The sequence below is a fragment of the Stegodyphus dumicola genome, chromosome 12, assembly GCF_044657685.1.
Source record: "Stegodyphus dumicola isolate Sdum_Otavi_A_Nest chromosome 12, ASM4465768v1".
In the NCBI taxonomy this organism is placed as follows: domain Eukaryota; kingdom Metazoa; phylum Arthropoda; class Arachnida; order Araneae; family Eresidae; genus Stegodyphus; species Stegodyphus dumicola.
Genome location: NC_140779.1, coordinates 21341575 through 21413663, shown reverse-complemented (window position 1 = coordinate 21413663; position 72089 = coordinate 21341575).

Below are 72089 nucleotides of genomic sequence, written 5' to 3'. Positions count from 1 at the left end.
CCCGTTGCATTTTATCGTAGCAATAATTAAGGCTTGGAAATCGATATTAACTTCTGAATAGCCTCTCTAGTTTTGGAAAGCAAACCCATTTCTTGACGAAAAGCCTGACGTTTGTTGAATTGGAAGCCCTCCAATTAAATGCCAAAACCTTAGACTTCGGAAAATGAAATGGATTTACAAGAACTTGTTTGGAAATGGGTAAATTTCTGAGGTCGCCCCAGTCATATTGTCTCATCAACGGTCGTTACACAATGACCGCAGGCAATGTTATGTCTCTACGCGATGTCCTTATGTATTATGTCGCAATGCAGTGTCATATTATGTCTATGCTTCGCAGTGTTATGTCGCCATGCAATGTCCACCTATCGTGTAGATTATGCCACGCTGTGTATTTTACGTGTATATGTAGGTTCAATATGTTATGTCGCTCTGCTATGTCCGTATGGTCCATAACAGCTATCAATGTACTTATGGTACATTTATTACCAGGTGCTGTTAAATATCTGAATGTATTGAATTCGCATATTTATCTGTTGCATATGTCCCGTCCTAATAATCTCTTTGCTGTCCATAGCAGCTATCAATGTACTTATGGTACATTTTTTACCAAGTGCTGTTAAATATCTGAATATATTAAATCTGCATATTTACCTATGAATAATAATGTTATTGTCTTTATTATTTTTATCTTTTGCCCATGTATTATCATACATATAACTGTCTGTATTCCCTCATAATGCACAATGATAATATCTACATTGAACGTATTTTGCGTTTTTCACTGTATAATAGTATATAATATCTTGGCATATCTAGTTGTGCGTATTAATGATACATTGTTTTCCAGTTGCTGTTAAACATCGGTATACCATATACTTGCATATTTGGCTATACATTATACTGTTACTGTCTTCTTTTCATCAATTGTCCATGTAATATCATACATTTAATTCTCTGTGTAATAATAACACTGAATGTATCGGGGTCGCTGGAGATTTTCATTGTATAATATATCCAACCATTATCCATTGTTTTAAATATATCCATTGTATTTATACCAACATTGAATGTATTTTGTGTTTTTCACGGTATAATATATGTTCATAATTTGTGGCATACTTAAGTCTATATTTCATCCTTTACAAATGTATAGTAACACATTTAACTGTCTGCATCAATTTATTTGCTGCATAAGGATCACAGGTGTCATGACAATTTTAAATGTATATTTGTGTTACCAACACTGAATGTATTTTATATTTTTATTGTATAGTATTGTATAATATCTACTGTATCGTATCGTATTGTGGTATTGTTTAGTATTGTACAGTATCTTATATCAGCTGGCTTTATACAGGTTAAATATGTTAATTTTTATTCATTATAATCGTTTAATTAGCTTTTGTATTGTATTGTATTGTAGTATTGTATAGTATTGTATGGTATCCTATATTAGTTATCTTTTATGCAGGTAACTGCATCAATTTATTTGCTGCATTAGGATCACTGGTATCATGACAATTTTAAATGTATTTTTGTGTCACCAACACTGAATGTATTTTGTATTTTCTTCACTAGTGTCATGACAATTTTAAATGTATTTTTGTGTCACCAACACTGAAAGTATTTTGTATTTTCATTGTATAGTATTGTATAGCATCTACTGTATCGTATTATATTGTGGTATTGTATCTACTGTATCGTATTGTATTGTGGTATTGTATAGTATTGTATAGTATCTTATATCAGTTGGCTTTTAGTACAGGTTAAATATGTTAATTTTTGTATTGTATTGTATTGTATTGTAATATTGTATAGTATTGTATGGTATCTTATATTCGTTAACTTTTATGCAGGCTAAATATGTTATTTTTAGTATTGTATTGTATTGTATTGTAATATTGTATAGTATTGTATGGTATCTTATATTCGTTAACTTTTATGCAGGCTAAATATGTTATTTTTATTCCTCATAATCGTATAATTAGCCTTATTGCATGTTTTTCCCACAATACCACGTGATCAATTGTATCGTACCGCTATTGCATTCAGTTACTAAGTTTGGTACGAATCCTGTACCATAATTGGTAGTAACCAATGTATCGACCTTTTATATCTTAAACACAGTTGCATGCTAAATATATTTTGTATAACATATTCCTTTTTCCTAACTATTGTTGTACTATAGGGATTGAATGCGTACCGAGATCAAATTATATTGTACGCTACCTACTTCTTCTGTATCACATCACTACCTGCGGTATTGTAACATGACTTTGTCATAGCGAATATCTAGTTTATTTCACTGACTTTCAATACGTTGCTTTGTCAAATATATGTACTTGGCTATGCAATGTATCCCGATCCAGTTGTTAGTCTTCTGAATTAAGTCGAATTCTGAATGCTTTACGCATTTCCCATGTATCAGTACTTCCAGTCACACACTGATGGCTATTGTATTCTTTTATTTTTATTTCTTTTGGTATATCCTCTGTGTATTGCTGTAATCATTTACATTCATTATGTCACTATGTTCTCTATTTTTATGTTATATTGTCATTAAGTCTAATTCTACTGTCTATATTTTACTCATTGTATATTATTGGGCTGCCCAACATCAGACTGTACTTTAGCTTATGTATATTCTATATTTGTGTGTATTACACCTTTGTAAAATTTTTGCTTATTGTCAAAACTCGCCCTTTTTGGCCCTGCACGCTTTTGTTATTTTATTTAATAAATGTGGGGTCTGGGCGGTTGTTGGGACTGTCTTTCGTGGGCATTTGGTCTGTTGGACTGCCCCCGGGTTGAATTTGGGTTTGGGAGCCCGGTGCGTGGCGTCTTGTGATTCCTCTTTAGGCTCTAGATATAGGTGGACGTGGTGCTATACCGATTAACCTTTTGGTAAAGGGGCAGTGCCCACGTCCTCCGTTGCTTATCGCTTATGTCCGTATGCCATGCTATGCTATGTTGCAATACTATGCTATGTTTCATCTATGCTCAACTATGTTATGTCGCTATACTATGTCCACCTGTTGTGTAGGTTACATTACGTTGTGTATTTTATGTTGTAAATATGTTATGTCGCTATGCAATGTCTATATGTGCTATGTCATGCCGCATGGCTATGCTATGTCATGTCTATGTTGAGCTATGTTTTGTCGCCCTGCAATGTCCATCTGTGATGTAGGTAATGTTACGCTGGGTATTTTATTTTGTAAATATGTTATGCCGCTATGGTATGCTCTGGATGGATGCCCCGGACTATATCCGATTAGCCTCTAAAAACCGTCCGCGTGTCCGGCCCTGCTGTCACCTGTCACCAGTCGCATCAACAGCTCAGTTGTCTGCGTTTACAGCAGGTTGGGGAAGGGAAACGCTCGTTTGTGTGTTCCTAAATGTCTATTAAGTGACAATGCGCCTTATATTATTCGGTTTTTGTTGTTGCTGCTGATGCTGACTTGTCTGACCTACAGTCAGCCCAAGCCCACGAAAGTCCTTGTGGTAAGTAATGCAAGTTTACACCTGTCGTTTACAGCAGCCTTGAGCACCTTACAGGTGACAATGTGATTTAGCTCAGTTCCGCTCCAGCTTGAACGGAGAGCATCCCGGGGGGGGGACGGGTCAGAGTGTCTCCCACCAATCTACCCCATGGAGGTAGAAAGTAAGATGGAGTCGCCCTAAGCAAGTTTCTCCGTACCCTGCTCTGAAGCACCGGCGATCCCTACGTGGTGACCAAAACATTGGGTCATTTACCATTGAGTTCTATGGGATTTGACGCGTTCGGGTGTAAATATTTTGTAATTACGTCGCAAATATACATATAAATGTATATATTTCCTTTTTCTACAACACTTCAGAGTCCTAAGTATGTGAAAACAACATATTTTTAAACAACATTTCATTCTGAACGGAATTAAATGCTATACTTTTCACAGGACAGTTTTCTCAGAATGGTTTAATTTGAATGAAATATTTTCACAAGTTTTCGTTAATTACATTAGGAAAAAAAATTAAGGTAATTCCATTTTATTCGGTTAAGGTACAAAAATTATGATCAAAGTTTATTGTATTATTAATATTAAAATTATGCATTATTTCTTTTCTATTTATAGAGCTTCTTCCTAAAATACGTTCTTAAATATGACATGATTTTTTTGGCTTCTTTTAAATCGAAAAATGTAAGTCAATTTATAATTAATGCTCTATTCGGTTCATTTTAAATTAGAGAATTATTAGGAATTAGCGAAATACTTTAAATAAGTATTTCGCTAATTCCTAATAATTAAATAAGTATTAAATAGTATTTTACTTTCTCTGAACATTTCTAAAAGGGAAAAAAATAAGTTTTTTTTTTCAAGTATTATTTAAAACTTGTAACTGAGTTATAAAATGTAAAGGGAATAATTCTTTTAATTATACTTATCAGATTTTTTTTTACCCTTCATTTCAACAATACATATTCCAAAACTCTTTATTACGTTCTTAAGTGCGCATCTCATAGCATTTGCTTTACAATACCTTTTAACAAACTGCTTTCCAATACGAACAACTCTTGCTTAAATAGTTTTATAACGTATTTGTAAACAGGATTTCAATTTATGTTTACAATTCAATATTAAGGTTATTATATATTTAGATAACATTTATAATCATTATAAATTAGATACATTTAATCATTAGATTTCTTCACAGTACTTTCACAGTTGTTTATAAGTGAATAAATTCTTCATTTCAAATACATTTATAAATAATTTAATGAATATTTAAGTATTTTGTCAAAGGCAGATACATGCTTTTTGCAAGCACATGCATAAATACCCATACATATTTCCTATTTATCATTTCCGGCATGTGCAAATCTTTAATTTCTGCGCATTCACTATATTTTTCGTGCAAAGTAATTTACACTAATTTAGCATACACCCGAAAGTTTTACATAAAAAATATATATGAATATAATTTGAATGAAAATTATAAGTATTATTTTTAATACCCACTCAAAGGTCAGTTTTTCTTCAAAATTCCTCCACGATGGCATCTCTCTCTTTTAGGCAGATAGCCCTTGCATGCGTTACTCTATTTAATAAAAAGTTAATCTGACCTATGTGCCTAATTACAAATATTTTAACATACATAATTTTATATTTACATTTAGCCATCAAGTTTCAAAGTTTCAAATCTTCTAGAAAATAAATTTTGGCAGATCTCTTTTAGCAATTTTCTTAAAATCTATATTTTTGTAGTGCAACTGCTTAGAATTTTATAAAACAAATTCATAATCAAAATCGCTGTTAGTTATCGAAAAATAACCAAGATGTGATTTTTGCGTAAATGTCAGTAAACTATACAAATTGCTATTATCCATCACACTATGAATATTTCTTTCATGCGAGAGTGTCCCTTTTTCGATTTCTATGGAACTGTCGTGTGTCGAAATAATATCAGAATCTTGTCAAGCAAGCTTCTGAATGTAAACAAAGAACACCCCGTCTGGTGACCCAAGCTTCAAAGCAGTGCTTCACTTCTAGCGCGGAATGGCTCCTTATCCTTTTCCTACCTCCATGATCTACCTCTACCACCCACATCTGGAGAGGACTTTTCGACTTGCCGCATATTTAGAGTGCTCCCTTACTGCACGGACGCGCCTTCTCCGGGATTCAAACCTGGGCTATTTGGCATAACAGTCGGTGTCCGCCGATAACATCGTGGCAAAAACATCGCAGACGAAAACGTCGCGGAGAAAACAACGCAAGGCGAAAACGTCGTGCTACAAAACATCGCAAAGAGAAAACATCGCAGTCCTAAAACATCGTGGTACAAAACATCGTCGTCGAAAATAAAGCGGTTCAAAAACTTCGCAGTTTAAAATCATCGTCGTCGAAAATATCGTGATAAAAAAATAAAGTATCTACAAATCATCGCATGACGATAACATCGCAGACATGCTTTTTCCATACATGCTTTAATAACTGTAAATGAATATTCCCATAAAGATTTGTGAGCGCAAAATGTAAAGAAGGATAATTTTTACTTTCACATTTTTTATTCACTAATAAATTTTTTCTGAAAAAGCAAGAAGGAAACTTAAGCATAGAAAATTAAATGCAACTCATAGATTATACTTTTCACGAAAAATTACCAGTAAAAACTTTATAAAAAATTATTTATTAATGGCCTTTGTTAGTTAACTATGTCGGTTTAAAATTCTATTTAATTGCTATAAGTTGCATTAATTTGCTATGATTATGTTTCTTTCTTACTTTTTCAGAAAAAAATTATTAGTTAATAAAAAAATGTGAAAGTAAAAATTATCCTTCTTTCCATTTTGCGCTCACAAATCATTATGGGAATATCTATTTACAGTTATTAACGCATGTTTGCGAAAAGCATGTATGAAAAAGGCATGTCTGCGATGTTATCGTCAAGCGATGATTTGTAGATACTTTATTTTTTAATACGATATTTTCGACGATGATGTTTTTAAATTGCGAAGTTTTTGAACCGCTTTATTTTCGAAGACGATGTTTTGTACCACGTTTTCGAACTGCGATGTTTTCTCCCACGATGTTTTGTAGCACAACGTTTTCGCCTTGCGTTATTTTCTCCGCGATGTTTTCGGCTGTAACCTAACATTCGGCAACGCTAACCACCATAACGGTTGGGTGACGTTTTCGCGATTTTCAGCATGCGTAACGTGTATACAGGTAAGTTTCCCTTACAAAGTCCTCCATGAAGGCACCCCGTCCTTAAGGCAGACAGCTCGCGAGGCTTTGCCGTAATCACATAAACCAAACCCATCGAAAGCTTCAGCTAAGCCATAAAGAACTATATAGTGCCCTGCATAATGAACAAGGTTCTGTTTTGAAATCCATTTCTTCACAAGTATTAATACTTGCTTTTATGTTGCTTATAACTGAATATCTGAATTCGTATACCTTTAAGTTAAATAATTTCAGAGTGTTTAAATGTAATATTTTTGTATAAATTATAAAATCTTTCAATAATTTCCAAAAATCTTCCAATTTTTTTAGCCCAAAAGGCCTATAAGTCTCAAGATGGCATTTTGCGTTGTTTCACTTTCTGCGTTGTGTATGTAAAAGCGAGTATTAGCAACAACAAACCACGAAAATACCCACGCAGCCAGCCCGTTCTCGGGATTCGGGCCTCGAACTGAACTACCAGTGTTCAGCGACTTTATCGCTCTACCGCTGGTGAGCAGCTTACAATTAACTTCATATATTTTCTAATTACGAATGTAACTGAAAACTATATGCTTGTTGATGGAACCAGAAATGGACTTGAAGTGCCTATTCTATAGACTTTGAATTTGGACCTATTGAACAATTTATATAAGGCCCATTGTAACTTAAAAGACATTTAGGAGCATAAGTCTCAAGATGGCATTTTGCATTGTTTCACTTTCTGTGTTATGTTACTTTTCAGATTGTTACTACCAAATATTATCACTATGTATTATATTTAAAGAAAATAAATAATGAAGAATCTGCAGAAATGCATGAATGTTTCTCGTACTGCGAAAAACAACGGTACCTAAAACCATCAAATTTTGAATAACTCAGCCCTCCAACCGCATATGGGCACTTGGGAAGCCCGAATTTTGAACTTGTTTCATTATCTATTTTAATTTTTATAAAACTTTAGCTATATTTTGATTTACAAGCTCAGTTATTTAATTGCAATGGTAACACTGTACCGAAAAAAAAAAAAATATCTCCACCGCCCGAGATTGTTTGTCGGAAATTCTAAAGATATGCTCTTTTGCTTTTTTTAAATATTTTGTGATATTGCTGTTGAGTTGAATTTTATGTGGTTTAAGTGCGAAGAACATGACATTTAATCAATAAAGGTGGCACACGAAACGTTAAAAAAACGCCCTTTTGGGCGTAACAGAAAATCTAAAAGCTTTCAGACTTTTTATCTCTTTTATGTATTTTAGTTTTTGTCGCACTCGTTTTAGTAAAAGATATATCTAATTAAAATATTTGAGTAGCTAAGCCATTACAAGTTTTTATTGTAATTTATTAACTATGAAAATTTCAGTAAAAATGATATAGCTGGTTTATAGTGAACTTTGAAAGTACAGAAATAGATTCTATAACTTTGTATAAGTTCCTTTAAATTGGAAATTCAGTACAAAATGTAATAATGCATTTCATTCGCCATGAATTATAAATATTCAATCCATTTTAATTAACATTCATCGTTGAGAAATCAAATTAAAAACGAAGCCTTTGCCTCGACGAATTCGAAATTCCATGTGCTATGTTTACCTTCCTTAAATTCAATTTCCTGAATTTATTTCTGAACCCGACATTCACCGAATAGGAAGAATAAAAAAAAAATCCCTTTTATCCTTCGCGAGCCTCTGGCAAAAGATAAGCAAAAATGTATCATTGTTAATTAGTTTAATTTTTTAGAAGCAATTCCCCAAATTAATCTTTGGAAAGGATAAGTCCTTTCCTTTTTTCCCCAAAAGGGAAAAAAATTCGGATATCTCTCTGTTTATTGACAGTTATATGTAAAAGAAGAATCATCGGGAACGATTCAATTTGCTATTCATTAAAATTTCATATCTTGATTATGGAGTCATGGCAAAGTAAAAAATTTGGAGGTCCGCTTGCCTTTTGTTGAGCGGAATTAAAAATTTACCGGTGATTACTTCTTTATTTTGCAAACTTTGGTTTTTACCAGATGAAGCTAAATACTAATTATTAATTTGAAATAATCTTTTTATTTGTTCAACTTTGTGGCTTCGCTTATTCATTTCTTCCAGTTAATCACAGAGTTTCGTAGAACAATGTGATGGTGGATGCAGCGATGGAATTTTTAGAAAAGGATAAAATACTGCAGAATAATTGGATTTAAAGATGACTGATCGTAAAAAGGAGATTTTGGTTCACATTTTCTATTATTTCAAATAAGGATAAATATGTTCTTTAATTTGTTAGATTAAATTTAAGGAAAATATGGAGAGGCAAAAAGTTTAAATTAAAATTTAATGAGAAACTTCGTAAATGAATATGAAGTATCGAGGGAAACCAAATCCTAAAGCGAAAGGAAAAGATAATATTGAATTCTTATATTCCTTCACAGCAAGACTGATTTGTATTATAAAACAAAAAAGTCTGAAAGCTTTCTGATTTTATGTTACTCTCAAAGGTTTTTTTTTCCAGTTACACACACTTATATACGCTTCGCGACTACTTAAACAAATGCTCCTTTAGTGTAAAAAATATTTCAAAAAACCATATATTTATTTAGAATTTTCGAAAGACAGTCTCGTGCGGTGGAGATAAAAATATTTTATTCAGTAAAGTGTTGGCACTACTCATAAGTAGTGAGTACTGGCAACATTATACTTCCACAATGTGTTGCCATTACTTGCTTCATTAAGATTTTCCATAAAAAAATTCGTGAGATCATTAAGATTTTCCATAAAAAATTTGTGAGATCATTAAGATTTTCCATAAAAAATTCGTTAATGTTTTACAAAATATGATACAGATGGAGAGGCATTAGGTTATTTTGAAGCAAGTGTCGTGAAAACTGAGCGATGCCCTGTCTGGGACTCGAACCTGGATTTCTCGAATACGCGCAGAGTGCGCCCCCGTTACAAAAAGTTACCCCGTCGACATGCAAAAACGATGGAGAAAATACCTTATATACTCCCCTTTTTAATGGGAGACTGCGAATTAGGGGACCCAGTTACTAAATCCTGGTGGTGAAGAATCCTCATCCATCAACTTTTTAATTCTTGCGCCACCGTGGTGGCATTAGTTTATTAAGCTGGAGATGTGAAAAATGGGCAATAGCCAAGCTGGGACTTGAATCTAGACCTCTAGAATACACGCCGAGTGTGCTCCGTTACACTACGAAGGCATGTAGAAAAGAGGTAGAAAATACCTTATGTACAGAGGCTGTTCGCACATATTTTAGACGATTTTGGTAAGCGGTAATAAAAAATCGTTTCCTGCAAAAGACGTAATTGCAATTGTACTATGTTTTTAAAAGTCAAAATTATCGTCTGTGGCTTGAAAGTTTTGTTTTTATTCAAAATGGCGAATTAAACAAAGCAGTGGTTCGAAGGCTACATGTACGCTCTTTCCGAAGAGAAATATGCATACTCCGTTATCCAAAAACGATGTAAGAGTCATGGTTTTGTGATATCTAAAGCATCGATAGGTAATATCATCAATTTTTATGGTACCAGCATAAGGATTAAAGTTATTCCTGTTTACATAATTTGGTCATGGCTTTTGTTGTTCGCATTGTTTCGGCATAACTTTCCTGCATAATTCAAAAATCCTTGTTACTTGTATATCTAGGCATCAACTTTAGAATTAGCTCATTTATTGGCAATATTTTCACGAATTCGCCATTAAGAGCCATCAAATTTCATTTGCAATAATTAACTGTTTAAAGGAATAGCAAAGCTGTACTTCTGCACATGTGCTAAATATAGGCGATTAGCGCCGGGTTGGATGGAATTTAGGCTGCAGTATTATTCTAAGTTAATGTGGTGTCTGAGAACGATCAGTAATCATTAGTTATACTTCAAAAGCATCATTTAAGTGAAGTTTGAGTTGGCTGTTAATTGAAAGACTCGAGCAGAGACAAATACAGATGAAGGTCGTCCAAGTTTATCCTGTAAAATCTCATATTAAGACCTGCAATATGCAATTATATTACAGAGGCTGTTCGGACATGTTTTAGACGATTTTGGTAAGCGGTAATAAAAATCATTTGCTTCAAAAGAAGTAACTGCAATTGTACTATGTTTTCAAAAGTCAAAATTATCGTCTGTGGCTTGAAAGTTTTGTTTTTATTCAAAATGGCGAATTTAACGAAGCAGTGGTTCGAAGGCTACATTTACGCTTTTTCCGAAGAGAAATATGCACACTCCGTTATCCTAAAACGATGTGAGAGTCATGGTTTTGTAATATCTAAAGCGTCGATATGTAATATCATCAACAAGAAAGGAAAAAACGTCAAATTGGAGCCTCAAGTGGGACAAATATTCCAAACAAGTATCCAAGGAAAAAACGGACATCTTCGACTATTGCTAAGGTACGTTGTTTAATGTTAAAAGAAAATCCCCCTAGTCAAAGGACAGTTGCAAAATCATTAAAATGCTCGGTGTCCACTGTAAACAAAATGATAAACATTGATTTAAATCTTGAGAAAGCGAAAAAACGCAATGTGCATCGTCTTCTTCCGAAGCATATCGCTCAATGCAGTACACGCTGCAGAATTCTATATGAGAAACACTTATCCAAAAACAAATGGAAAACAATTGTCACAATAGATGAAGCATGCGTGTATTTAAATGATTGTAACAAAAAAAGAGCCATTTATTATCATAAAAGGGGAGAAAAAATCTAAGTACATGGTTCAAAGAATCGAAAGAAAGTTTTTCTAAGGGATTCATAATTGTTGCTGGCTTTTCTTAATGGCAAGTTAAAAATAAGGAGAGTGCAAAAAACGTCAAGATTAACTCCAAATACTATCAAGAACATGTTTTTTCGCCAATTTTTCTGAATGAAATACCATTGCTTTACCCGCAGTGCCATCCATCTGTGAGGCTCCATCAGGACAAAGCTTGTACTCACACATGAAAATCCACTGTAAATTTCCTAAAAGAAATGGAACAAAAAAACTGGTATCAAGGTCATACCCTTCATTGATATCCCTACTAAATCTCCCGATGTGCCGTCACCTGTGGATTTTTGTGCTTTCGGACGTTTAAAAACTGCATTATTGAAACTTGGTTCCAAAACCCTAACAGGACTCTAGAAAGCTGTTCGGGAGGAATGGGATAGAATACCAATTCTGCCACTTCAAAAGGCATTATTATCCTGGAAATTGCGGTGTCGAAAGATAGTACAGAATAAGGGATGTCAAATAGAATATTTAAACGCAAGAATTTTATGTAATTTAGTTTTGTGAATACAATATACGTCGCCTAAAAAATGTGTGAACAGCCTCTGTATAAGTGGAGAAACATTTAGTAGACAAATTTGGTCAAGAGCAGCAACTGCCTCCGAAAATCGTTTCTGATTGGTTTTAGCCCTCCAGACTGCCTTAGGAATTGGAATCAGCCGTTCTACTGCAGCATGAAGGATTCACAAGGTTGGGTACGAGCAAACTAATGATCTTTCCCCATTTACTTCTTCTTTAAGGTTTCTTTTAAGATGCAGGGCTTAACCCCTTAACCTACGGTTTAGATTCGAAGATGTTGGGCCGAAATTGTATACAAGCTCGCGCAGCGTTCGGGACATTTGCACCACTTGTGTAACACGCTAATCCGGGCTATCGTAAACATGACGAATGACGTAAGTTTCGAAGAACGTATAGGCGAATAATTATTCATGATACATCCGATGACGATCAACTACCAGAGTCCTGGCTTTGGAAAAAATAAGAAATAGTCCAAAAATCTGGGACTATACGATGACTCTTGGCATAAGAGAGGAAGCCTTATGTCAATTAGGAGGAAGTAGAGGAGAATTTGATATATTTAATTTAATATTTGATGACATATTTTGGAACAATATTGTAACCGAAACGAATCAATATGCAGATCAAGTACGAGAAAATCCACATAGAACACGAGTGTAAAAAGTGTAAAGTTCCGTTACATGTACCAGAATGCTTTGAAATATATCATACCGTTACAGATTACTAATTTTGTATTTTGGAGTTTTGTATAAATAAACATTTTATAATACTTGCGTCTACCACAATTATTACATCAGACTGTATTAGACTGTAAATATTCCACGTAATATTCACTTCTGGCCCGATCACCGTACGCGGGCTATGCCCTTGAAAGTTAGGTTTGGGGCAACCATCGTACGCGGGCTATGCCCGCCGTTGTAGATTAAGGGGTTAATTTCTAAGATTAGAAGTGCCGGACCCCTATGGAAGACCGTCAGCAAAGGGGAACAAGAGTAAATAAATAAATAAAATGACTATTAACCCATTAACCGCCCAAACTACAAGGAATGATTATTTTCTTATGAAAATAATAACAAATATTAAAATAAGCATTTATAACATAAATTTACATTAAAAATTAAAAAAATGCTCTTACCTGTGGAAAAAGCGTGTGTTGCGTTCGCGCAACGTCAGCGGAATACGACTACGGATGTTTAGTGAGTAGGATTGCACTCGTGTGATGTTTCATTTGAGTGGAGCGCAGGATTACGTTTTAACTGTATAACGTTTTATAAATCTACAAATCACTTTACTTTTAATTAATTTAATATTAAAATATACATTGCATTTCTTTTACAAATACAGATTATTTCATTTGAAAGATTCAAGCATGAAAAGCTTGATTACAATCCTGATGTAAAGCTACATTACATACTTTGCATCTATAAACACTCTGGCTATGGTACTCTTTACAACAAAGTCTTTTGTTATCAACGGACTTTACGATAAAATGTCTACCATCTCCATGCAATGGTTTTTTGAATGCTGAATTTACTAGTTCTTCCTGTTGCTAATCTATTTCTGGCTAATTCTACACTCTCAATATTAGTTTGAAAAGGAATAACGCATTTTCGCTTCTGTAATGTAAAACAGACTATATATTTCCAGTAGTAAAAAGTGGTGATATTTAGTAAATTTAGAAACGGTCTCACCTCATATAATTTATCAGTATTGTCAATTTGACTATTGTCAAATGCAAATTCGGCTTCATATTCCTGTACTGCAAACGTGATATCGATTCTCGTACAACAGGAACAGAAATGTCCTTATCAAAAGACCAATACATTTTTTCTTGAGGTAAAGAATGATATCCTGTAAGCAATAATATTCAAATAAATCTTCTCATATAGGCTTCAATTGCAATAAATTCTGGGATGCTTTTTTTTTTTTTTTTTTTTTTTTTTTTTTTTTTTTCTGAGCGTATATATCTGTCTGTTTAACGAGAAGAGAGTAAATGTCTAATCCAAAAAGAAAATCTGTGCACTAGTTTTACCTTGTGTTTTGTCTTTTTGTCTTTTATAATTTCTCTTCTATCTCTTTCTTCATGTCCTTCCTGAGACATAACTAACAGTTCCTTTTTTATCCACTTCAAGATTTCAGTCTTATGCTTTTTAAACTTTTTAGTATGACTATAACTGCTTTTAGAAGGCTGAAACTTACTTCTTACGTGAATTTCAACTTCCCCAGCAGTATCATTTGGTTAAAATATCATTATCATTATTTAAAACATTGCTATTCCTTTCTTCTTCATCACTAGCCTCTGCAATTTCTAGGTGAACAACAACAACAATATCAGTTTCATTCTGGTCATTATTAACATTATCATCATCTGCTTCTTCATCAAAAAATCTTTGAAGGGCTTCTACTAATGTAAGATACCTCGTTCTAGACATTTTTAAACAACCAGAACATGAACCAGAACACCGAAAGGAATGAGTGAAAAGGGAGCTTGACTACCCGTTTCCTGCTGACGTTGCGTCAGCGCAACATCTGTTTTCCCTTGTTTCTCAACACAAATATAAACATCTGACTGATGTAATGATCTGATAAACGGTGACCTTGACTAAAAATAGATCACTCATAAAGACGGCGATTCTTTCGTTAAATATTTTCAGCAAAAATACCGAGTCGAAAATTTTGCTTAAAGTATGAGATTAATTATTATAAACAAAATGATTGTTGAAGGCAAATATTTTTTTACAGAAATAATCTTCATAATATTTCCTACACAAAATCATCTGCTGGTATAAAATATCTTAGGTAGTTATATTTATATACGCGTTTATTTTGACCGTTGCGTCAACGCAACACCAGCGGCTAATGGGTTAAACTCAGTAATATTTTTTAAATTAAATAGCTAATTATTATCAAATTAATTAATAGCTCTTTAATGTTTATAAATTGTTATTTACTCAATAATTATTAAATAATTAATTATAATTTAATTGATAATTATTAGATAATTAATTATAATTTAATTGATAATTATTAAATAATTAATTATAATTTAATTGATAATTATTAATTAATTATTATTTATTGAAATAATTAAAGATTGAAGTAATTAAATAATTAAAATTAAATAAAATGTGAAGAGATAAATTGAAATTTAATAAGCGATTTTTAATATAATTTTATTGTTAAAATAAAATTTTCGAGGTAAAATTTCTACTGAAATTGTTATTCAATTACATAAAAGAAGTGCCTCCATAAACGGGACCACCGCTTCCGGCCTAATTGTCTACAACGCCTATAATGGCTGGTGCCCGTCATTGGTTTCATTTTGGTCGCTATCTCTTAACTCTAATGAGCAGTGTACTGTTTAGAAAACCCGTTTATTCACTTTATGGCCATGCTGCTTTAGAAACAAAGAATTTCTAAAGTGGAATGAAAACTCATAAATCTTTGGTCATAAAAACTCACTAAAATTAGATTGAGCTGTTAGAGATCTGTTGATCTAAGCTCAGCCCACAAAACCGTTCAAGTATTTGTAGACAGAAGCAGCAGTGGTTGAAATTTAAATAGCCAAACTTTGTACCACCCTTGAAAAATTAAAAACATGTTCAAAAGTTCAACGATCACAAAATGTTTGCCTTCATAGGCATAAAACTATATGATAGGATATAATGACACACTTTCAACCAGTTTACCTACTGTAGATAACTTTCCACCGCCCCAGGCAATCGACTGGGGTCAACCCTTGACGTTCTGGCTAGGACCTGTACCTAGACAGACTCAACTTCTGGGGCAAAAATAATCTGTCTTCACAGTGCCTAGAACCGAGGGTTCTAGGCACTGTGAAGACAGATTATTTTTGATTGATTATTTTTGAAGACAGATTATTTCTCGGCCATGATTGTAAATGAATTGGTGCGTTGCATAATCAAGCACTCATCTAATAACAAATTGTCTGACTCGAACTACGTTATCATTAGTCATTACATATACATATATATTTCTGGCACGTAATGTCTATCCATATTGTAGCATAAATTTGAGAAAAGAATTTTAAATTTATTCGAAGTATTTTGCTCTCTTATTCATTATGAGAATTTTAGAAAACCATAGTAAAAGACTATTAATAAAGTGGTTATTATCTCAAAATAATCAGGTTATTTATAAATTATATCAATTTCAGTGATTTTAGTTTTTTTTTAAAACTTTAAGCGAATTTTTGATTAATAAACTCAACAATTTCAAAGCGAGCAGTGGCAACACTGTACGAAAAAAAAAAGTGTTTTTATCTTCAACGCGTGAGACTGTCTGACGGAAATTCTAAAGATATACTGCTTTTAAATATTTTGTGATTTTGCTATCGAATCATTTTTTGTTATGTCGACAAAGAAAAGTTTTGCAAAGCCTTATCAGTAAGAAAACTGAACATTGATATGATAAACTGAGAAAAGATTGAAAAAAAAATATCAATATTTAACGCTGGATCGGGAATTTTAAACGTATACTGCTATGCTGGTGTTAAAATTTTGATAATTTTGCTGTTGAATTGTACACAGCATAAGTGCGAAGAAAATGCTGCTTAATAATAAAGCTAAAAAGACAAAAAAAAATGTGTTAGTAAAGTAAGTAATAGCAGACTGGTAGAGTTCAAGCTCAGCGAAAGCGTAGAAAACCTTAAATAAACCCTCTTGCATGAACGTTAAAATCTGAAACTTTAAAGAATTTTTTATCAGATATTATTATTATTATTTTATTTAATTCACTTAGAATTTTTCGAAACTATTGAAAATTCTGAGATTTCAACTCATAATGATTTTTTAATCAATGTAATTTTATTACCAGTAATGTTTAAATTTTCGTTTACAGAAGAACTTATTTGGTACTTTTTAATCAGACTAGCATTTTGAATACGTTGATTTCTTAGGAAATTAATCGCATGTTAATTAGATTCAGAACTTATTTGTTTTCAATTTTTAATAAATCATTTGTTGTTAACCATAATTGATCATTCGACTGTTCTTTCAGTTTTTCTTTCAAAGAGTTTCCTGCAGCTGTGTTTCCTTGAAGCCTTCCATTTCATCAGTCACGTGAATCAAATTCCCTCGAAGCTTGCCACATTCATCAAAATCTGTCGGAGGTAGTTAATGATTTGAATATCAGTAAACATTAGTAGTCTCTGTGTATCTGTTTGATAACGTTTAATTCAGTAACATTTCAATCTAACTTATTCAATAGACGATGCAAATAAATATCGTGTGAGAAATTTATTTTAGTTCATTGATTATTGTATCTATTTACGAAGTTATGTAAACTGGATAGTTTCATATTATTTTAAATAATTGTTTAAAATTACTTTAATTATCTGATGAACAACTGCTTTGAATTTCAGTGAAAAATTAAATCTTAATCAACAGTCCAGCAAAATTTTTGTTTGTTTTTCTATCCGATTTGTACGAAACTTCAGACTATTATTCTTCAGACCGGGTTGTAGAATTTCTCTTCGACATCTCGGAGCAGATACAGATCCACTCAGGCCATCTTAGCGCATGAGCCCACTGAGCACTTTCCTGAGAGCCCCATGAGCATAAGCGCCCCATGTTGATCCATATACATTTAATTTGCAACTTAATTTTATGAGTGGTCACAGCACACTAGTTTGCCCAGGAGCCTGTAATGCTTTGATGTCACTGGATTCGCTGCGAAATTAGTGCTTTGGAGATCGACCTATAATCATTAATTCTTTACTCAGAGACTGGTATTTTGAATATCTGCGCATCTCAAAACATTTCTACTACTGGTGGAAAATTGCCGTTCCTCTACATCCTTCGTATATGTTGTTGTGACTTATCTCACTTGTCTGACAGTAATATCAGAACAAAACCAAAGTAAATCAATCGTGGCAAGAACAGCAAGCCTGCGCCTGCCGTTGACAAGAGCCTTGAGCACCATACAGGTGACAGTACACCTTCGCTTAGTTCTACTCTCCAGTTTTGATGGAGAGCCACCCCGGAGGTGCTGGTCCGAGGGTTTCCCACCCTCTTCCCCTACCACGAACTTCTCGAGAAGACTTTTGGAATTTCATTCCGTGTACTCTGGTAGACAGTAACTATGCTTCGCATACAAGTGCGCGAACGATATGCACAGATGTCAGAATTTAGAGAAGTAGTGTTGTTGGACCCAAAAAAGCCGATTTGTCTTATCGGCAAATAGCTCGACATTTGAGCAGGAGCGATGCCACTATTAGACGATGTGTTTTCAGGAATGGGTGAACCATGGCAGCACACAGCGTCAAGAAGGAAGCGGTAGACCTGGAGAAACGACAGAACGTGAAGACCGAGCACTCGTCAGAGCGGCACTCACAGCTCCAGATGCATTACTATCATAGATTGTACGTGCAACTAGTGCTTCAGTGACTGCAAGGACCATTCATAGATGGCGCACAGAAAGGAGCTGAGGTCACGGCGCCCCTTGCGCCGACTACCATTGACCTCTGTACAACGTCAAGCCCGTTTGCAGTGGTGTCGGGCTCATTCGCACTGGAATGACACTGACTGGAGCTGAATAGTCTTCAGTGATGAGTCCCGCTTTGAACTGAGCCCCGATGACCAGCGAAGGCGAGTCTGGAGACGCCCCGGACAGCGGCGTGATACCAACCTGACTGTCTTCCTGCACCCAGGCCGACAACCAGGAGTGATGGTCTGGGGTGACATTTCATTTCATAGTAGGACTCCTTTGACTGTCATCCGTTGCAACCTTTTAGCACAGCGGCACATCGACGAAGTTCTAAGGCCCGTTGTGTTGCCCTTCATGTCACGCCACCCTGGGCTTACATTTCAGCAAGGTTATTCCCGCCCCCACACTGCAGATGTTTCTACTGCTTGCCTTAGTGCTTGCCGAATATTTATTAGCCAGCAAGGTCGCCGGATCTCTCTCCTATTGAGCACGTTTGGAGCAATATGGGCAGGGCCCTCCAACCAGCTCGGGATGTTGACGATCTAACATGCCAGTTGGACAGAATTTGGCACGATATCCCTCAAGAAGATATCCGCAACCTCTATCAATCGATGCCAAGCGGAATAACTGCTTGCTCAGCGGTGGACAAACGCGTTACTGACTTTTTCACTTTGTGAAACTATCATTTCAATAAATCATCCAATTTTTCTAAAACTGTAATCATTTGTCTCTCTGTACATGCATATCACTTCTACCGATTTTCGTCCCATTCGGGTAACTCTTTCTTGGTGCGTCGTTTTTATCTGTCTAAGGGTGTATGTAACATATAAAACCGATAGATAAAATAAATAGAACATATAAAATAGGTGGACAGCATAGACGGAAAATACAGAACACATAGAAGACATAGTCAGAATAGATAGAACACATAGAAGAGATACATATAATAAATAGAACAGACAGAACAGATCAAGAGACAGACAGACAGATAGATATAAATTGCATGCGGAACTATTAAAAAAATACCATAGAAATAGCTAGATAGATTTGCAAGCCGAACTAATAAACTAGTACTATAACCAAACAAACAAGAACATTAATATAGATACATACTGTAAATCAGTATATTTCAGTGAGTACGAAATGTTACGCATGCTAGCTGGAAACAAAAACCAATTTCTATCGTTTGCTTTGATTTTACCTTATTGGTTGGGGTACTTTTATGTGTCTTAACAGATTTAATTTGCGAACCTGATGCAGGATACCCGCTTGCGCGCAAAAGTTTAACACCTTTTCATTTTTCGCTCCGTACACGTTTCAGTGGCTTCTCATCATACTTTTAGATCAGTTCTCGTCTTTGCTAATAAATGATAACTATACTACGATAGTTTTTAAATGAATTTTCTATGTGTAACTTACTTTCGTTTTGACGAATAATTGTAACACTAAACTATTATGAAACTCCAGTTCAAATTTTCTACCGCAAATATGCAAAAATTAAATGATATTATGTAGTTAGTGCTCCAACAGTTAACAACAATCACAAATTAAATCAAAATAAAAAGAATGTTAAGTTCAACATAACGGCAATTAAACAATTAAATCGTTTCTCCGCAGAACACTCAATTCTTGCTAAAAGGGTAATTAGACTGAAGATTAACACAATGCAGCCGGTTCCCAATCATTAAGCAAATATACGTGCTATCTAACATAAAAATTCTCAAGAGCTAATGTGTGGCATTTGCAAAGACGGAAGCATGTACTTTGATAATATAGATAAATTCGAAGACGAAACATTGATTAATGATATGCAAGTTAATTACGTTAATAAAATGTTTCAAAGTCCCAGACACGTGATCCTGTTAATATGTATAAAATCCCAAAGGTCTTTAGAGATTCCAGCTAAGACTAGGCAGCTATTTTTAGAAACAAATATTTAGAATCGTTTGCTGGCTTGCATGAGTCATACTAGACAAACGAATGTTAATACGCTCTCATCCATTTCGGGGATATGGGTGCTATGTACAGAAGTGCATCCAATCTTTCCTTTGAACATAAAGATTAGAATCTAATTTATAAACTAATTTTGTTTATGCATCGCGATTTATATCCGCTAGCAGACATTATAAATTTACGATTTTTACTTCTTGTACGAAGTAAAAAGGAAGTATTGTAATCGCGAAAAATTTCAGGGATCATATTTCAACGAAAATATCCATTTTGATCGCTATCGAATGCACATTAAAGATGCTTTTGCTTGACATCTGTACGAAGAACAGAATAAAGAACACTTCCCCCCCAAAAAAAAAAATTATAAAACTAATTTAAAATGAATTCTAAAGAGAATTTTTCGTAGCGTTCATGCGTACGTATGTATCTCGCACAACTCAGAAACGAGTAGCACCATAACTTTGAAATTTTGTATATAGGACTGCTATAACATACAGATGTGCACTTCGTATTTTGGTTGCAGTCGGCCACATGTCCAATCTGTTATATATATGTATATCCACTCTGTTACTCGGCTCAGTGATCCACAGTTTCTTTATTTTTATATGATTGTAAATTGTGAATGTTTTGCTTTAAAAAGGATTGAATTATGTTGTTCTTATCTTCCGGTTAAGGTTTTTATGCCTTAGTAAATCTGCATGCAATATTTGTAGAGTTATCAACAATTTAGAAGTAGTTCAAGTGTGGCGAAGTCTAATTATTTTTGCCGGTCTTCTTTGTTTACATTTGAAACTTAGCAGAATAGTGGATTTGTTGCCAATCTAGAGAAACTAAGCTTCGCAAAAACAAAGATAACCCCTTCTTTTATTACTGCGAAGTAAATATGCTTAATGCATTCTGGAATATATTCGAGGAAAAGAGTAAGATTAACTTCGTAATTTTTAATATAGATATTTTGAGATTTTAGGTACCTTTGCCTCTTCTCGAAGTGAGAACTGAATTTATTGAATGAGAAACACTGAATAGTCTGTGAAAAACTGCTTCTTTTTAGTGCCAAAAGGAGCTTTGTCCCTGAAGGACTATTGTTTCCGTTTTGTGATTTTACGCTGAATCACTATAAGTGTCCGTTTCACTTTTCTAACCGTTTCCACCCAATGTTAGAGTCCTGCATTATATTTGAAGAAATTAAATAATGAAAAATCTGCATAAGTGTATGTCTGCACCTTTTAAATTTGGAGTTTTGATTTAAAAAAAAAAAAAAAAAAAGGTAGGCAGTCTAATTAGGCCTAGAGGAGTATACAAGTAAAATTTTGTGAAGATAGCACTTATCTTTTAATCCTGTGGATGTGCCTAAAGTGGTCACACTAATTGAATAGAGCTTCGAAAAGAGTGCTGAAACGAGCATCTTTGTCAATGAACTGACCGATGAGATGCGGAGAAACAAAGAATACAGACTCTCAGTTGTCCTAGATTATCGGTGAGCCCGGTCTGGGCACACCTCGGGTTCGCTTTTTGATTTTAGGCAAGATTTCAAGGTAACTAATATAGAACTATTAGTATAGAATAAGGAGATTAGCATACAGCCAAAAAAATAGCATAGAAATTTCTTTTCAAAGAATTCCTTTTATACCCTAAAAAAATCTGGAAGACTTCTTTGAAAAATGAGGGTCTTAAAAAACTAACCATGGCTAAAATATATGGACTGTTTTGTGTTGAGCTGCCATCTACTATAAATAAAGAAGGTTCAGAGTAACCTATAGTAATCTATAAATCCTTTTTCATTCAATTTTTCTGTGCGTACAGAAGGAAATTTTTAGGTGTATCGAGACCGGACACACTGTGCCGCAAAGGGTTAAGGAACTAATCTTCTTGCTTAGTTGGTGATTTTTGGAGATACCTTTTTGGTATGAGTGAAATGAATTTCCGAAAGGCATTTCAGAGGAAAATTCAATTACGTTTGTTATATATTCATTTTTAAAATTCCTTTATTGAATATCAACCAACAGCTTAAAGAAGACCGTTGACCGTAGTTCAAATGCTTACAAATGGTCTGTGGGCATGGAATGCAAATACCTAAAACCAATATCAGACTTGCTAGCGATATTCAACTTCGCGCCGAAAGAAACATTTCCGGGAATCTTCACTTTTAGGATATCTTAATGGGTGAACTTAAGAAAATACCAGTTGTTTGGAGATCTACGTAAGACAGTGTTGCAGAAACCTCCCGTTTGAATTTTAAATGCGTTTCTTGGAAAAGTTTTTCATAACCCCACTTCAGTCTTTTAGCGAATCGCTACATGTAATGACCTCATTACCTTCGATATCTAATATGAATACAAGCAGTTTTCCTTGGAAAATCCTCCACGAAAGATGCTTTTCCTTAAGCAGACAGTTCTTGCATTCCTTGACATAATTGTCTAAGCAACAAAAATTAATTGTTGAAATCTGTATCACTTTACTAACATTACCAGCTTTCGAGCATGAAAGAAAATCGTCAGAGTAGACATTAATACTGTTTTTTAAATGCTTAATTAGTTAAAATATTTTAAATGGTTAGATAATTTGAAAATTAGTAATAAAAACAATAAGACTGATATCTGACCTTTGCACTGGAAATTCATGCTGTCATTTATTACAGTTCATTCACTAGAAATGCCCGACAGCTCGACTTCATTGAACCGTGTGTGCTACCAATTTGCAAGAGCTAAAATACTTTGCTGAAGATTAACCCGGCGGAAGTCGCACCAAGAAAAGTTACTAGAGTGGGCGCGTGGGGTATCACATACCCCAATATTTAAAATACGATAAAAATAGTTTTATTTAGTTTTAAGCGGTTTTTCTTGTTCTCGAGTATTATAAATGCGTGAATAATAATTGAGTTTCAAACAATTAATTTCCAAAATAATCTTAGAGTTAAAATTAAGATAAATGAAAATAATTAAAAAATAAACATCATGCTTCTAAGTTTCATTGCATCTCTAATAATAAATAATGCTTATTTTATTTCTTCACACTTTGAACAAAATACATTCATGTGTTCTTGGCACAGAATGTTTTCACATTTTAAACATTGCATTCACGTTCTTCTGTCCTTGGCGCGAAGGAAATTTATCACATCTTTCATACCTAGTTGTTTCGAATTTCATGTATTCGTTTTAATTCTTCGTCGAAACTTCTGCTTTTGTTTTGTATGCAGTACGTCAGTTTCTTGGTGAAGTATTAATCTCTGATCTTTGTTCAATACATTAGCATTACAATTTCATTAATTGTAATGCTAAGTTCTTCAAAAACAGACTTCTGTTTGTGGTTGGTGAATTAGCAGTTGAATGTAATATAATTCAAGCATTTATTACAGCAACATTCAGTGCAGGAAAGAAAATTATCATTGGCCACCTCCTTGTTATTCTGGCAACTGAATAATTGGCTGACCCCATATCCACTGCTCCTTTAGTCATATTATAAAAACATATAATTCCTGACGTTTTATTTTCTACAATAGTATCATCTATGGTATGATCGTTATGTAATGTTGAAAGCATAAGAACAGTTTTTCCTTTTTTAGGAACATTAGAAATTAATGTTTTATCTTTTTCTAAACGAAAACACTGTAGAAAATATTCCTAGTTTCATCTTCAGTTTCCGAAATGCAATCTTCATCGCTTTCAAATATTTCTAATAAATATCACAGGCGTTGCATCTGCAATTCATAGGGAGTCATTCTTTTTACGATAATGTGGTTAGAAATTTTCAAGAATTTAATGTCAAGTACTTTAAAATCACTTGCGAGTAGAAATATTTACTGTTACACTCCAGAAATAAATTTCTGAACTAAATATTCGGTCAGAAAAACACTTACGCGGACAGGCGCGTGGGGTGTGTCATAACCCCAGTTCCAACAAAATACCGATAAATCTGTTTCTGAAACACACAGGCAAAGAAAAAGCTGTTCTGAAAGTCAGTCACAACTAGAAACTCAGCTACTGAATGCAGCACACAATTTCAGTTTCACAAGTTAGGAATATTCCACTTTTATGTAGGGGTGGGGTATGAAACGACCCACGCGCCTTCCCGCGCGTTAAGGGAGAAATGAATAACTCACGTCGACATAAACGTTCAGAAATAACGTAGTAAACGTATTGTAAATCTTTTATCAATTTTTTTTCCTTACATGAGATGTACAGTTTTGAATAATAACACATTTTTATTCACAGGTTACCCGCATTCCAAATCTCCATTCCCCACTGCAATACTCTGCAAAAGTTCTCATAACCCACTCTTGCCGGAACAGGGAACAGCACGAAAGCAAACCCACTGGAGATTTCGATTCCAAGGTGTAATTTATAGCATCTGGAGGTGCGATTCTAATCCCCCGGACTTATTCCAAACTTTAAACCCACGGAGCTTAAAAATCAATAAAATGAGTCATAGTTTCTATTCTCTGGAATGCCCAAGGGGATGGAATAAGAGCGGGAAAGCAGGAATTGTTTTCCTTCTTGGAAAACTTTTGTTACACGATACAAGATAATAATTTATGAGTTCTAACTGCAGCTGTCTGAATCCGTAACTGTCTTTTAATCCCAGCCTATAAAGAATGCCGATGCAAGAAAGCTTGTTATATTATTTGTAATTAAATTTTATATGGAACTTCTAGAGACATTTACTTTATGAAATGACTCGAGACGGGGAAGAAGTAATCTATGCAACTGCGCGATATTTTAATTCCGTAGTGCTGCCATCGGTTAACAACAAAGTATTAAATTCCTTGAACTGAAAGATCTATTTATTAAAATGAATTAACTACTTAAGACTTCTCCTTTTAAGAAATAGTAAGCAATCTGGCGTTATTTATAAGCGAAAACCTATTTATAATAGTATGGAAATTCACATTAGTGCTAGCTTCAACAGAAAGGATTTTATAAGGCTAGAACTTGAAAACAAAATTATCTAAATCAAGGATATGTCGAAAGTAATTCGTTACAAGCTTTCGCTCACATTTCTGTCACGAGAACACGAACGATAAGTGTAACGTTTTTAGGGAAAATATATTTTTCACTTACCTTTCTTCCTTGATTGTTCAGGAAATCAACACAGAAGAGAAACTCGCAAGTGTATAATGTAAAATATGTTCGGATGAAGTGCCTTTAAACTGCCGTTAGGGTCAGATAAAATTCTGAAATTGGAAGAAGAAGAACAACAACAGCGTAATTTCTTCCCTGAAGAAGAAGATGGATTTCAAATTTTCCAAAAAAGTGATGCAAGTAAAACTACTGAAGCATTTTTAGATATCCCTAATAATATGTAGTAAATAGGAAGTTCTTAGAGTAATAATAGAAGATAACAAAGAAAATCAACATAAAAGTAGAAACATATTTGCATTTATTCAAACAAGTCATTGTTGTTAAGCAGCGTGTAAACTTTTATTGTGCGCGCCAAAAAATGGCTTAAGTAAACACATTTTGTTAGTAACAATCATGGCGTAAATGCTTTTAAAAATTACTTTATGTGTATCTCAGCTTATATTAATTATTTGGTCTCTTATATAACATATTTATTAGAGATAAGCAAACGAATATTCAAGGGATAAAGATGCTAAACATTGGCTTTCTTGAAGAGTCATTAGGTTATATCGATGCCATTATGAATTTCGTGGGCTTGTTCTGATGTAGTCAGACAAATAGATTTAGTCACAACAATAATAACACACGATTTACTTTTCTTCCACCATGAAGGGTAATTACTAACTGATTTTTATTTCGAAATTTATTCGAATGAAAAAAGAAATTAAGAATTTTCCAGTTTTGTCGCTCAGACGGGAAAGTCATTAGTGAATCTGACTACCGCACCGAACGGCCCCGGTTCGATACCCGGAGAAAGCATGGATGTAATTTGTCTGTTCCTTGAAAGGAGGCAACGGTGGCCCACCTATTAGGTGCCTCCAAAATAAGGTGACCACCGCTTCCGGCCACAGTAGGAGTCAAGGCCTATTAAGGCTAGTGCCCGCCATTGGAGGAAAAACACTCCAGTTCTTACGATTGATAAGCTGCGTGGACAAAACAAAGAACAATACAAATTTAATTGTCCAATGATTATAAAAGGTATGTAAAATACTTTATATTACCCATATTAAAATAACTATAAAATTTTCATTATAGAATTTGTACCTTTCAGACTAAATATTCATTAAAATCCTTTCAGTACTCGATATATTAAACAAACCTTCGTTGAATATCAGATTATAAACGGAAGGCAAATTCCAGACGTTATTATCTCATGTATAACTTTCTGCATATTTGTCACGGAAATATAATTATTTACTTAATAAAATGCACTACAGTTAAATAAATTAAGATTAAATTTTAGGAGACTTTAACAGCGATATAACTACGGCATATTTAAGCATCAGCTTCATCCATAAAAGTACAATTTAAATGCTGAAGTCTTTCATTTATATGCGAGTTAAGAGGTTCATCTAATTACTTTAATATGCAGATTTAAGTCTTCATTTAATCTATTTCTATTCTAATGGGCCATTATACCGAAACGTAATGTGCCACGTCATTTTATGGAAAATATGACGATTAACAAAGACAATTATTCGCTTTGTTGCCTTTTCTTAGTCAGAGAGTTACAAAATGAATGGGTTCACATTTTAAAAGCTATTTATTTTTTAAAAAATATTTGACCTGTATTTTGTTTACTCGTTCAGCAGTCTTCTCGCTATAATTAAAAGTTATTTATAATACTTTTTTTTTTCAAGTTTTAAAGCCATCTTCATGGTTGATTGGGTAAGTTAATTACGACAAGGTCCGTTGCAATTTACTTGCTTGATGAGAAAAGGTTTTAGATCAAGAACTTTCTATTCTAAAGTGATATTATGTCACATAAGGTAAACCACATCAAGATGGTAATATTTCCAGGTAATATTATTAGCCTAAAGGGCGTTAGCCCAGAAGGGTTGTTAATTATTCAAAACGGCATTTTGCGTCGATTCACTTTGCAAAATGTTGCCAAAAACTACTATCTCCATGTATTATATTTACAGAAACTAAATAATGAAGAATCTGCACGAATATTTTTCACACTGTGAAGAAACAACGGTACCTAGAAACATCACATTTTGAATAACATAGTCCTCCAACCGAATATGGGCACTTGGAATCCCGAAATTTGAATTTGAATTTGTTTTATTATCTATTTAAAATTTTGTAAAACTTAACAAATGTTTGGTTAACAAACTCAATGATTTCAAAGCGAGCAATGTCAACACTATAAAATAAAAAAAAAAACCTTTTTATCTCTAGCGCGCCAGACTGTGCATCGGAAATTATAAAGTTATGCTCTTGTTAAATATTTTGTGATATTGCTGTTGAATTGAATTTTGCGTGTTTTAAGTGCGAAGAATATGATAGGGTAAATTTTGGGGTATGGGAAGGAAGGCCTTCACCCTGGTAAGTCAGGTTTCAAACCGCATTTCAGTCGGAAAATTAGTGACCGAGATATAGGGGGTTAAAGTTATGTCTATTTCCGTTACCATTGTGGGCTCCCATTGAAAGTAGGCTCAAAAATTGAGATAGGAGGAATTTTTGATTTTTAATCAATAAAGGTAACACACAAAATGTTCAGAAAACGCCATTTTGGACGTAATATAAAGTCTGAAAGCTTTCAGTTTTTTTTAAATTTTTTATTCAGCAATTTTGCGATTTAAACATCTAACAATGTTTCCAAAGCACAACATAAGATAGCGAAATCGTTACTAGATCATGGCCTAGAAATGAGTAGCGAAACAATGTTTAGTGGGTCATTGAATTAAAATGCACAATATTTTTGTTTTGCTATATAATTATCTACATTTATTTAAAGTTATTAATTTATTTTCAATAATTACACATATTTGTTTATTACTAATCTGTTATTGCACTATTTCCTTTTGCATTTTTTCTTCTTTCTATCCCAAATCTAATCCATTTAGGTCTCGATATATCACAACCATATCGCGATACGTTGGCAACTATCCGCATGTGGTTGGCGTAATATCGCAACTATGCTCATGTGTATCACCATACATTGTGAGGTTTTACTTTTCCCCCACATTTCTTCCAACATCGACAATGACGTAAAGTCTTTATTTTCTCCTTCTCCTGCATGCGCTCTAATAATCTCGATTCTGCGGAACTGATTTCTCACTTTAGCGCATGCAAGCTAAGAATCTCGTCACTGCGGGACTGTCAAAAAGAACTCTTCTCTTTAATTTTGCAAGTTCGTGTATACTCTCTTTCAACCACTGAGATTGATGTTATTCTAACACTATGTATATGTTTTAGTTTATTCTTTACAAATTAGTGTTTAATAATCATCTAAATCCAAAACGTCGGCAATTAAGCGCATGTGAATGGTGAAATATTCCAACTAAGAGTATATGAATCGCGATATATTGTAACTATGAGTATATAGATTGCGATGATAAATTTGGGAAACATAGGCTCAATGGGCCCACCCGAAGCAGGTCGTTTCGACGCCGACGGTTCGACGCCAACGTTTCGACGCCGGGGCAATTCGACGCCGTACGATTCGACGCAAAGGCAGTTCGACGCCATATTTTTTTCGTATTTTTATTTATTTTTAGAATAAATATGAAGTAATATGACTGATTTTTATTAGGTAATATGACTTAATAAAAATCAGTCAATAATAGTCAATAGTTTTAATAAGTAATATGACTGATTTTTATTTATTGAATTAGTGATTGTTTGCATGCATATTTGAAATAAATTTGTTTGTTTCCCACATTAGTGAAAATCCCCCTCGCTAACGTCAAGGCCCCGGGACATGAGGGAGGTTTTTTTTTTTTATTTATTTATTTATTTCACAAAACAGCATCAAAAAGGTAAAATACACAAATAGTAAATAAACATATGGCTACAAAGTAGTTATATTATATTGCAGACAAATATAATTACAGATAAATAAGTTTACAGATGTTAGCGGATGGAAAGTAGACACAAACGTTCGTTATTGCGTTTATTAGACTGTGTGAAGAACAAGTTCGTACAATAGATATACAGGTAGATCGGCGCTCGCAGGCGCCCTCTTGCAGAGAACAAAATCAAATTTTACATAAAGCGCGAACAACACATAAATAAGATTAGATATAAATAAGATTGCATTACAGAACTGTTATTATACTAATCCATTGCAAAATTATGCACCACACCTTTCAGGTATTCCATTATTCCTCTATTTTCAAAATCTTCAAAATCTTCAACTATTACTTTAACTCTCATATCAGCTCACAGATACCTATTCCGCTTGGGCGGCGGTTCATCTCCACGTACAAATTGTTCATAACATTGATCAATTGATTTTTAAACATGCCTGAGACCATCTATGAATTCCCATAATGTGGGGTGTGAAACACCAAATGATGATGACACGAAATTTATTTGAATGATGATGCAAACTTATTCTAAAAATAAATAAAAATACGAAAAGTATGGCGTCAAACAAAAGCAAAAAAATATGGCGTCGAACTGACCCCACGTCGAAACGACCTCGTGTCGAACTGACCACACGTCGAAACGCTGGCGTCGAACTGTTGGCGTCGAACAGACCTGTACCGGGGCCCACCAGCGGCCGAGCGGTAAAGTCGCTGAACACTGGTAGTTCGGTCCGAGTTTCGAATTCCGCGAACGGGCTGGCTGCATGGGTGTTTTCGTGGTTTTCTCTATTTCTGTTATCAACGGTTTTATTCGTAGCGCAACTGAGAGTTTTCTTCTTTTGGTTGAATTTAGCAATGCCACTTGAATTTCAAACATAACATGTTAAATATGGATTTATACCGCAGCTGAATCCTAGGCTTGAAATTTTAAATAATTTATTTAAGATTTCACATTTTTACCATAAATAGTCAAGACTATTTGCTCGATAATGAAATAAAGGGTACTTACTTGTACCGCTGATTTTCATTGCCACGTTATTAAAATAACGCCAAGATTATCGCCAACTGCAATGTATCCCGATTGATTTTAATATGGCATCAAAAAGCTTATCATTTCCGAAAAATTTCCGTTACATAAATTCTGAGAATTTTGAAAGATGCGATTCCAGATGATGTGGAGCCGTACCCTCTTGTTTTTTCTTTCTTCATTTAACAGAGCTTCACAATCTTTAATTTTGCGGTGAGAGAACCCGTTGTTGGATCAACAGAATTAAATGTGTGATTCACAGTTACACGACTGTAACCAGTCTTTTCAAGCTCGTCTGTTTTATAGGCTCTCCAGTAATTTGAATATATTGTCGATCCTTCCACTACGTGAGCTATAATTATTGATATCAGTGTGCTTGCGTCGCAAATTGGAGCCCGAACAACAGAGCTCTCACCACTTTCAAGGCATTTAACCTGTCCAATATCCGGTGTTGTGGAAGTACCATGACAGCGTTGTTTTTTCGCCGCGCAAACAAACTCTCATCATTTTCAAATATATTATTGCATTTATTTCAGCTACTTGTTATTGTATTTATTATTTATTGTTAGATATTTCAGTTATCTTATTGCATTGAATATTTGCTACCATTTTTTTAATTCCGGGCACTAGCCATTTCAGCTTTTGTTACTACTAAGGCCAGAAGTGGTAGTCATTTTATTATGGAGGCACCTAGTAAGCGGCTATCGTTACATCCTATGATGGAACAGACAGTTTACATGCATGCCTTCTTCGGGATTCAAACCCGGGTCAGTTTCGAGTCAGTTTTACAAACCACTATACCGGCTGGGTGGCTGATATAATTTATTTGTCAAATTCGAAAAAATGTTGTTGTTGTCTTGTTCATGAATTTCATGGCAGATTGGTTGTCAGAGCCTCAAGGTGTTTGTACTTCTACACCCAACCCAATGTTGAGGAAGAGCACCCTGGGGTGGTCCAAGGGTCTTCCACTTCTTTCTGTTTCCACCAAATCACAAGAGAGGACATTCGGCTAGCCAAATGTTTACAGTGTCCCCCCATGTCACAAAGACAGTATACACTTAAAAACACCCATGCGTTCTCCGGGATTCTAATTCGGGCCCTAGGTACCGCAGTAGGCTCCCCTAACCACGTAAGCTAGTTCAATATGTCAGCAACAGAATATGTGATATGTATGTTCATTATGTAATTTTGTATTTATGCTGTGCCAGGTTCTCATACGTAAAGTTCGTTCTGTATCTGAATGCCGTAATGTATCCGTACATGTTTATATCTTTTATTTATGGTATCTAATTTATACTAAGGATCACGCGTACCTCAATGGCATGCTTCTTGTAAACTTTAACTATCGTGATAACGTATATGTATGGTTGTATATATCAATATGAGTGAGAGTATGCATACTTTTATTTGTTTCGGAATATCTATGTATGTAAGTATGTATATATCTGTATATGTGTTGGTATTTATATGTTTATACATATATTTTGATTATACTCTTCTTCAAGTGTCTTGTATGCACATGTATATATTTCTTTGTACATTGTTGTACTCTTCTTCAAATGCCTTGTTTGCCCATGTATACCTCATTTTTGCATTTTATAAACGTCGTCTGCTCATCCGGGGCTGCCCAGGGCTGCGGCTTGGTAGCTAGTGGTTGACTTCCGCCGAGTTGGTAACCAATTCAGCATGGATATATCTATACCTGGGTCGGAAGCCAATTTAGCGGTTTACATCCCCTAACCACTATATCGTTTCGGCGGCAAATTCGACAAATAAAAGTCGAAAGTGAAAGTGTTTATGGTTGCCCCATTCATTTGGTTTCTTTTTTTTTTTTTACATAATTTCCCTATTTATCGTGGGGCTGTGAAATTCAAGGAGTACCAAATAAAGGTTTCAGATGTTATTGGTTGTCTTGAAACACTGAGTAGACAGATGCGTGAATAACCAAGAGTGGATCACAAGATATATCTGGATATATATCATACTCCTTCCTTGGGCAGTATGAGTTAGTTAAATACTTACCTCATATATTAATTACTTATGTGATAAATATGTAAGTGAACAAAATCTGTAAATTACTTTTACAATAAATTCAACGTAACTAAACCCAGAAGATCATCGAAATTGAATTACGACTATATAATGTTTTCAATCAAAGCCATTTGCACGGCACGTAGGTACAAACTCTGTATTTTATTATTATAGAAGCATGATTTCTAGGAAACATTCTGCCCCGTGGAAGCATAATTTTTTATAATTCATCAACTAATAATTATGGGAAAAATTCTGAAAACCAATTATTAAAAATTTTAGTGTTCCTTTCGGACAACAAAAATTAGTGCATCTTCTTTAAAATAAAATATTGATCTTAATGTAAAATAAAACCGCATATTGCTCCTGAATTATGCATAGAATGTACTTATTCCTCATTAACAGTGCCTCACTATAATTTATGTGCAAGCAAATGCAGTAATTTGGTGCAAAAAACCTCTCTATCTTTCATACGCCATACACTTGTACCACGCCGACGTATCTCAAATTTTACGCCATGCGATTCTGGGCAGTATCATATGCCAGAGGCTTTCATAGCCGTTATAGTAGTTTGAAGATAACATAGTTTAGCCTTTATGTGCGTTCACGCGCACATCGTATCAAATGCTAATTAACTTACCCATTCATATCTATGCAGCACATGCGGGCGTTACACAACTGTGACCTTCCGATTTAATTAAGCAGCAGAGAGATTTATGAATAGCAATAAGAGAAGTAACATACATTTTAAAGGATGGATCTACACTTTAGGTCGAAAAAAAAATCTGATGTGTACACCATATGAATTCCTTACACGTAATAATAAATTATATAGGCATTTTTTTGCTGAATTTCATTAGAAATAATTTCTCCTTCAATTAATTCTGTTCTCGTTTCGCGACGAGGCAAAAATACATGAAACCTCAAAATATCTTCATTAAAAATTCGAAAACATAGGAAAAAATTAAAACACCAAATACAGTTAAAACAATCAAAAAACAATTTTTACAATTAAAAATTAGACGTTGTACGAAAAAGCAAGAAATTCGACGAGCAGGCAACAAGGCAGATTTTTCGCTGCACCGAAATGAAAGTTTAATTTTGGTCTCACTCAGCAAAAAGACACTGAAGGTGCAGAAAATGAACTCACTATTCTGGTTAGTTTCAAACGTAAACAAATATGGCTACTATAGTAAACAAAAATTAGGATTAATTGCACTTAAACAACATTTAAATTATTGATAATTCTATAACTATTGCATGCAGATTAATTAAAGGCATAAAAATCGTAACTGCAAGTTAAAAAAACATAATTCAATCATTTTAAAGCAAAAATTAGCAACTTCTCAATAAGAATAATAATAAGAAAATTAGTAACAGAGTGAGTATATATTTATATACTTTTGATGAGGCCGATTTCAACCAAAAAGGGAGGTGCACAACTACATATTATAGAATTCCTATATAAAAAATTTCAACGTTCTGAAGCTATTTGTTTTTACGTTAGGCGAAAGACATACATACATACAGTCGCCACATATAAATTCTCTTCTGAATCTCACGCAGAAAAATCGTTAAATTGTATTCGAAAGCAGTCGGAATGGATATTTTCGTTGAAATTATATTATTATAAGGAAGATACCCGGGATTTTTCGTGATTACAATACTTCCTTTACCTCGGAGAAGGGAATAAAATTCCAAAAGCTTTCAGATTTTCTCCTACGCCAAAAATGCGTTTTTCTAACGCTCTGGTATTACCTTTATTGATTAAATATCATACTCTTCCCACTTAATTCATAAAATTCAATTCAACAGCAATATCGCAAAATAATTTGAAAAGAGCATATCTTTAGAACTTCCGATATAGTCTCGCGCGCTAGAGATAAAAATGCTTTTTTCCCCCTGTACAGTGTTGCCATTCCTTGCTTTGAAATCGTTGAGTTTCTTAATCAAAAACTCATAAATGCGTCACAGAATATAAAATAGATAATAAAACAAATTTCCAAACTGCTGCTCGCGGATGCCCATATTCGGTTATTCAAAATTTGATGACTCTAGTGCGATGCTTCTTTGGCGATATGAAGCAACTCCAATGATGGAACACAGCAATAACTTTCATTTAACACTCAAAAAAAAAAAAAAAAAAAAAAAAAAAAAGGCGACATACAAACAAGAAGAGAAAACATATTCTATAAACTTATTTAAAAAAAAAAATAATTACATGCTTCGTGCGAGAAAATGCATGCAGCTCTCGAGCCTGCATTTCAATATTGCCAGTAATCTGTACATTATTTATTATTCATCTATTTCAAATGCACGAGAGATTAATAACGATATTAAAGCTGTTACACTAGGTAAGGTTGTTTTATCACAATGCGAGAAACATACATTCATTTATGCAGATTCTTCAGCATTTAATTTCTTTAAATGTAATACAGGGCAATAATATTTGGTGGTAACAATTTGAAAAGTGATTCAAACTTTTAAACATTTCGACTCAAAACGCCAAAACGAAATTAATAACCTTTCTGGGCTAACGCCCTTTGGGGTAATAAACTAAAATAATAAGATGCACCAGACAGTTCCTTGACGTTTTTAAGAAAGAGGATTTCTCATCAATAAAATATCCCCCTTTTTATGACCATTGATATGTGGTTAAGATCGCTGAGTACAGGAAGTCTAACTCAGGTTCGAAACCAGTCAAAAGGCGTATGGTTGGGGTTCGGTTTGAATAAACACTTTTGTCTGTCTCTGAATGTCAACACGAAAATCAGTAGAATTGGCACTGGCTTAGAAAAAGCTAAGTGGCAACAGTGAAACTTGCTTTCGATTTGTTTCATGCAGCTTAGATGCTGCGGAAAACAGATTTTAAATTCGCTTAATTTGTTTTGGTATTCTAATAACTTCCCTTTTAAACTAGACTTTATGTTGATTTAGTTAACACAACGCACAGATGAATGACAGACATAGAAATTTGAACAAGCATTTAGATTCATTTCAAAACTCAGTTAGATACCAGGTGGTTTTCATTGTTTTCTTCATACGTAGCTCTGCGGTAAAAATAATTTTTCAACCATTTTATCTGCTGAATATTGTGTTCATCTATTTTTACTTCCTTGTACGATGTAAGGAAGTATTGTAATGACGAAAAATTCTGGGTACCATATTTTAACGAAAATATCCATTGACCGCTACCGAATGCAATTTCACGATGTTTTTGCGTGATATCTGTAAGTAAGGGCAGAATAAAGGATTATTTTTCTCCAAACGAATTATAAAACTGATGTCGATTCAGAAGAGATTTTTTTCGTGGCGTCTGTACGTGTACGTATGTATGCATGTATGTATCTCGCATAACTCAAAAGCGTTGAAATTTTGTATATAGGTCTGCTATAGCATGCAGTTGTGCATCTCCCGTTTCCCTGGCAATCGACAGCACCGAAAGTACATATATTGTTACGTTTTCTTCTTCTGACACCAGTTGCTGCGTTTTTCTTCTCCCTTCACGTTCGTACGTACGGGGTTCGTGTGGATTTGGAGTGAATAATGACGACACTTGATGAAGTATCGAAACACACTTTATTTACCAATATTTATCAGGACAGCTCCAAAAAACTTTTACAGTCGTCGATGAACTACTATAAACACGCTGACACGATCAGCGACACAGCCTCTAGGTTATCAGGCTATCATGGTGGAGACAGCTTCACAACAAAGCACTAGAGTACAGCTCCCGACTCTACTTGGTCGTTCTCTGAACTCCACGTACTCTCGAGACTCTCCATGCTACAACTCGCGATGCACTCGACGACACACAGAGCACAGATCCCGACTCTTCGGTTCAGTCGTTCCCGGAGCTCAACACACTCTCTCGACGATGCACTAACCGCGATACAATACGAGACTCTTTCGGTTCACTCGACGACCCACTCGGCACTCGCTGACCAGCTGTGAACTCGATCGGCTCCGCAGGGATTGACTCGCTAGATGAGACACCAACTTGATACTAACTATCTCGCACTGTGACTCGCCCTCTCGACGACGCACACCTACTAACTGACTGCAGACTAGCAGGGTTTATATAGCTTTCGGCTTGTGTTCGACAACATTCTGGGCTAAACCGCTAAGAATTCGTTCCAGAAGGTTCTCCATCCGTCCACGGTATATCGCCAATTTTGTCGCCAAATGGGCGATTTCGCACCCGATGTGGCAACCCTGCCTTCCATTGCCCTTTTATGGCAACCCTAAAACTGCTTTGCGGGGAAGCCATCTTACCGCGCCCTGACATTTCGTAACAATATATATGCACCCACTCTGAATTCAACAGTCGGCTCGTTTCTCAGAGCGTACAGGAAAGCCTCCCCTTGTGCTTGAACTCAAGAATACTAAGAAAAAAACTAATGCTTAACTAAAAAGACATAGCCGAAGCTATCAAAATTCGAAGTAGTTAGCTTCTAAATATCAACTAAACTGGCGAAGCTATCAAGGGCCTGAAATACGGCTGAGCGTAGTAATAGCTTAGAGAGAGTGTAGCTACAGGGCAAATGCGCACTAGTCACAATCTCTGGCTCTCTAACGAAATCAGTGGAACTTCGACTTAAATACCGATTTTAATCATTTGCATTAACCGCGATTCTGAAAAAACATTATGATAGGAAATTGCAAGCTGAAATTACAAGGGATTGGAAAGTAACTTTAACCTTCTGAGCGGACAGGGTTTTCCCTAAGAAAGTGCAAATTTCCCAAAACTACTATGAGAACAAGTTATTTTTTTTATTTTAATGTAAAAACTCTGATGGTATTTCATACCTGGATTTGTTTTATTTTGATATATTGTTTTAATTTCTTTGACATATTTTAATATGCACGTATATGTACGTTCTTACAGATATCACAAAAATATTCTAGGCCGTATGTATACGGCTCTGCCGCTTAAATAATGATAACTGCTAAAAACTTAGGATAAACCTTACAAGTTAACCTGAATGCAACAGTTGAACAATTTTCAACAATTTAAAAGTTGTTTCAATGCGACTAAACCTATTTTTTTTTTACCATAGCATCCATATTTGTTTACATTTGGAAACTTAGTAGAATAGTGGATTTGTTGCTCATCTAGAGAAACTAAGCTTAGAGTCTTCTTTTTTATTATTGCGAATTAAATCATGCTTAACCCATTCTGGAATTATCATTTAAGTTATTAAATTTTCAATATATTGAATCATCATAGCTTCCACAACAAATTAAGTCAGTGTCTACGCCTTCAGTGTCTTTTTGCCGAGTGAAACCAAGAGTAAATTTTCAGTTTTGCCCACTGAAAATTCTGCTTTCTTACCCGCTGGCCCCGAATTGCTTGTTTTTGAGTAGAAACTTCAAATTTAATTGTAAAAATTGTTCTTTAAAATGTTTTAACTGTACTTTTGTTTTATATTTTTCTATATTTTTCAATTTTTAATAAAGATATTTTGAGGTTTTATGCATTTTTGCCTTATCGCGAAGTAAGAACTGAATTCATTGAATGAGAAATACATCTCCAATGAAAGTCGAGGAAATAAGTTTAAATGAAATGCAGCAAAAAATTAGTATAATTTAATATTCTATACAAAGAAGTCGTGTGGTGTACACATCAGATTTTTATTTTAGAATTAATGATTTCCATTGTTCATATCTTATCAACGTATGAACAAAGTACAGGGTATTTATAAAGTCCCGGACCCATTTTGATGTTTAATAACTGATAAAATAATGAAGATATAAACAAACTTATGGCATTCATTGATGGAATAACTTATATATTTTCCTTTCCAAGTTTGAATATCTTTACTTTTGAAAACATCGTTTGCGCGTGTGGTTAATTTCAAATAATTTCATTTTCCAGTCTAAATATCTGTACTTTTCTAAATACCGACTGCTTATTAATTGCATTTTTCTCTCTTTTGTTTTTGGCAACTATTGTAATGTTATGTTTACTTTTGATGTGTTTGTTCTAGTACTTTTGTGTATGATGTTTTATTCGACGGATATTAAGGAGAATGCATGCATCACATATGAAAGCACAGATTTTATGGTGGTTCATAGAAACGAAATCCATAATGCAAAGACAGTGAAATTGCAGAAGAATTTACCAAAAAGATCCTCCATCCAAAAGCAGCATCTTGCGGTGGAAAAAGAATTTTCTCGAAACTGGAAGTATCGCAGATAAGAAACGTTCCGGACGTCCCTGCACAAGTTATTTTGATGTTGATCGTGTCAGAGAGACATTTCTATACAATCCTAGGTCTGTGAGATGAGCGGCAAGAGAATTGGATATGCCAATTTCGACTTTGTACCAGCTTATTAAGAAAACATTAAGACTGCATGCATACAAAATTCAAATTGTTCAAGTTTTGGAACCGGACGATAGGCCTAGGAGGAGGGTCTTTGCGACAGATATGCTAAGGAGGATAGAAGATGATGCTGAATTTCTGAAGCGCATTAATGTTCTCCGACGAAGCACCCTTTCATCTTTCTGGCATTGTTAATCGCCATAATGTGCGCATATGGGGATCTCAAAACCCCCATGAATACCGCAAATTTCCCAAAACTACTATGAGAACAAGTTACTTTTTTTATTTTAATGTAAAAACTCTGATGGTATTTCATACCTGGATTTGTTTTATTTTGATATATTGTTTTAATTTCTTTGACATATTTTAATATGCACGTATATATACGTTCTTACAGATATCACAAAAATATTCTAGGCCGTATATATACGGCTCTGCCGCTTAAATAATGACAACTGCTAAAAACTTAGGATAAACCTTACAAGTTAAGTGAGGCACAAAGGGATTCCCCAAAGGTTAATGCGTGGTGTGGACTAATGTACGACCGAGTCATTGAGCCTTTCCTTTTTTTTTTTTACAGAAAAGACGGTCTCATCAGTCGTGTACTTAGACATGTTGGAAAACTTCGTATTTCCACAACTAAGAAGAGCTTCAGCCACATGTCTTTTTGCAACAAGATGGTGCACCACCTTATTGGGGTACCATCGTTCGTAGTTCTTTGAATGACCATTTTACAGGAAGATGGATTGAGTGAGGAAGTCCAATTCCTTGGCCACCTAGATCACCTGATATAACGCCGCTGGACGTTTTCCTTTGGGGATTTGTAAAGAACAACGTTTACAGGAGGAGAGTGTCGAACATCGATGACCTAAAAGCCAGAATTACAACCGCAATAGCCTCTGTGGATGCCGACATGCTTGCCGGTACCTTGCGTGAAATTGAATATCGACTTGATATTTTCCGTGCGACGAAGGGGCCACAAGTGGAAGTGCATTGACACGGGTCATGAAACGTTTTGAGGCTATCTAACCATTTATGTTATTAATTTTAATCTATCTTTATTATTTTATGAGTTATTAAACATCAAAATGGGTACGAGCCTTTATAAACACTCTCTACTATTGTAAAATATTAAATAACTAAGCATCGGTGATCCAGGAACGAATTAATCTATTTTACATTCATTCCAATGGGTAAAATACACTCATGTCCAAAATTATCTTAACATACCCAAAAATGATGATATTCAATAAAATATCGAATCAATGTGATCCGTATTTGCAGGGAATGTGTGAAAACCAAGCCTAATTAGCATTATCCAATCAAAAGTAATCAAACGGTTTGTGATATGCAAATCTAGGCATTACGTCATCCAAGGGTGAATCAAGCGCTTTGCGCAAACTGAATATTTGAGTGAATTTCTGCAACATAGCGTTTGATTTCAGTGTGTAGGGACTCAAAGTGGTTTGTTATGGCTTCGAAGTATCATTTGGAAGAATCTGTAAAGTGGTGAATTATCGGCCGTTTAGAAGCAGGGCAGTCAATCAATGAAACAGCCACATGTCTGAATATTTCAAGACAGACAGTCTCTAAGCTATGGAAACAGTTTCAAAATGATGGAAGTGTTGTAAGGAGACCTGGACAAGGTCGGAAACAAATGACAACTGCTTCTGAAGATCGGTATCTGGCATTAACTGCCCGTCGTAACAGAAAGGCTACTTCTCGCCAGTTAAGTTCAAAGCTTGCAGCTGCCACTGGAACTGTTGCATCACAGCAAACAATATACAGAAGGCTTAATGAAAAAGGCCTTTATGCCAGAAAGCCAAGGGTTGTGTTTTACTGTCTTCACAGAAAAAGAGGGATCGCTTTAATTGGTGTAAAGAACATCTGTTTATGTGAGTATCGTTTGCTTCATTTTATTGTTGCAAACAGCGTAAATTCCTTTTGTTTTTCTTCCTTTAGTTTTGAACTTTATGTGTGGCAACAAGATAATTTGATTGATAGAATTGTGTTTGTGACAGCCATGTAGAATGGCTCGCTTATTTTGTATCAATTATTTCGCATCGCTAACAAGTGTAATTTAATAAAAGTGTAGGAATACAGTCCATTTGTTGATTGATTATAGTTTGTGAAACATATTAAGTTTAATAGAATACATATTGTTGGTCAAAAGTCTAGCCGGAGAGCTAGTGAAGATAGTGACTGTTCTAAGTGTATTCTAACAACGCAATATGCATATGGTTTATGAAAATTATCCACTTTGTGAGGTAAGTGGATTTTGAAAAAAATTCGTTTAATTTGTTGTTAAATTTTAAGAACAATGTTGTAATACAGCATAGAATTCGATTTCATTTTAATAATAGTGTTAAGTGATTTAAGAACAATTTCTGTTTTTGAATTGATCAATTATGAGTGAACTTATAACTTTTAAAACAAAAAGAGCGGTCTTACGCAGGAGTGTTACTAATTATGTAAAGAAAATTGAAACTATTTTAACTGCAGATGAAATTAATTTAATAGAACTAGAGGAATGTGTCGAATTATTGAAACAAAAAGAAACTATAATTTAGGTCTGGTTCAGGTATGGCAGTTAAAGACGTTCCTATTAGGAAATGACCAGGTGTTAATGCAGTTAAATCATTTGGATCAGTCGATGTTGGACACAATGGCCTAGAGTTGAGACAAGCCTCAACCTGCGCTATCAAGGTCTGAAATTCCGGATAGGTCAGCACAGTATCACTAACAGTCCTTTTTAGATGTAATTTCATTGACTTTACTGCCGATTCCCATAGTCCACCAAAATGGGGAGATGATGGCGGGTTGAATATCCATTTTATTTCCTCTAAAGACAAAAATTTGTGAATTTCTTGATTTTGCTTACATTGCAAAAAACATTTTCTGATTTCTTTGTCTGCACCTTTAAAGTTAGTACCGCAGTCACTATAAATCTCAAATGGTTTCCCTCTTCTTGCAATAAATCGTTTCAATGCACTTAAAAAGGCCTTTGTTGACAAATCTTCTACCACTTCAAGATGTACTGCCTTGATTACAAAACACACAAATAAGCATACGTAATATTTAAATGATTTTTGTCCACGTGCTGCACGATGTTTAATCATGAACGGTCCAGAAAAATCTATTCCAGTTCGATGAAATGGTCGCGATTGTGTTACTCTAGATTCCGGTAGATCAGCCATTATTTGACTTGCCGTTTTAGCTCTAAGTTTGCAACACGTGATACAAGATTTTACTACTTTTCGGATAGCAGATCTAGCAGCTATGATCCAAAATTGCTGTCTAATTAAAGATAGAAGAAGTTCCGGTGCTGCATGCAGATATTTGACATGAAAGTGTCTAATTATGATTTCTGTCAGATTGTGTTTTGAAGGTAATAAGATTGGATGTTTTTCATTTTCTGACAGTTGCGCATTTTTCAGTCTTCCTCCTACACGTAACACTTTGTTGTCATCTAAAATTGGACACAAGCTAAGGAGGTTGCTGTTTGTAGGTAAGTCCTTTCCCAACTCCAAACATTGAATTTCTTTAAAAAAGTGAAATCGCTGTATTATTCGGACAATACGGAAAGTTGCAGCTCGAATTTCATTACTAGATAAAAAAGACGTATTTCTTTCTAGATATGCTACTTTAGAATTCGATATGAATCTTAATATCCAAGCAAATATGCGTTGTAACTTTGGAAATGAAGATATATTTGATATAATAGCAAGTTCCTGTACAGGTTCAGAAACTACAAATGAGACTATTTTACGTGGATCTGGTAATGCCTCTTCATCTATAAGAATATTTTTAGACAAGGCAATCTCACTGCACTTTAACCAAGAAGGACCATTCCACCACAATTGATGAGATAATAGTTCTGCAGGAAATAATCCACGTGAAGCACAATCAGCTGGATTTTCCTTTCCATCAACATGACTCCAGTTCTCAGGTGGTAAGATGGATTGTATTTCAGAAACTCTATTGGATACGAATACTTGCCATTTTTTAGGATCTGACCTTAGCCATGACAACACGATTTGTGAATCACTCCAAGCTTGCACTAAATCAAAATTTATAACTAATGCAGCTTTTACAGACTGAATCAAGCGTGCCAATAACACTGCTGCACATAATTCCAGTCTTGGAATCGTAATAGATTTTAATGGTGCTACACGAGTTTTAGCTGTTACGAGTTTAACATTAATGTCAGAGTTATTACAAGTTTTGATATAAATAACTGCTGCATAACCTCTTTCAGACGCATCACAAAATCCGTGAAGTTCACATCGAAAATAATCAGGTAGCAGAATTTTCCTAGGTATATTTATAGAATTCAAAAGTTTAACTTCTCTACATAGATTTCTCCAATTTCGATCAATCTCTTCTGTTACAGGATCATCCCATGATAACTGTAATTTCCACAATTGCTGAAGGATCATTTTAGCGAGAATTACAAACGGAGCTATCCACCCCAATGGATCGAATAGTTTTGCTACGAATGACAAAATAATTCTTTTAGTCGGAACACTTTGATACTCTATTACACCGACATTACATTTGAATTCATCATTGTCCGGATGCCATTCCAATCCCAGAACTTTCAATGTTTTGTCTTCTATTACACGATGAATATTGTCACTATCTGTGTTTGTTAAGCCAGACGTTTTTAACAATGACGGTTCACTTGTCGACCATTTGTGAAGCTCAAAGCCACCACTTTTTAGCAGATGTTGCAATTCGTCTATCAATGCAATACCTTCCGAACTATCTTTTACACCAGTTAACATATCATCAACATAAAAATCTCTTAAAACTATATTCTTTGCCTTTGGAAAGTTCAATCCTTCATCAATCGCTGACTTAAAACTTTGGTTGCAAGATATGGAGCAGTAGCAGTTCCATATGTAACTGTTTTCAAACGACAAACTTGTATTTGCTTATATGGGCTATCTCTCCATAATATTCTCTGAAAATCTCTATCTTTTTCATGAACCTTTATCTGTCTGTACATCATTTTAATATCAGTGGTTATTGCAATGTTATGAAGTATAAATCTTAGTAAAATACAAATTAAGTCATCTTGTATTTTTGGGCCTATCATTAATGTATCATTTAAAGAAACACCTGTGGTTGTTTTAGCGCTCGCATCGAAAACAACTCTCAATTTTGTTGTTAAGCTAGAGTCCTTCAACACAAAGTGATGTGGGATATAATAGTGTTTATTCTCTAATTCATAATCTGTGTCTGGCACTAATTCTACGTGTTCTAGTGAAAAGTACTCTTTCATAAACTGAATATACTGGTTGTAAATTTCTTTCATAGATAACAGCCTCTTCTCCAAGTATTGAAATCTTCTGTACGGTACTTCACGGGAGTCACCTAGAATATCTCTATTATGTTTGAATGGTAATGCAACTGAATAACGACCTGATGTGTCTCTAAAATGCGAGTTTTTAAAATGTTCTTCACAAAGTTTTTCTTCATTTGTTAAAGGTTGTACATTTGGAAACTTTTCTAACTCCCAGAAAGAATTTACTAACTCATCTGTGTTTGTATTCAAATGATTTACATATACTGGCTCAAAATTTGTAGTACCCGAAATTATCCATCCCAACCTCGAATTTAGAGCAAATGGTAGATCAGGACCACGTTTGACAATTTCTCCCGTCATTAAATGCAGAAATACATTTACTCCAAATAAAATGTCAACTGGTTGTGACTTGTAAAATAATGGATTAGCTAATTGTAAATCACTGAAGTTATCGAAGATGATTGATGGCAAAGATACATAGGGAATGTTATCTGTCACCTTGTCCAGTACAAACGCTGATGTTGATACACGAATATCACTTTTAAAATGAGAAGTGAATACTAAATCGACTTCCCCATTACTTATAGTATTAAATTCTCCTAAACATGATACATAAATGGAATTATCTTTCACTCGTAATCCTAATTTCTTCACACAATCCCTTGAATAGGTGGAATAATGATCGATTACACCTGGACAATACAGAAAGTTGCAGCTCGAATTTCATTACAGCAAACAATATACAGAAGGCTTAATGAAAAAGGCCTTTATGCCAGAAAGCCAAGGGTTGTGTTTTACTGTCTTCACAGAAAAAGAGGGATCGCTTTAATTGGTGTAAAGAACATCAAAATTTGGACTGAACATCAATGGTCCCATGTTCTCTTTACTGATGAGTCGCGGTTTAGTTTAACTGGTGATTCTAAACGTGTTTACATCTGGAGGGAGTCAGGAACACGAAATGATCCCTCGAACATTGTGGAACGTGACTGTTTCGGTAGTGGAGGTGTGATGGTATGGGGTGGAATAATGATCGATGGACGTACGTCCCTACACGTGTTCAGCAGTGGATCTGTGACAGGCCAGATATATCGAGATGAGGTCTTAGATCCTTATGTAAGACTTTTCAGGGGTGCATATGGACCCGACATTTTATTTATGGATGATAATGCCCGTCCACATCGAGCAAACCTCGTTGATGAATTCCTTGAAAGTAAAGACATTAAGCGAATACCTTGGCCACCAAACTCTCCTGACCTTAACCCGATAGAGAACTTATGGGACTACCTTGGAAGAGCAATTGCACGTATACATCCTCCTCCTAGAGATGTAAATGCTCTGAAGACGGCATTGCTGGAAGAATGGAGATTAATTCCCCAAACTGTGGTTAACAGCGTTATTTCCAGCCTTAAAACACATTGTGATATGTGTGTACAAGTCAGGGGAGATCGTATTCCATATTAAATTCGTAAGACTTAATTCTTTTTCTGAATCATTCCTTTTTTTCTTAACTCTCTTTGTCACACTTTATTACCATTTTTATTGTTTCATGCTACAATTTTATATCATATGAGGTGATCTTCAATTTTTTCTTTTGCATTTATGTGTCATCATGTTATGTATGATTCCACGAAAATTCATTAAATTATAAGTCATAGTCTCTGAGAAATCTGTGAATTTATGCATGTAAACATAATTTTGGACATGAGTGTAGTTTCAGTTTATGAACATTCCCGTTGATAGATGTCATTCAGACACGAATTACATTCATGAATCTCAGTTTTGCTGTATTTCAATTTCTCTCATTTCTAAATTTCTTTAAATCTTAAGAATGAATTTTGACTTTTATACAGAAGCTTTGTGTGATTAAAAAGAAGAGCATTTGACATGGTGTCACCTTGGCTTCGGAAATTAATAAAATTAAATACCAGATTCACAAAAACTACTTGTGGTGGTTCATTTAAAGAATAAGAATAAATGGGAATTTCTGAAATAATTCCCTTGATAAATAATGAAGATGATTGTTACATATATACGGATAAAATGACTATACATATAAATATACGTATAAGTATACGTAATAAAACAAAACGATAGATATATTGGGTGACAGTGAGTGTATTCTAATATTTAAGCTGGAAATATATTTACATAATTAAGATCCGTGGATGACTTGATTCAACTCAGGGGTTGTCTTCTGCTTTCTTTTATCTGATATAATTAACAAACTAATCAGCGTCTGAGAAATTGATTAATTCTGTAATTTCTCCAAGATTTCTTCATCTGATTAGAGAAATATTTCTAAAAAAAAAGCGGCTAAGATGATTATCAGTTTGCTTAACAAATCCAATTAATTAATTAATTTGAAGTTGATTAATGTTTAACTTACTGGTAGTCTGAAATATCAGACAGTCTTCCCGCTCTGCTAATTTCAGGAATGACTGCGCTGGGAAAAGTGTGTTTCACAGGTTTCAACTCTTGATTTATATAAATTAGAACTTGAAATCTTTAGCACTAAACTGCAGCTTTATAATTTTACACTTTTTTTGGGGCAGGGTGAGGTTGATTAAAACCTTTCATATTTTTATTTTTGAAAGTTTCTAAACGCTATAAAATATTTCAAAATATGAAATAGTAAAATTTTAAAAAATTGCTTCTGCTCTTCATTTGCTATTTTATTTAACGCCCAAAACAATGTTAATTTAATTGTTACAATAAGCACACTAGTTTAAAAACTAACCGCTTTCGGAATTTAATAATGTAGAACAATTATAAGTCTTCTAGACTTTCAAAACGCTACGTTTTTGCAAATATGTTATTCATTTTCTGCTTAATAACAAAATGAAGACAGTACTTTTTTTTTCTGTTTCCAGTAAATTTTTTGAAATATATAATAAGTGACGTAAACAATAGATAAATTGTAAATCTTTCTGATGTTCAACTTTGCTACGATTCGGCTCCTTTACAGTCTGCTTGCCTTATCTGCACTTTCGTAACTTTCTTCGGTTTCGATTTTAAAACAGTTTTCCTAAATCCAGAATTCAGTTGCTGTTTGAGAAAACATTTACGAATAACCTCGCGAGCTTTGTGCCATTGAGATAACGCTGGAAACTAGAATAGAAACTCTGGCGCACTTGTGTTCATGACAAAAAAAAAATAATAAATAAATAAATAAATACAACAATTCCGTATTCAATACTAGAAGAAATTTCAAGAAAGTCAAAGTGCAGTTAGCTTGCCATTTTCATCGGGAAACTCCAATTGTATAGAGTGTTTCACCATTTTCTCTGAAGACGAGAATGGCGAGTACCGAAATAAGTAGACCTATGATAACATAAATTGAAGCCGCTTGCGCCATTTTGACTCTCACTATCTGTTCCATCCTTGAAGTAACGCAAAGCAGATTTAATGATGTGCTCTTAATATGTTATGATGCTCCATGAATGCATTATTAAGCAGACGCAAGAAAAGTTTCCACCGACCGGAGCCAAAAATAATGACAAGAAGGAACAGATAAAGAAAGAAAATAATTTTCTTGCATTTAATGGCCTGACCTAACAACACTGAGAAAATGCATGAAAGAAACTCCTGTTTCCTTTTCTTTTTTCTATTGATAATCTTATTATAATTCCCCAGTATGATAAATTTGTGTTTCAGAAAATATCATTCACTATCAAAAAATGCAGAATAAAACTTCTGTGTATAATAAGAAGTAAACAAATAATATTTCTTTAATACATTTTAGTTTACTAAATTCTCTAAAGCAATTGGTTGTATACATTCAGTCCATTACAAACCCGTACCCACGTAAAACTATTAACCACGCTGTGCTAGCAAGAACACAAAATTTACGTGCGTACTAATTGTAATGGAATGAATGCACACAGAACCGATGACAGTTTCATAAAATCTATTTTCACAAAAGCAATACTTTACAGTTCTGAAAATTTCCACAGAAAAACTCGTATAGCTCTTCTAGGTATCACAGAGTTGTTACTCTTCAAATGACTGAGAACGTTAAACACAACGCAATGCAAGGCACATCTAAAAGGCAAAGCTCACAGAGAGATCTCAATTGCCCGAAGTCAGTTAGGAAATATGTCCGGTTTTATATAGTTTTCCCCCGGCTACCGAGACATCTCTAGTACCTTTCATTTCACAAAATTATTGAAAGGCATATACCAGGGTTGGCCAAACTTCATGTCAATAAGAGCCGCACGTTTGAATTCAGGAATGTTCGAGAGCCGCATCTAGATTTTCTAAAAGCCAAAGTTCATATTTACATCATTATAGAAGTAGTGGAGGAGATTTTAAATAGAAAGAAACCCCTGACAGCTTTGTAAAAAGAGTCTAAACTAATTAATTACTTCCTTTTGGACACTGAATAGTTTTGGTTTACCATATTTCATACACGTATTTTATGAGCCGCACAAATTGCGAGAGCCGTATGAGCCGGTTAAAGTTACATAGAAGGACAGGATACGGTTACAGTTATATGTAGGGATCAGTTGTAGTTATTCAATTACAGTACCAGTTACAGTTTTACAGAGATCGGAATATTATGTAGCCAATTTTAGCGACCTTTTGGTGATTTCTCGCCAAATTTGGAGAAAACCATTTGCCGCCAAAACCATCACCAGCTTTGCGACATCTCTTCAGTTTAAAGAGATACCCTTAAATAGATAAAGAGATACCCTTAAATAGATAAAGAGATACCCTTAAATAGATAAAGAGATACCCTTAAATAGATAAAGAGATACCCTTAAATAGATAAAGAGATAGCTTCAGTTTAAAGAGATACCCTTAAATAGATAAAGAGATATCTTCAGTTTAAAGAGATACCCTTAAATAGATAAAGAGATAGCTTCAGTTTAAAGAGATACCCTTAACTAGATAAAGAGATAGCTTCAGTTTAAAGAGATACCCTTAAATAGATAAAGAGATAGCTTCAGTTTAAAGAGATACCCTTAAATAGATAAAGAGATAGCTTCAGTTTAAAGAGATACCTTGATGTTAAATAGATTTGCCCTTGTAACATTATTTTTCCAGCAGAGTTACGTTTTTCAAGCATTTCATGTCATATTATACAAAAGGCACTACAGTTTCACATATAATTCTCTAAAATTATTTGCATGCATGAAAAATTCGTAACATAATATTATGAACTAGAGTAAACAGTGTGACACATTTTACATAAAAATTGCAGAATCTGTAGATAAAATGCAGTTAGACTAATTTTCTTACTCTTACAATACGACTGAAAATGATAAGTGACAGGGATTAACTCTTTGAAATCCAGACCCTTCGCTAAGCTGTGTCCTCAAAATACCCGAACCGCCCGAAATACTTTTCCAGTTTCACAGCAACTTCCTCCCCTCCCCGTCATTAACGCAGAAAATAGGTGTGAAGATGTCCAATGACATCCTTTGTACTTTCTAACAAAGATTCCATTAGCCTTTGACCCCTTTCTTTATAAAACTATTCTAAAGGTCAGATCAACAAGACTTTCCGGCTTTGTTATGATCACGACTGAGATTTTCTTTATTAAATTTTTAAATTTTTAAACTGCTCTTTTATTTCTGTTTAAAGCTTAAAAGCACACTGTACCACAAAAGAATCAACAACGAAGTGTCACGATCAAGCAAAAGATAAAAAAAATCCTTTAGGACAAAATGTCTGCAGTAAACTGATACAATGCATTTGGGGAAAGTGTACCTGCTTACCACATACCTTAGGGGAAGGGAAGAAAAGAAGATTACAATCTCGGCCGTTTTCGGGCGGTTCTGGTCGTTTCAATGTAGGGCCGTGTCGGGTGGAATGGATGTAAAGGAGTTAAACGTTGTCAAGAAAGGGCATGACTTTGGAAATTCATGCACCGGGAATCTCAATAATCGAGACAGGAAACATGATTGGATATGGCGGCTCTAGTGTAATGAAAGTCACTAAGAAATGGCATGACTACGGACCTACGGCGATGAACAAGCTTAGATGCAAGGAAAGCTACATGGCGGTGCACGATGTCACTAAAATGGCTTGTAAACGCTGCAAGCAGCATCAGCGTCTGGATGTTGCAAATAGTACATTTCCATGAATGCTTAGTACCATGATCTACATGATTATGCTGCATACTTGACATAAGCGTCTGCTGCTTTATTCATACATTCTTCCCTAGTAGCACAGGGATCTTCCTCTCGCTTTAGTCCGTAAGTAACAAGCATGGGAATTTTCGTGTGTTTTCCCCATGTGTAACATCAATAAGAACCATTTTCCCTCCAAGAGTTTTCCATGCAGGTACCCCTCCACTTAAGCAGATAGCTTTCGTATGCTTTGCCGCAGTAAGTTAATCTAACAAATGAGCATACTAACTGGACCACAGAAGACATGTAAAGTTTGGTGTTGGTCCACGGACTCGAAATTTTTACGCTGAGATGGTTGTAGGTAGATAGGTTACGAAGGATGGAAACTTCTAGTGTCTATCAGAGGTAAAGAGGCATGTATTCCAGGCCCTCTTCTAACTACAGCAATAGCTCCCTGGAGCCCCACGAGGCTGCACCAGGAGATTATTGAGATTGTCAAAGGGAAGTATATGGCCTTACAAGGGCATTAGTAGGATTGTATTATAGATTGAAGAGGCAAGCTGTGGTGTTACAGATAATAGGCTGAGGGAGGATGTATGTGTTTAGCGCTGAAAGTATGAGGTTATGGATCCTTATTGAGAGATGCATTAAGGGTATTGCTACGGAATTTCGCGGAAGTATAAAAGATGCTGAGGTGACTCTAAGCATAGAATATGCGTACGTTGTCAGCGGCTGTAATAGTTAATTCATGTGAACTGCTATGTGGGACATCTGTTCTGTATTGTGATATTATAAATCCATGCATGTGTAACAAAAGAAATAACGGTTCTATACAAAACGATTTCAGTATATAAAACCACCCCGATAACGCGAGCGCGAGTTTTTAGCAACAAAGGACTGGGATTCAATGGTTGAAAAAACGTTCACAGGGATGCACCAGATGGATCCTGTAACATTTTTAATCTTATTCCTACAGAGCATTTATTGTAATCTTTCGAGTCATGGATCCTGTACCAGCATTCATAGGTTCGTTGTAAACTACCATTCTAAATCCCCTTGGATGCATGGATGGCATATCGGCACATGAGAAATCTATATCAATACGCTTCCTAGCTGTCTTTCCATGCAGAAGTGGGCTGACAAAATATTAGACAGGCGAACTTTACTGAAAACCCCATTTACATAAAACATAAGGAACTTATTACGTTGAAAAAATGTTCATACATTTATGGCAAAGGAATCAGATATTTATAATTTCAAAGAAAACTTCTTAACGGCATACTGGTGCACTTGATCTTGTGATTCGTACTATCAGTTTAAAACCTACGCCTACGAAACCAAATAAAAGCAAATTCATGCACTTGGTACAACAAGTTATGGGTTTGATTCTTAGTCGAAGAAAATCTTCGAACATTGAAAAGCATATCATTTCGTCTATATTCTCCCTTGTTAGTTTGTCCATGTTGAAATGTCAAGGAATCTAATGAATTAAGTAGCAACTTATCGATGAGTTCAAGTACTTACAACGTACACTCGAGAAGGGTTAACCCTTGTTTTAAAACACCCTTCTCAAAAAAACCCAAACTCAAAGAAATAATAACAGACGGTCCCTTCTCGGGCTTACAGGAAAGCCTCCACTCGGGCTTTTAAATCAGAGACCCATCAACTAACTAAAATAGACTTAGCCGAATATAGACACAAATACAGTGTCTCACAAAAGTGATGGGACACTTGTGCTTTACAAAAGGAAACTGTAATAAAATAAATTAATAAAACATGTAAAAATTTTTTGTGGGTGTGTTTCCCACTTAAATTTAGTAACAATTATTACATAACATACATTTTCTCAAAATATTAAAATATTAATTTAATAAAAATACAATTGCTTAGAACGGAGCAAAAAATGGCTCACATAAGTGATGGGACACTTACTTTTCCATCAAATATTTATCCAAAAATTTTACTTTTTAAAAGGTTTTAATATTTTGTTGGATTTCCTTTTACTTTTAAAACATGATTTAATCTTCTTGGGGTGGATTCGACTAATTTGTTTGTGATTTCTGGAGTCATTTTACCCCATTCTTCTTGAAGCACCGATTTAAATTGTTGTTTTGAAGAAATGGTGTGTTTCGAATTCTTGATTCCAATTCTTGCCAAATATTCTCTATGGGATTTAAGTTTGGAGATTGTGGTGGTGTTTTTATTATTTTAGGACAGTTATACAGCAGCCAGAGTCTAACGTTCAAAGCACTGTGCTTGGGGTCATTGTCCTGGTAGAATTTAAAATCGTTATGAAGGTTCAATTTTCGTGCTGAAGATTTCAAATTTTGATTTAAAATGTCAATATACTTGTACTGATACATTATACTGTCAATAAAAACAAGATTACCAACTCCAGCGGACGACATACACCCCCATACCGTAATTCCTCCTCCACCATGTTTTACTGTTGACACCAAGTTCTGTTTGCGAAATTCTTCCCTGGGTTTTCTCCACACCAAGATTCTACCGTCAGAACCAAATATATTAAATTTACTCTCATCAGCAAATATAACTTCATTCCAGTAATCAGAATTCTTATTTATGTTGGATTTTGTGAAAGCCAGTCTGAGTTTTCTATTCTTTTCACTTACGGAGAATTTTTTTCCTGGCTACTCTACCGTGATATCCAGCAGATCGAATTACTCGTCTAATAGTCTCAGGATTAGCAATTACTCCATATAATGCTTGTAAATCAGCAGCAACTTTAGGAGCACTCATTCTTGGATTTTTTTTTTAATATTTCGAACGATAATTCGCTTTATTCCATTGGATAGCTTTGATAGTCGGCCAGGTCTTCTTTTATCCTGAATCATATGATTCTTTTTATATCGTTTAAAGATATTGAAAACTGTTGAATGACTCAAGTTAACTGTTTCAGCAGTTTCTCTAATAGATTTTCCACTTTCAATATGCAAATTAATAACTAATTTTCGAATTTTAGGCAAAGTTTCTTTTCGTTTAGCATTCATGGCTGCACAGAGCTAAAAAACACAAAAGTTCCAAAACAAACTGGAGAGAAATACTACAGACGATTTTATAAATAACTGCCAATTGCTCTTGAGTAAAAATAAAAAAAACCCAAAAATATTTTTATTGTAGTACGTAGTAGTATCTAATGGTGTCCCATCACTTATGTGAGCCATTTTTTGCTCCGTTCTAAACAAATGTATTTTTATTAAATTGATATTTTAATATTTTGAGAAAATGTATGTTATGTAATAATTGTTACTAAATTTAAGTATGAAACACACCCACAAAAAATTTTTACATCTTTTTTTAATTTATTTTATTACAGTTTCCTTTTGTAAAGCACAAGTGTCCCATCACTTTGAGACACTGTATATAACGTAGTTGGCCCTTAATTTAAACTAGCCGGCGATTATCAACAGGAATGTACAATACAGCCGAGCGTAATAGATTCAAGAACGAAGCAGCCAGAAGGCTAACACGCTTCACTAAGGAATCCTAATCCTAAGCCTAACTCTCTTTCGAAGCAAGTTGAACTTCCTTTAAATACTACTTCTAATTCATTTGAATACAACGCGATACTAAAACCTCATTCTGGTAGGGATTTGTAAGTGGAAAATAAGAATTGAAAATAAAAGGTTTCAAAATTAAGAATAATTGTTGTGAAATTAACATACACCTTACGTCCCTTTCTTAAAATTAAGATTATTTTGGAAAGCAATATACTGGAAGCAATATATCCTTTTATTCTGTGCTATAACTACTGTTTCGTATATGAACTCTTATAACCATGAGCTACGGACTGAGAACCTGAATTGCTCGCTCACATAGCCAATCAACTCCAGAAGATACCCGTACAGTACTCAACATCATTCATCAGGCATTCTGGAAATCTATTAGCCCTTTAATGAATATCTAGGATTTGATGCATTATAGATTCCTAACGGATGCATAACAATGCCCTACTCAGTGCAATATATCAAACATTGGAATCTAATGGATATAGATTTCTCTTTCTCCCACTTATTGGTTGTCCGACTAACTCAGTAAACAAGCAATAACTTTTCTTGAAGAATTTAATTTTTATTTAAACTAAAAAAATTAATTCCAAAATATTAAAAAAGTCAATTTGAGCCTGTTGTATTTTAAAATTATTAACCCAAGGGGCGTTAGCCCAGACGGGTTATTAATTTCAAAACGGCATTTTGCGTCGATTCACTTTTCAAACTGTTGCCACCAAATATAATCACTGTGTATTATATTTAAAGAAACTAAATAATGAAGAATTTGCATGAATGTTTCTCGCATTCTGAAGAAACAACGGTAACTAGAGCCATCAAATTTTGAATAACGTAGTCCTCCAACCGAGCGTTTTTGGAGTTTTATTTATTATCTATTAAACATTCTGTAAAACGTTAATGAATTTCTTATTAACAAACTCAACGATTTCAAAGCGTGCAATGGAAACACTGTACGGGAAACAAAAATACATTTTTTACCTCCAGAGAGCGAGACTGTGTATCAGGAATTCCAATAATATGCTGTTTTTAAATATGTTTAGTCCAAAGGGGCAATATGCCCAGAAGGACTATTAATTTCGTTTTGGCATTTTGCGTTTGATTCACTACAAGTGATTTTTCACTTTTCAAATTCTTGCCACCAAATATTATCGCCCCAATATCATACAGATGATAATGAAGATCTAAATCTTCATTATCATCTGTAAATATAATACAATACAGATATAATGAATCTGTAAATATAATACAATACATATATAATGAACGATCTGTAAATATAATACACATGATAATGAAGATATAATCTAGATGAAATAATGAAGAATCTAGATTTTTTTATGTATGTTTTATATTGTATGTATGTTTCTCGCATTGTGAAAAAACAACGGCAGCTAGAGGCATCCAATTTTGAATAAAGTAATCTACTGCGAATATGGGCATATAGAAGCCCAGATTTGAAATCTGGAATTTGTTTTACTTTCGATTTTACATTTTGTAAATCTTTAATGAATTTTTGATTAACAAACTAAAGGATTTCAAAGCGAGCAATGGCAATATTGTATAGAAAAGACATTTTTATCTCCAGTGCTGGAGACTGTGTATCGGAAATTCTAAAGATAGGTTCATTTTGAAATTATTTTGAGATATTGCTGTTGAACTGAATTTTATGGTTTAATTGCGAAGAACATGACATTTAGTATATAAAGGTAACACACAATACTTTAAAAAAAAAAACGTCCCTTTTGACGGAATTTAATCTGAATTAGTGATATTGCTGTTGAATTGAATTTTATGTACTTTTACTGCTAAGAACATGATCTCTACATATAATAAAAGAAAGAGTCTGTCTCTCTGTGTGTCTTTCGTTTGCGCTTGCGCGTAAGCTAATAAACCCACGGCTACGAAATTTGGTACATGGGTACATCTAGACAAGAGCCAGAGCACCTCGAAGCGATTTTTTCAAAATTCGAATTCGAATTTTTTTTATTTTATGTTTTGTGACGAAATAGCGTCATTTTGAGACAGAATGGTCTATAGGAAAGCGAGATTTTACCCTACACACTCCATTTTCACATCGTCATGAAACGTAGGCACTCAGCTATTTTACGAACTTAAAATAAATTTCGTGTTTTAATAAATCGATTCAATACGAATTTATTTAACAAAGGGAGCTTAACACCTTTTCAACGGGATTTTTTCTAAAAAATTTATTTTTAAAAATGTACAGCTTATTTTTCTTTGATTTTTGGACACGTTAAACTTTCATCCTTGCGACTGCTTTTACAAAAAGAATTTTGGAAAAATGATAATATTTTGTATTTTTAAAGATTTCTTAAATGAAGCTTCCGAATACACTTCTCACATCTCAAATCTTTAAAAATGTGATTTTGGCAACAATTTTCCTTTCTTATTGTTGTTGATAGATTTTTGATGAAATCGCATCATTTTGAATAGTTTCATTCTTTTAGAAATATAGGTTTGGCAACAATTTTTCATCGTATTTCTTATGTCACTGTTTTTAAGAGATTGGCATATTTCACTGTCATTTATATATATATATAAAATACATTTTTTTTTTTTTTTTTTTTTTTTTTTTTTGTAAAGTTGTTCTGCAGAGTAAAATTCTGCGCGAAATTTTTTGTTTTTTGAGTTTCATGTTATTTTTTGCTTATTTCACTATTTCTAAGATATTGAAAAGTTTTGCATGATTTTTTTTCTTCAACGGAAAGTTGGTTAATTTTTTTATTAGGATAATTAATATTTGTATTAAGGGATATAGCTTATTTCATTGTAATTTTTTTCTTTTGAAAATATAAGATAAAATATCATTAATTATACTTTGCTTTTCAGAATTTTTAGTTTTTCGTATTCTTTTATGTTATTTATTGTTCATTTCAGTGTTTTTAAGATATTGAAAAGTTTTGAGTGATTTGTTTTAGGAAACTAAGTTTTTAACCTTCTTTATACCATTTGAGTTCTTAAGATTTTGCAAAGGGAAGTCGGTTAATTTATTTTTTAGGATAATTAATATTTGTATTAAGGGATATTGCTTATTTCATTGTAATTTTGTTATACGTCATAACTTTTTTTTATGAAGTTGTTCTGCAGAGTAAAATTCTACGCAGTTTTTAAATTTAACGTTTGGTGTTTCCCTTCAACCATTTATCCGGTACATTTAAAAGCCAGACGAAGGCTGGCAGTGAAGCTGCTAGTATTTAATAAATAAAGGTACAGTACAAAACGTTAAAAATCGCTCTTTTGGGCGTAATATAAACTTTTTTTTAATTGTTTAATGTATATTTTATGCATGTTATAAAACGTTAATTCTACATTTATAGGCAAGAAAATGTCTGAGATCGGACCAGACACCTGACCGGTTTACATAAACGTATCGGGTGTAGTCTTGATCCCACGATTAAGAGCAATATTCCCATCTCTACTGCACAAGTAATTCAAAACCTATTAGCAGTTTTACTTTTATTTTCCGCATATTTTTCCTAATTTTAAATGTATTCAAATAACAGTTAACGGACCCTGCAGAATGCTATAGCATACTCTTGTAATAAAACTAACATCAATGCAAGTTAGCAATGCTGCTTTACTCAGCATGCACATATCAATGCGCGACTTAGGATATGTATTAGATTTATATACAGCATTGTTCTAGTACAGGTATTTTGACACTAAATGGGACTTTTTCTGAAATCACATGCCAATTCTTTTTTCCATATTTCGATTCTACGACTAAAATTATACCAGACAGCCAGGATTTGTAAATATTGCACGGGTAGTTTTTTGTAAAAATTGGCTCTCAAAATTTTAGCTCCTCAATGTTAATTGAATTCGGTATATATTTATTAATATTTTCTTTTTGTATTAAACCATTTTTCAAAATTTAGGCTCATATAAAGATATACGTGAGTTTACATATTGGCACGTTTCGAAATATGTCATATCTTTTATATATGCCGCTTAAGTGTTTGTAGCCGATAGATTATTGGTTGCTTGCGTAACTGCAAATTGTTTTATTCCCCGTGCAGTGTAGCCCGTGACGAATAATATGAGAAAGCTAAGCCGAAAAAATTAAAAATACAAGAGCACGTGAATTTAACATTTAATAAATAAATTTAACATCTATATATAATAGAATTCGGAAATATGCAACCGGCAGAAACCGGCAACGATGAAAAAACAAAAAAAAAAAAAAAAGGAATAAATGAATATCTTTATTATATGCGGCTTAAGTGTCTGTTTGTCGCCGATAGTTTATTGGTTGCTTGAGAAACTTTTTCTCCTTTTTTTTCACATATCTAATTATTCTTCATAATCAGATATGTGAAAAAAAAGCAGAAAATAGGATTTCTCATGCGTAGAAAAATGGTGAGACATTAAATGTTTATTTTTCCGAAAGTAATTTAACCATTACTACTTAGCTATCTGAGTTACCTCTTTATGAAAATTATCTAAGAAAGAAACATAAATGCATTTGCTTGTTTTCCCCTACATTTAACTCTTATTTTCATGCATTATTATTGAAGAGATTTATCTTCTGGTTTCATTTATTACTATTTAATAGACTGGCAAAGTTCCGTCGGGAATCAAAGTACCGGATTCACAAGTAAATCAATAATTTGTTCACTTAAAAACTGCTTTTAAAAGGGTTTCATTAATAATGTTGGCGTTTCTTCTTCCTTAATGGATAAATAAACGGGTAAAAATTTGCATGCTTGTTTAATGCATAAATAAATTCATAACTACTTGAAGGATGCAAAAGCACTACGCTGAACTGAATGACCCTTCGTCGGAGTTAATATTAATTGAAATTATTTCATGTACGTAGCGTATTCGGAAACTAAGTACCGTTTCATTCTAGCGCCGAGGCAGAGCTGTGGTAGGCGTCCCGCGCATGCGCACTAGTCTTTCTTGTTCACTGACTTTCAATTGGTCGCCATTTTGGTTGCTCTATGTTGTGTTTTCAGTTTGCTGTGCACATTCAAAATGTTTAAGACAATTAGTTCTCCCGCTGACTGTGAGATTCGTGCCGTGATTAAATTTTTGAACGCGAGGAATTTTAAACTGGCCGAAATTTATCGTCAAGTGACAGGTGACAGGTGACGGAGGACGGGGACGCCTGAAGTTTAACAGAGGTTAACAGGTATATGTCTCGCGCCCTCCCCTGGAGTTTATTTAATAATTATAAGTTTGGATACATGGCCATACAGGGGCAACTGTTCAACATCTGGCATTTGCAGAAGTTTACAGTGAGTACGCGATAAGTGATGGAATGGTGAGAAAGTGGGTAAGAATGTTTAATGCAGGTCGAACAAATGTCCACGCCGAGGCTCCGAGTGGTCGGCCTTCTGTTGTCACCGATGATTTGGTAAGGAAAGTTGATGAAGCAATTCATGAGAACAGATGCTTCACAATGACAACTCTTTCCGAGGCATTTCCACAAATTTCACGTACTGTTTTGTTCGAAATTGTGTCTGACCGCTTGAATTATCGCAAACTCTGTTCTCGATGGGTTCCAAAAGTGCTCACTGATGTTCACAAAACAAAGCGACTTGGTAGTGCCCTGACATTTCTCACGCGGTACAGTGATGAGGGAGAAAACTTTTTAAACCAAATTGTGACAGGTGATGAAACTTGGGTGTGTCATTTCACACCAGAATCGAAAAACAATCGATGGAGTGGAGACACACTCATTCTAAGAAAAAACAAAAGTTCAAAGTGACAATGTCATCACAAAAATCATGTGCACTGTCTTCTGGGATAGGAAAGGCGTTTTGCTTACAGAATTTATTCCCAGAGGTGAAACCATTAATGCGACACGATATTGTGAGACTTTAACAAAACTAAGGCGTGCAAGTCAAAACAAACGAAGAGGAATGCTCGGTAAAGGAATTGTGTTGCTCCATGACAATGCTCGGCCCCATACTGTTGGTGTCACTCAATCGTTAATTCTACAGTTTCATTAGGAGCAGTTCGATCACCCGCCGTACAGCCCGGACTTGGCGCCGTCCGACTATCACTTGTTACTGCACATGAAGCGCGAGCTTGGTGGCAAGCGCTTTAGATCTGACGATGACACGAAAAATGCTGTGGAGTCGTGGTTATCGAAACTGGCGGGAAGTTTCTTTGACGATGGTGTATAAAAACTGGTCACCCGCTATGACAAGTGTTTGATCATTGGCGGAAACTATGTTGAAAAATAGTTTAAGACATGTATTATCATGTAAAAATAAAATTGGATTCGAAAAAAAATTGTTTTACTTTTTTTTTTTTTTTTTTTTTTTTCAAAACGGCACTTAGTTTCCGAATACGCCTCGTATGTTGGGGGACTGAACGAAAAATCGGTCCTTTTCCAGAATTACTAGTTCTCAGAAAGGTGTATTTAATCTATTGTCTTATCTTTTAGTCACCTAATTTTACTTTCCATATATAATATTGCTAGGACACGCACTGCAAAAAAAAAAAAAAAAAAAAAAAAAAAAAAGAAAAGAAAAGAAAAGAAAAAAAAAAAGTTCTATATCTCCCGTTCTATTGAGCTGATTGACGAAATTCAGCTCGCATTTTATGTCTCGAATGCGCGACTTAGGATATGTATTAGATTTATATATAGCATTGTTCTAATACAGGTATTTTGACACAAAATGGGACTTTTTCTGAAACCACATGCCAATTCTTTTTTCGATATTTCGATTCTACGACTAAACTTATACCAGACAGCCAGGATTTGTAAACATCGCGCAGGTAGTTTTTTTGCAAAAAAATTGGCTCTCAAAATTTTAGCTCCTCCATGTTAATTGAATTTAGTATATATTTATTAATATTTCCTTTTTGTATTAAGCCATTTTTCAAAATTTAGGTTCACTCGAAATAAAATTCGTCCTTTTTTATGATTTATTTCTAAAATTTGTATTTTTAAATAATTTTTACAAATTTTTACCATCATCTTAAAGTATGTATTTCTTAGCATTCTTACAAAAGCATCAGAGATTTCTATTCAAAATTTCCTAAAAATACGTGAATTTACATATTGGCATGTTTTGAAATTTGTCATATTTGTTATAAGCGATAACAAAGCAAAATGCGGTATGCGCACTTTGTTAAAATTATTTTGAAAATATGAACGATGACCTTTTTTCTCGCTCCTGGGCAATGAAAAAAGGAAGGACAAATAGGTTACTATAAATTATGAATTTCGCCAAGTGAATTATTTGTGGCGCAAACTGAAAAAAATGCACCAAGATAAATTTTTGAATTTATGCTTAAATTTCGCACCAAATTTTACAAAATTCAATATTTAGGCATAATTTGGAATATAGAATTAAAATATGGGAAAAAATTGGCATGTCATTTTAGAAAAAGTCCTATTTTGTGTCAAAATGCATATATTACAACAATGCTATAGATAAAAATCTAACACATATCCTAAGTCGCGTTTTTCAGACATGAAAAATGCAATTTGAATTTCGTTTGGGCCCAGTAGAGCGGGATATATACAGTTGTCCTTTTTTCTTTCTTTCTTCCCCCATCCCCCGCAGTGTACCAGGCTTAGCTTTTAAGCCACTGTGAAATTGGTAAACCAGACTGTAATATAATACACCATATGTAAGTATCTAAGTCATATATCGAATCTCTTGTCAGTATCGTTTATTACTCGAGGATAAAACTAAAACAACTATGCAATTTTGTATTAAGTAATTCGAGTTATAATTTAACATTTTTACTTCATTCATTGTACGAAGTAAAGGAAGCATTGTAATGCGAAAAATTTTGGGTATTATGTTTCAACGAAAATATCCATTTTAACCGCTCCCGAATTCATTTGAACAATATTTTTGCTTGACAATGGATTGAAAAATGGATTTAAGATGGATTCAGAAAGCATTTTTTTTTTCATGGCGTCTGTACGTATGTACATATGTATCTCGCATAACTCAAACGAGAGGCTAGATCTACTAATGTTAACCATGCTATTAAAAAATAACAAAATCAGGTACCTTATATCGAGATATGGTGCACCTTATGGAGAATTGCTATTAATGCGAAGAAATCTCAATTACTTATCATTAGAAGGAAAAAATCCCGGACTATTTCTACTCGTCAGCTTACTGTATCCAAAAAAACTGTTCCTTCAATCAAGACTGTCAGTTAGTTGGGTATACCTTTTAATTCTAAATAATTAAAATGGAATGATCATGTTAACAAGATTAGAAACAAAGCAAATAAGGTTATTAATAGTCTAATTCCCTTTATTGGAAAGATTCAAGTATGGATCTTAGGAAAAAAAGTTTTGCTTACACCTCCATTTATCACACCAGTTTTAGTTTATGGTTCACCTGCATGGACATCTGCTTCAAAAATGATCTTTCATGAAACTCTTAGACTTGACACCATTGAAACTTATTTTAACAAGACAAACACAAATTCTTCGATAAAGCACTTGGATGTCAATACCTAATTTGTAGAGACATTAGGTATATTTTTGAAAGCAGGCAAGATAGAAAATGAGCAATCGTCATCCCCGAGAATCGGACCAAGGACCTCTGAAATACCGGACCAGCGTGCAGAACTACTACACCACGAAGGCAAGAAAAATACCTTATAAATTTCATTTAATCTCTTCAACTATAAAATACTTAAGAGGACTATGATCTAAGGCCATTTGCCGCACATCACAAAAAGGCTGATCTTTCTATCATCTAGTCATTTTTCAGATTTTTCTTCCATATTGTTTTTGCGTTTGTTTTGTCTTTCATTGTAGTTGTTTTTCATTGTATCCTTTTACACTATGAGGAGATTTTCTTACTTTAAACCACTGTCAGTTAATTTTACTACACTTGTTGACTTGCTTTTTCATACACTCCAGCCCTTCATTATTTGCGATATCAGATCATTTTATGATCCTTTTGTCTCCCTTTGCCTCCACTCATTGCCACTCCCTTCCAGGTACTACTTATCATGACTGTTCATGTTATATGACTTTATGGTAATATGTGTCATTGATCCTGACACGTCGCGCTCTGAGCGATATTCGTGGAATATTAAGGTTCGATTCTTTGTAAACATAGCGCGATTAGCAACATAATGGGAAAAGCAGCTGATTCATCTAACTTCAATAAAGCTCAAATCGTTATGGCTCGGTGACTGGGAATATCAATATCAGGAAAACAGAATATATCATTTATGTGGGGTGTTCACGTGCAGTTGTTGTGAGCACATGTCGAAAGTGGTGTATAGCTAGTGAAACGACAAGTCGCCGGCCAGCAGTGTTTCGTCGGCGACGCATTAATTTCAGATGAGAGTGGAGAATTCGCCGAGACGGAAGAGCTACAACAGCCAAGATCACCACCAGCTACAACACCAGACAGTGTTCCAGACAGCTACAAGACCAGACAGGAGACCCAAACATTGTTTCTGAACACACAGTGCAGAGTACATTGCTGCGTACGGGCCTACGTCGAAGCATGTCCCTGCACTGACGGCACGTTATGTCTGCAATGCCAGCTATGTCTGCAATGGGCCAAGAAACATCGAAACTTAACATTAGAAGAATGGAAGAAAGTTGCATGGTCCGACGAATCACATCGACGGGTATGAACTAATACGACGACTTCCAAATAAAACCCTGGCTTCCGGTTGCACATTTGAGCGGAGACAAGCCGTTGGCGGTGGTATTATGCTGTGGACAATGTTTTCATGGAGCACATTAGGGCCTATAATCCCCCATAGTACAATCCCTGACGTTTGTGCGCTACGTGAATACCTTTGTAAACCAGATTACCTATTCACGGCAGCAGTATTTCCGGCGGGGCATGGTGTTTACTAACAGGAAACAGGATAATGCACCAAGTCGTAACGGTCGAATCGTGAGGGAGTAGTTCGAGAAACATTCCAGCGACTCTCAAGTCATGTCTTGGCCTCCAAACTCACCTGACATTAATCCAATACAACATATTTGGTCCCATCTGGGAAACCAAATTCGTGCCACGCTACCACCCTCGCAATGTGCGGGAATTGCAGGATCAGTTGGTGAGCGCCTTTTTAAAAGATACCTCAGACTACGTATCAGCACCTTGTTGAGTCAATGCCACGCCGGGTGTTGTGAGGGCTAAAGGTTGTCGTACATGTTATTAACAGGGTGGTCATAATAAAATAGCCATTCGATGTATATAGACGCAGCTGGGTGAGCTAAGTATTTTTATTCTCATATGTTGGTAAATTGTCCACATTTGCATTAAAAGTCATAGAATTATGTAGTTCTTATGTTCCGGTTGAGGTTTTTTATGTCTTTACAGTTAATCTGCAAGCTATACATGTAGAAGTATCAACAATTAAAAATTTGTTTACGTGATACTAAGCCTAAAGAAGCCACCATTTGTTTACATTTGAAGTTCTTTGTAGAATAGTGAATTAAGTTAGTTTGTGCACCAACTGCAACGACCTTTGCTGAGTGAAACCAAACGTAAGATTTCAATTTTGGACACTTAAAACCAGATTTGAAACTCTCTTTTTCTGATGGCCGAATTGTTTGCTTTTGCGTAGAAACTCTAATCGTAATTTCAAAAATTGTTTTTTACTTTTTATAATTGTATTTGATTTTTAGTGAGCGGAGACAAGCCGCTCACTTTTCTGTATTTTACAACTTTTAATGAAGTTGTTTTGAGTTTTTATGTATTTTTGCCTTGCCGCGAAGTCACAACCGAATTAATTGAAAAATAAGTCTCTAAAGAAATTGGATGAAATATGTTTAAATGAAACGCAGCAAAAAATGTGTATAATTTAAAAGGCCGTACAAGGAAGTTATGTGGTGTCCATAACAGACCTTTTTTTAAATTATGGGTAAAAAAGTAACATCACATAGCATGCGAAGTCATTTATTTTATACTAAATATCCGAATACAAATAAACTGGGTTAAGCACATTATTATTAATTTGCAGTTATAAAGTCCTTTACTCATAATTTGTAGTTTTAATACCATCGAATTTTGTCTGGCTTGGTAAGATTTCTTTTCGGAATTCCGTACCGTTTCCGTAAAAAGTTATTTTAAAACATTTATACCTTAAAAAATAAAGTTGAGTTTTATTCGAATGATCAAACATAGATCATTACAAACAAAATTAATTCCTTTCAAATATTCGAATTCACTTTTTAAATATTAAACATTAGCAGTAGTTTACATGAAAGCTCATCGACAGATATATAATACAAATATTCATATAAAAAGCCTTTTATAATCTGCAGACGCCTTTTGTTTGGGCATACTGAGCAAGAAGTTAAACAGTACATTTTACAAAAGCCAGCAAAATTTCCTTAATTTAGTCTGAAATAAATGGAGATTTTCCCATGGCTTCGTGTATAGGAAAAGTATGTAATATGTATGTACTATGTAAATATGCATAGGAAAAGACGTAAAAATACAGTGTGTTACATAAAAGTATGAGATTTGGAGTAAATTTAGAAAGCATTTTGTGTTGATGTTTCCGCTGGAAATGGTACGTGTAAGAAAGGTAAAAAATATTCATACTGTTACGGAATGATATATTTGTATTCTTGACAGATAAAGCTATGTGTATTCTTTTCTTTTTAAATGAAGCCAACCAGTGCTGAAAAATGGCATCCAATCGGATGAATTTGCATGTATAGCATATTTATTCTGTTTTCTACATCCAGATCATTCAGCCTTAAAATCTGAAGAATAAGACGAAGAAAATAACCTTTGACTATTGTGAATGTTTTTCCAAAAGGGTTCTATAAAACTTGCAAAGTTTTTAAAACATTAATTAGAGAATTCGCTCATCAAGAAAAAAATATTTAAAAAAAATTTAAACAATTAAAATATATTAAAATAATCATTAAGTAAAATAAAAGTTTGAAGATTTCTATGACTAAAATATTATAATGAAGACACTTTTAATGAGTTCCTTTGCTCTAATAATCCAATAAAATATTTTCTAACACTATAGGACCTGCATGTAATATGGATATTGCTTAATCAAAATTTCACTTAGACTAATAGAAGATGGAATAGTTAATGGATTTGTATAATTTAACGTAGAATGCTAAATGGGAACTCCCGCGCCCGTAAGATACTGTCTTCAAAGAAAGCTCTCAGTGCAGTTAATGCACTATTTTTCAAAGACTTCTCGGAATTTAATAAATGCATGTCATCTTCTAATACGTAGGATTATCCACACAAAGACCGAGGGTTTTTTTTTATAAAAAAAAATCTGATGTGTACACCACATGACTTCCTTGTACTGAATATTAAATTATACGCATTTTTTCCTGAATTTCATTTAAAAAAATTGGATTGAATTAAATCTACTTATTCGACAGCGCATACACCACAATAGAATAAATGCACTCTTTAAAATTCACTATATTTGTTTACTATAATGACACTCTGAATGCACAAAATTTATATCATTTGAAGAATTATCGTCGCCACATGTTCTATTCAAAAACTATCACAAAGCTAAAACGATGTATGAAAGAAATTAAGAAAACAAAACAGAAAAGAAACAGTTTTTCACAGACGATTTAGTATTTCTCATTCAATTAATTCAGCTCACACTTCGCGACAAGGCAAAAATACATAAAAACTCAAAATATCTGCATTAAAAATTACGAATTAAATCTTAAACACTTATCTCCTCGAAAAAAATTCCAGAAAGGATTAAGCATGATTTAATTCGCAATAATAAATGAAGGCCTTATTTTTGTGTTGCGAAGCTTAGTCTCTCTAGATTGGCAACAAATCTACAATTCTGCTGTTTCAAATGTAAACAAATATGTCCGCCATGTTATTTAAAACTTAACCGCACTTAAACAGCTTTTAAATTGTTGATAATTGTACAAATATTGCTTCCAGAATTACGAAAGGCATAAAAACCTTAACCGGAAGATAAAAACTATATAATTCAGTCATTTTTAAAGCAAAAAATGTACAATTTACAAACATATAAGAGTAAAGCAACTGAGATCACTGAGCCGGGTAACAGAGTGGATATATATATAAATATATTTATATATGTTTGGTGCGGCCGATTGCAACCAAAATGCGAGGTGCACATCTACATGTTATAGCAGTCCTATATAAAAAATTTCAACATTCTGAAGCTATTCATTTTTGAGTTATGCGAGATGTGTACGTACGCACGTACGTACATACGTTCATACAGACGCCACAAAAATTGTCTTCAGAATTTATTTTAAAGCAGTTTTATAATTTTATTTTGAGGAAAGGTGTCTTTTATTCTGTCCTTACGCACAGATATCACGCAAAAACATCGTTAAATTGCATTCGACAGCGGTCAAAATGGATATTTTCGTTGAAATATGTTGCCTGAAACTTTTCGCGATTACAATACTACCTTTTTACTTCGTACAAGGAAATAAAAGCTTGGAATCATTGAAAAATGAAAATGGTGATTGTCAACGAGGCAATAAAGTGCCTTTTACGAAGACATGTTTTCCCTCATGCTGTGTTTTTCCTGATCTTTCTAAATATGGAATTTTTTATCTCTAATATTGCAAATCAAGTTTCACCAGTCAAAAAATACCATAACTATTTCCCCTTCTTCAGCCAGATATGCAGATATTAAAGCAGTACTAAGCGATTAGATTTGTCCCTTTGTATATCTTTTTGCCTTTTGAATAGCATTATAATGTTCTTCTTTAATTGGCCAGTGCTGAACGTAGAGGAACTGACTGAACTGTCGAGCGACTGATCTCGGAGTTCAGGTAGGTAATGACAAAGTCCACAGAAGTGTTAAAATAACCCTTTTATTCACTCAAAGAAATATGAGCAGATGGCCCCTTCTCGGGCTTACAAGAAAGCCTCCACTCGGGCTTTTAAATCAGGATAGGAAAATAAGTAACTAATGTAATGCTATCTGAACTGCCTTAGCCGAAGCTAGACACAAATACCTAACCGCCCGTAATTTAACCTAGCCGGCGATTATCAACAGGCACGTACAATACGGTAGTAGATTTAAGAAAGAAGTATCCTGACGGCACTAAGGACTCCTAAGCTCTCTCTCTTTTTGAAGTAAGCTGAACCTTCGTTAGCGAGCGTTAAACACAACGCAATGCAAAGTGCATCTAAAAAGTAGTAGTAGTAGTAACGGAGGACGTGGGCACCATCCCCCTACCATTACGGTTAATCGGTTCTGCCCATGTCCGCCCTTATCTAGTATTTATTAATAAATAAAAGGTTTTTACATTGCCATATAGTGTGTCATATTAAAAAAATAAATAAAAATAAAAATCTTAAAGTAGTACTTTAGAGTCCTTCATGAAGTGTATCTTTATAAGTAATTCTTTATAAAATGTCGAAATTTGTCCTTAGTAAAAAACTTTGAAACTTATTCCTTCGTTCTTCTTCAAGAAGTTCTCTTTCGTTCTTCTTCTTTTTCTTCGTTCTTCTCTTTCCTTTAATCTTCTTTTCATTTAATCTTCGTTAAATCTTCCTTTCTTCTATCTTAATTTCTTTCCTCCATTTTACATGTATTTTCTTCCTATGTAACCTTTATCTTTTTACTTAATATAGTGAATAAGAAATCCATCTTTATGAATTACTTGTTAACATATACTTACCACCTTGCATCTAAAAAAATCTCAATCTAAAAAGCATCTAAAAAAATCTCAATCTAAAAAGCATCTAAAAAGTGAAGCTCATACAGATATCTCAATATTCCGAATTCAGGTCTGAACTAACAACTACTTTCTCCGGTCTTATAGAGTTTTTTTTTCCCAGGCCGCCGAAAAATATCTAGTACTTTCCACATCTCGAAATTACTGAAACGCATATAAGGGCCGGATATGGTTATAGTTACATATATAGATTAAGTACACTTATTTAGTCCCAATATCAATTACAGTTATACATGGATCGGACCAAAATGCTTTCAAATAGTCGCCAAGTTTGGCGAGGTTTGGCGATTTACCTCCAAATACGACGACAAAAATTAGTCACTAAAACCATTCCCAGTTTTGCGATATCTCGCCAAGACAGCCATTTACTCAATGTTAAATCCTCTTACCCTTGTATTCTTGTTTTTTCAGTAAAGCTTGGCCTGTTCAGATTTTCGTGTGACATTATACAAAAGGCACTACAGTTTCGTATATAATTTCACTTAAGTTTATTTAAATATGCGCAAAATTCGTAGAAGTATTTTTAAGATATTTTAGGTCGCTGATATTTTTTAAACTTTAAGACTGAACTGTGCAGACACTTATTAAATGAAGTTTTTTAGAAATAAGAAATGGAAAATTTTGATGAAATAAAGTTTACGTTGAATTTAATCAGAACCAAAATTTCGAACATCATTCGAGCAGAAGCTTGGACTAATTAAAAATTAAATTTACCAAATTATACTTACTATAATTAGCGAAGGTTGATTTTCAATACAAAACAGAGATGTGGGCTCAACTGAAGTGAAAGATTTGGCTATTTACTTTGTTCCTGCATGTAAATCGGTTACCCACTGTGTTACCCCGTAGATAATGCCCTCAGTGAATAAATGGTTAATGGTCGACTGGTTCTGCCATGATTCTCCTTGAATGTCTAATTATAGAGAGTACGACTATTAAGGGTAAAATGTTCTGTAATTATTTTGTAGTATATATAACTCGCCTAAATCAGCAGTTGATGCCACAATTTAAGGCGAAACTTAAAACATAAATAAGTGGTAAATAATTTTTTTCGTTTTCTCAGATAAATAATTATTTTTTAGTTTTCTTCGAATTACTTTTATCTTTTTATCATCATAAAAGCTACTTTATATTACTACTCAAAGCCTAACGCCGAACAAAATGTAGTAAATCATAATTTCTACAAGGCAGCGGAGATCTTTCTTCATTGTTGCCATTTGCAGCTATTTAAACATCGTTTATGAGAGAACTTAATCGGCTATTCATTTCAGGAAAACGAGGACAGCCAGTCCTTCCGGATTTCAAGGTTCCCAGATTCTAAACCCTGCATGCGGACAGACCCTTCTCCTACCCCAACCCCAATTTCTGGTTGTCTGCAACGGTACAGTCTGTACGTCATTTTGTTTCAACCCATGCATGCAATCGCGGCAGATATTAATGAAGGGTCTGAGAGTGAGTGCGTGCCGGACAGACCCTACAGCCACCCCTTCCCCTATCACATGACACGAACAAAATCGATTCAAATCGGTTGGTGGAAGGATAACTGAATGAGTAGCCTTTATTCGGAGGGCAGTTCAATGGAACGGAGGAAACCTTGGTTGCATTCAGTTTTATGTTCACAGATCAATTTGACTGTCAATTTGACTCAGAGCTCGAACTATAAATTAAAACTTAACGGTTAAATAATTAACGGCTTTTAAATTTGGATATTTAAAACAAGAATGAGTGTAGCGATTAAAAACGGACACACAAATTACTTTTCCAATAGAAATTCCAAAAACATATAAAATTTGAAAGATTCTAATAAACAGCCAGCTACACCTGAAAGAACTGTAATTTTAAATAGCTGAGTGCAAACTACTTAAATTTTAACAAGCAAAATCGTAGAACTTCTTTATTATTTCTTCTTTCTTCCCAATTTGCTCACCAGCGTCCGAGCGGTCAAGTCGCTGGACACTGGTAGTTCGGCCCGAGGTTCGAATCCCACGAACGGCCTGGCTGCATAGGCGTTTTCGTTGTTTTCCAAATGTGTAATGTGTACACGAGATATTTCCCTTCGAAAGTCCTCGACGAAGGCATTCCTTCCCTTAGGCAGATAGCCGTCGAGGCTCTGCGTTAACGGCACAGTGCGTCCGGTCTGGACACACCTAAAAATTTCCTTCTGTACGCACAGAAAAATTGAATGAAAAAGGATTTATAGGTTAATATAGGTTATTCTGAAACTTCTTTATTTATAGTAGATGGCAGCTCAACACAAACCAGTCCATATAATTTAGCCATGTTTAGTTTTAAGACCCTCATTTTTCAAAGAAATTTTTCAGATTTTTTTTAGGGTGTAAAAGGAATTGTTTGAAAAGAAATTTCTATGTTATTTTTTTGGCTGTATGCTAATCTCTTTATTCTGTATTAGTTTTAAATTTTTACCTTGAAATCTTGCCTAAAATCAAACGGCGAACCCTAGGTGTGCCCAGACCGGGCTCACCGATAATCTAGGACAGTGCAAAGTGCGGCTCCAGAGCCGCATGTGGCTCTTTGGCTCCTTAAGTGCGGCTCTGGTACAAATATCCACGGAAGGCGCAAGAATATTTTCATTTGAAAAAAACTTGATAAGAAAAAATTACATCTTATTTTGATAAATTAAAATTCTTCTATAAATCGAGAATATGTATAATTTTTTGTTTGAGTCAAAAGATAGATAGGTAATTAAAATTTTATATTGTTGTAAAAATACGTAACGAACATCGAGTTTAATTTTATTAGTTTTCGTAAACGTAGACATAAACCATGTATAAGCTACCGGCATGCGCGTTCATGCTTTTTATAAAGTAGTGAAGGTACAAATTGCCATCACAGAGCAGCAGTTGCAGTGTGAACAGTTTTGCCTTATCTACCTTGTCTGCCGTTGTCCTGTCTTGTTAAAAAGTTGTTGTATTTTTTAATCTAGCTGCACATCTTACAGGTATTTTTATACGATTTTATTACACCTGCTATGTATGTTTGTGGTTCCGGTAATTTGTAATCGATTTTTCGATAACTTCTATTTGTCCAAATGTTGGAAGTTTTCTTCCATTTTGGGTCACATTAAAAGTTTTGTTATTCTGATGATGGAAAAAAATATTTTTTTCTTCTTAGTGCAGTTACATATATTAATAAAATTGAAATTTTTAAAAAGATTTTTTTAATTTTTATTTTCATCAATTTAATAATGATAATAATTTTGTACTGGTGGCTTTAGAAAAAAATATATTTGGAATATTTTTATAGGCACCCCAATTAACATGGCTACCAAAAAAAAAAAAAAAAAAAAGATGAAAACCTCGAACTTAAAGTTACTTAAAGAACTTTATTTGAAATGCAGAGTGAGTACGCTGATCTTCTGCTTCATAACAAGGTACGTTGGTTATCAAAAGGGAACGTTTTAAAATGTTTCGCGTCCCTTTTTCCGGAAATTAAAGCATTTCTCCTTGAGAAGGGCGTTCACTATCCAGAACTAACAGACGATCAGTGGATCCCAAACTTTTATTTCATGGTAGGCGTTACGTATCATCTAAATCAGCTTAATCGTAAACTACAAGAGAAAGGAAACTTAATTTTTTCGATGTTAGAAGAAGGGTTACAGCCGAAAACATCGCGGCAAAAACATCGCGGACGAAAACGTCGCGGAGAAAACAACGCAAGGCGAAAACGTCGTGGGAGAAAACATCGCAAAGAGAAAACATCGCAGTTCTAAAACATCGTGGTACAAAACATCGTCGTCGAAAATAAAGCGGTTCAAAAATTTCGCAGTTTAAAAACATCGCCGTCGAAAATA